The sequence below is a fragment of the Mobula birostris genome, chromosome 24 (genome assembly GCF_030028105.1).
Source record: "Mobula birostris isolate sMobBir1 chromosome 24, sMobBir1.hap1, whole genome shotgun sequence".
NCBI classification, from domain to species: domain Eukaryota; kingdom Metazoa; phylum Chordata; class Chondrichthyes; order Myliobatiformes; family Myliobatidae; genus Mobula; species Mobula birostris.
Genome location: NC_092393.1, coordinates 15,822,857 through 15,894,945, shown reverse-complemented (window position 1 = coordinate 15,894,945; position 72,089 = coordinate 15,822,857).

Below are 72,089 nucleotides of genomic sequence, written 5' to 3'. Positions count from 1 at the left end.
CAACAAGCAAGCATTCTCATGACTTATCTTAGGGTAGATAAGTCCCCTGGTCTTGATGGGATGCATCCCAGGGTGCTGAGGGAGTTGGCAGAGGTTATAGTAGATGTGTCGGTAATCATTTACCAAAACTCTTGAGACACTGGGCAAGTCCTGGTGGATTGGAAGACAGCAAATGTCACGCCACTTTTTAAAAAAGGACGCAGGCAAAAGATGGGCAACTATAGGCCAGTTAGCTTAACATCCGTAGTCGGGAAAAATGCTTGAAACTGTCATTAAGGAAGAAATAGCGAAACATTTAGAAAGGAGTGTTTCCATTCGACAGACACAGCATGGATTCAGAAAGGGCAGGTCCTGTTTCACAAACTTACTGGAATTCTTAGAGGACATAATGAGTGCAGTGGATAGAGGGGAACAGGTGGATGTCGTATACTTGGATTTCCAGAAGGTGTTCAATAAGGTGCTGCACAAGAGACTTATAAATAAGATACGGATGCATGGAGTCAGAGGAAGTGTATTGGCATGGATAGTGGATTGGTTAACCAATAGAAGGCAGAGAGTTGATATAAATGGGTGTTTCTCCGGTTGGCAGTCAGAGGTGAGTGGGGTGCCGCAGGGGTCGGTGCTGGGCCCGCAGCTGTTCGCCATTTACATTGATGATTTGGAAGAGGGGACTGAGTGTAGCGTAGCAAAAGTTGCTGATGACACTAAACTGAGTGGAAAAGCAAATTGTACAGAGGAGATGGAGAGTCTGCAGAGGGATACACATAGGTTAAGTGAGTGGGCCAAGGTCTGGCAGATGGAATACAACATTGGTAAATGCGAGATCATCCACTTTGGAAGGAATAATAGAAAAGTAGATTATTATTTAAATGGTGAAAGATTGCAGCATGCTGTTGTGCAGAGGGACTTGGGAATGCTTGTGCATGAATCGCAAAAGGTTGGCTTGCAGGTACAGAAGGTTATTAAGAAGGCAAATGGGATGTTGGCCTTCATTGCGAGAGGGATTGAATTCAAGAGCAGGGAGGGTATGCTGTGACTATACAGGGTACTGGTGAGGCCGCACCTGGAGTACTGTGTGCAGTTCTGGTCTCCATACTTGAGGAAGGATATACTGGCTTTGGAGGCAGTGCAGAGGAGGTTCACCAGGCAGATTCCAGAGATAAAGGGGTTAACCTACGAGAAGAGATCGAGTCTCCGGGGACTATACTCTCTGGAATTCAGAATAATGAGAGGGGATCATATAGAAACATACATGATTTTGAAAGGGATAGATAAGATAAAAGTATGAAAGCTGTTGCCATTGGTAGGTAAGCTACTGGGCCTGAACACCTCCCTCTGCAACTTCCTAGACTTCCTGAATGGGAGACCTCAGTCAGTCCAGATCAGAAGCAGCATCTCCAACACCATCACACTGAGCACGGGGGCCCCCCAGGGCTGTGTGCTCAGTCCACTGCTGTTCACTCTGCTGACCCACGACTGTGCTGCAACACACAGCTCGAACCACATCATCAAGTTCACCGATGACACGACCATGGTAGGTCTCATCAGGAAGAACAATGAGTCAGCATACAGAGAGGAGGTGCAGCGGCTAACAGACTGGTGCAGAGCCAACAACCTGTCTCTGAATGTGAACAAAACAAAAGATTTGGTTGTTGACTTCAGGAGGACACGGAGCGACCACTCTCTGCTGAACATCGACAACTCCTCCGTAGAGATTGTTAAGAGCACCAAATTTCTTGGTGTTCACCTGGCAGAGAATGTCACCTGGTCCTTCAACACCAGCTCCATAGCAAAGAAGGCCCAGCAGCGTCTCTACTTTATGCGAAGGCTGAGAAAGGTCCATCTCCCACCGCCCCCCATTCTCACTACATTCTACAGAGGTTGTATTGAGAGCATCCTGAGCAGCTGCATCACTGCCTGGTTTGGAAATTGCACCATCTCGGATCGCAAGACCCTGCAGCGGATAGTGAGGTCAGCTGAGAACATCATCGAGGTCTCTGTTCCCACCATTACAAGCATTTATACCACACTCTGTATCAGCAAAGCAAACGGCATTATGAAGGACCCCACACACCCCTCATACAAACTCTTCCCCCTCCTGCCATCTGGCAAAAGGGAGAATGAGGCAGTCATAGATGAGAGCTACAGGGAGGTAGTCACACCTAGGCTGTCAGAAACAGGTCATTGGGTGACAGTCAGAGGGGGGAAAGCGAAGGTGAGCAGACAGGTAGTGCAGAGCACCCCTGTAGCCATTCCCCTGAATAATAAGTTTACCATCCTGGATACTGTTGGCAGGGACGACCGACCAGGTGTGAGCCATGGTGGCAGGGCCTCCGGCTCTGAGTCTGACCCTGTGGTGCAGAAGGGTGGGACAGAGAAAAGGAGAGCTGTCGTCATTGGAGACTCTATAGTCAGGGTAGCAGACAGGAGATTTTGTGGACGTGAGAAGGACACCCACATGGTTTGTTGCCTCCCAGGTGCCAGGGTCTGAGATGTCTCTGACCGGGTGCACGACATCCTGGTACGAGATGGAAAGCAACCAGAAGTCGTGATACATGTTGAGACCAACAACATAGGCAAGAAGAGGGATGAGGTCCTGAAGTGTGAGTTTCGGGAATTAGGCAGAAGGCTGAAGAACAGGACCTCAAGGGTGACATTCTCAGGATTGCTGCCGGTGCTACGTTACAGAGATGGTAAGAATTGGAGGAGATGGCAGTTGAATGCGTGGCTGAGGAGTTGGTGCAGGAAGCAGGGTTTTAGATTTTTAGATCATTGGGATCTCTTCTGGGGAAGGTGGAACCTGTACAGATTGGATGGGCTGCACCTGAACTGGAGGGTGAGCAATATCCTTGCAGGTAGGTTTGCTAGCATGGTTCGGGAGGGTTTAAACTAATTTGCGAGGGGGATGGGACCCAGAGCGATAGAGCAGTGAAAGAAGTGCATGGAGTAAAGCCAGATCTAACATATAGAGAGGCTTTGAGGAAAGAGAAGCAGAATAAACGGTGTAAAGACAGTAAGGTAGAAGGGCTGAAATGTGTGTACCTCAATGCAAGAAGCATCAGGAACAAAGGTGATGAACTGAGAGCTTGGATACATACCTGGAATTATGATGTAGTGGCCATTACAGAGACTTGGCTGGCACCAGGGCAGGAATGGATTCTCAATATTCCTGGATTTCAGTGCTTTAAAAGGGATAAAGAGGGCGGAAAAAGGGGAGGAGGGGTGGCATTACTGGTCAGGGATACTATTACAGCTACAGAAAGGGTGGGTAATGTAGCAGGATCCTCTTTTGAGTAAATATGGGTGGAAGTCAGGAACAAGAAGGGAGCGGTTACTCAGCTGGGGGTATTCTATAGGCCCCCTGATAGCAGCAGAGATACAGAGGAGCAGATTGGGAGGCAGATTTTGGAAAGGTGCAAAAATAACAGGGTTGTTATCATGGGTGACTTTAACTTCCCTAATATTGATTGGCACCTGATTAGTTCCAAGGGTTTAGATGGGGCGGAATTTGTTAAGTGTGTCCAGGATGGATTCCTGTCACAGTATGTGGACAGGCCGACCAGGGGGAATGCCATACTAGATCTAGTACTAGGTAATGAACCGGGTCAGGTCACAGATCTCTCAGTGGGTGAGCATCTGGGGGACAGTGACCACTGCTCCCTGGCCTTTATAATTATCATGGAAAACGATAGAATCAGAGAGGACAGGAAAATTTTTAATTGGGGAAAGGCAAATTATAAGGCTATAACGCTAGAACTTGCGGGTGTGAATTGGGATGATGTTTTTGCAGGGAAATGTACTATTGTATGTTCTATGTTCTCAATGAAACATTCGGGCTCTCACAACCAGACTATGTAACAGTTTCTTCCCCCAAGCCATCAGAATCCTCAATACCCAAAGCCTGGACTGACATAACCTACTGCCCTCTACTGTGCCTATTGTTTTGTTTATTATTTATTGTAATACCTGCACTGTTTTGTGCACTTTATGCTGTCCTTGGTAGGTCTGTAGTCTAGTGTAGTTTTTGTGTTGTTTTACGTAGTTCAGTGTCGTTTTTGTATTGTTTCATGTAGCACCATGGTCCTGAAAATCATTGTCTCATTTTTACTGTGTACTGTACCAGCAGTTATGGTCGAAATGACAATAAAAAGTGATTTGACTTGACTTGAGGTGAGTCTAGAACTAGGGAACATTGCCTCAAGATTCAGGGGAGAAGATTTAGGACAGAGATGAGGAGAAACTGTTTTTCCCAGAGAGTGGTGAATCTGTGGAATTCTCTGCCCAGGGAAGCAGTTGAGACTTCTTCACTGTATATATTTAAGATACATTTAGATAGACTTTTACATAGTAAGGGAATTAAGGATTATGGGGAAAAGGCAGTTAGATGGAGCTGAGTTTACGGACAGATCAGCCATGATCTTATTGAATGGCGGGGCAGGCTCGATGGGCTGGATGGCCAACTCCTGCTCCTATTTCTTATGTTCTTATGAAGACACCCTCTGTAGAGGCTCCTAAACCCCAAGGTACATCACATTTTTATACCCTTAAGATCAAAGGTAACAGTTAGTACTTCAACACCATTTCAACAGTTACAATGACACTGATTTGTTCAGTACTTTGGGGTGACAAATGGTTCCTTTGAGATATACAGCAGAAGCGCATTGTAATTGATAAAAACACTTCTGGGGGTCCAAGTATGCTTGGGAGAAACTAATTAACACAAATAGTTTAAAAAACCTTTCAGTGACACAGACTCAGACCCCAATATTGATGTTGCCAGGGCTGTCTATGAGTACACAAATATGATAAATACACAAAAACTAATGATTGTCTATACCTGTGACCATGTTTGATGGGCTAAGTGACAACATCCATCTGGCCTGCCAACTTGAACTCAAATCACAATGGTGGAAATAACTTAGCCATGTTTGATGCAATCCAATTAATACAACTCCCATTGTTTTAACATTTAGCTCTTGCATGTGAAATCTCTTAGTCTGTGGAGCAGCCTGTGCTTTTAACTTCAATTTACAGCTTGCAATTTACAAAAAAGACTGAAGGCTAATTGCAAGCTTCCTGAATTTATTTACATTTACAGAAATGAAGCCTGGTTTTTGTTTGAATTAATAACCCATAACTCCAGAATACTCCCTAGCATCCTCCACCAGCAGAGCCCAGATATGAATGATGTGTAGTTACCTTTAAACACCATCATAATCACTAAATAAAACTGCTGGAGAAAAAGGATTCAGGTGCAAAATTCCAATTAGTTATCTCCAAGTGAAATTGAAAATCCCCAATGAATTCCAACTACATCATTAAATCCTTACTACCGTCTTGTCCTATAAGACATGCGCTGTTCTACTTCTGTTATCTTACTGCACAGATAACGTTCCCATCTGCTACATGCATAAATTAAAGAGGTCAGAGTTTGGCAAGGGAAGTGATTTTCCATGATGGATTTTCCTATTAAAATATTCTGACAAACACAAAAATACCATAGATCACAGTTGTTATTATTGTGTTTAGACACCTTGAAAATGAACTCCCCTATGGAGATGCCTTTGACGACATTTCACTGGGATCTTGGCCAGCTGGTACAAGTGGCTCTCAAATGTCTCACAGCAGGTGTAAAAGGGAAGCAGAACCACGGCAGGGAGGCAATGGATCAGATCTGAGGGAGCTTTCCAATCTAAAAATGGGATCAGTAGTTTAGTCGTTTCAATCATTATCTGAACCAGGACATGAACCAGGAGGGGAAGGAAACTTCAAAATTGAGTCTACCTTTTCTTTGAATGGCTGTTTTCCTACGCAACCCACAAGATGCTGGAGGGACTCAGTAGTTTAGGTAGCGTGCATAGAGAAAAATGAAAAATCAATGTTTTTAGTCGCAACCCTTCATCTGTACTGAAAGATAGAAGGGAGACAGCCTGTATGAAAACGTGGAGGAGTGGACTGGTGGACATTAGGTGAATCCAGCTGAGGAGGGATGATAAGCAGATGGAGGAGAGGAGAGTAGAAATAGTGACTAAGGCTCGGAAGTAACAAGTGGAGGTGACAAAAGGCTGCAGATAATGGAATTAATAGGAGAGGAACATGGAGCATGGAATCAAGTAGGAGAACGGAAGAGGGCAGATGGGAAGGGCAGTGAAAGAGGAACCAGTGTATGGAATGTGGGTGGATGAAAAAGATGCGGGGGGGGTGGAGAAAGAGGGTGATGAGGACTGGAATAAGTGGAGGACTGGAAAGATCAAGAGGAGAAAGAAAAGTGAGAGGGAGGGAATAATTTACTGGAAATTGGAAAATTGAGGTTGAAGCTGTGTTCCTCGTCTTCCTGAGTTGCTTCAGTACATTTCACAGATCCTTATAAAAAATATTCAAAGGCTCATACACCAAAGTCAGCTCTGTATTTACAAATTAAAGTCAAAACCTTAAGGTCTCCTTTATTAGGACCCATGTGCTCAGAGACACACATACTTGCTAAGTTCATGCTTCCTACTTCAATTATTCACCTATTTCTTTTGGTTCAAGCCATCCAAGTTGAACATCTGGTTCAAGCCATCCAAGATGCCCCATACAATTTACTCCAATTTGCTAGTGTTTGGCCCCTACACCTCCAGACCTTCCCAATCCATGTACCTGCCCAAGTGTCTTTTAAAAGTTGTTACTATCCCTACCTCAACACTTCTGCTGGCAACCAATTCCACTCAGATATCACCCTTTGTATAAAAAGATTGCTCTCAAGTCCCTTTTAAATCCGTCTCACCCTAAACCTATACCGTCTAGTTCCTGAAAAAGGCTGTGTGCATTCACCCTGATGCAAAAGAGAATGTTTCGAACACGCTTTATCATTTTTAGAGCACTTTGGAATGTCTTGAGGTCAAGAAAGATGTTAAATAAATTCCAGCATTAGTGCTTACTTTCTCTCAGAGGGCTAATAGGGTTACTTCAATTTCTGAGCCAAACCTCACAGGGCTTGTGCAGAAGCAGTTTAAGTAGTGAACTGCTCCCAGAAGCCTCAACAGTTTGAGCAGTATATTGAGGGTCTGGTAGTCCATAATTGTTCAGCAATAATTGTAGACTGTATAGCCACAACATCCCTTCAACAGTGAACTGTCTGCACAAGCAGCAGCTGTTTGAAAAGAGCATAGACTTGCCATTTATGGATTCCCCTAATGTCAACTTGCGAGCAGAAAAGTTACTGATAGAACTGACAAGACCCTATATGCTGCTCCCTTGATTTGCTGGTGGTAAACATCTGTGACGGATGTTGATTATTTCTAAATGTTCCAGGCATTCCAGGCAACCGATAGCACAGCAGGCAGTGTGGTTGTCTCACAGCTCCAGTGACACAGGTTCAGTTCTGGTGTCAGGAGAGTGCTTTGCAATTTCTCCCTGTGGCCCTGGTGTCCTCCCTAATCCCATGGGTGGTGGGTGGCATGTTATGCTGAAGAGATTAAAGGAAAGTAAGTAGAGAATAGGATTGATATGATTGCTTTGATGGCTGGCATAGATTCATTGAGCTGAATGGTCTCAAGTAGCTTCTGTGTGGAGAAAGGACTTGTTGATGCTTTGGATTGGAATCCCATATCAGGACTCTAAATTCCAGTCAACATTCTTACTGCCTTGGTAAAGCAGCCAAAATAATGAAAGACTCTCCCACCTCGGACATTCTCCCTTTTCCCCTCTCCCATTGGGCAGAAGATACAGAAGTCTGAAAACACCCAAAACTCTACTCAGAAACAGCATCTATAGTTTCTTGTATCTCCAAGTATTACGGCATTCCTCTTGTCCAAGTTCATTAACTCAGGTAGATGTTGGAGTATCGTCAACAGTTTTGGGTCCCATATCTCAGAAAGGAAGTGTTGTCTCACAGCAGGTGATTCCAGGAATGAAGGGGTTAACATATGAGCAGCGTTTGGCAGCTTTGGACCTGTACTCACTGGAATTTAGAAGAATGCGGGGGATCTCATTGAAACCTACCAAATGCTGAAAAGGCTAGATAAGGTGGATTTGGGGAGGATAATTCCTATGGTGCGGATATCCAGAACCGGAGGGCACAGCCTCAAAATTGAGGGGCGACTTTTTAGAGCAGAGGTAAGGAGGAATTTTTTTAGCCAGTGAGTAGTAAATCTGTGGAATGCTCTGCCACGGACAGCTGTGGAGGCCAAGTCCGTGGGTATATTTAAAGCAAAAGTTGATAGTTTCCTGATTGGTCAGGGCATTAAAGGTTATGGTGAGAAGGCAGGTATATGGGGTTGAGTGGAATCTGGGATCAGCCATGATGGAATGGCAGAGCAGACTCGATGGACTGAAAGGCCAAATTCTGCTCCTATGTCTTATCATTTTATGTTCCAACATAAACACTCAGACCTATTCATCTGATCTATGCATATGACAATAAACTTGAATTTGACTTAGACTTCTGTGTATTGGTAACTCCACTCTGCTTATGCAGTTGACTGCAATGTGTCTATTGACAGCTGTGGTCTGAAACACCCTGAATCCATTAGGACAAGAAGATTTCTTTCTGCCTCCCAGTACCATATTCATCCATGTTCTTGCTGGACCCAATCTAGTCTAAAACAATATTAATCAACCAACTAAGATTCCAGCATCAGTACTCAAAAGCACCAGTGACTGTGAAGTCCAGGGATGGAGTAACCTAGTTCTGTGATGGGCTATTAGTAAAAAGATAGGGACACAGAATGAAAACAGGGATTTTGCACAGGCATACATACTGAGCATCAATCACAAGATTTTACACAAACTTCTGTTTAGCATTCCCTCCAACCATCAATGCAACACAAAATGTTTGTTTTGATTTTGGAGGACATGAATTTTGTACATGTTAGTTGTCCAGTACTATTTAAATGTGATTTACTTTAACTCAGGCAGAAGCAGTGTTGTGAATGGAAATTCCTTTTGATCACCCCAAATGTAAATGGATCAGAACTTACATCATCTTCCAACCTAACTAACCCAGCAGGGTGTCTGCAGATGCACTCTAAGTACCCAAACAGAAAACTCTGCAAGGAGAATCAACTGTGTTAAAATTCCTTTGAGTCAGTTTGCTTTTGAAAGCATGACAAAACACGACACCTTATATTCCGTTTGGGTAGCCCTCAACCTGCTGGCATGAATACTGATTTCTCCCTCACCCTCCCCTCTTCTTCTATTCCCCTCTCTGGCCTCTCACCTGCCTATCACCACACCCTGGGTCCCCTCCTCCTTCCCTTTCTGCTATATTTCACTCTCCTGCCCTATCAAATTGCTTCTTCTCCAACCCTTTATCTTTCCTACCCACCTGGCCTTATCTACTGCTTTCTAGTTCTCTTCCTTCCCCAACCCTCATCTTCTTATTCTGGTATTATCCCTCTTCCTTCTCAGTCCTGAAGAAGTGTCTCAGTCTGAAAGGTTGACTGCTTATTCACTTCCATAGATGCTACCTGATCTGCTGAGTTCCAGCATTTTGTATGTGTTGCTTTAGATTTAGAGCATCTGTGGACTTTCTTGCATTTACATGAAGAATTATTTAGATAAGAAAGAGATAAAGCAACAGTATTCTTCCCAAGCAACGCCCATAATGTATGAATGTACAAACGTAGAATACCTAGAACACTGTTCAGCTATTCAGAATGCATCGTTGGTGCTATCACCTCTTCAATATTTCTCTTGAGTCTGAATGAGCCTAATGCATGAGAGGTGAGCAAGCCCACTGTTACTGACACTTCTGAATTTCATTATCCTGCAGGGTGTGCAACAACTGTTGAACCTATCTCCTTGACCACTGACAGTAGTGGCACTGTAAACACTTTGCATCAGATTAGATTAGATTAGATCATGAGGACATGCAGTCCTCTTTTATTGTCATTTAGTAACGCATGTATTAAGAAATGATACAATGTTTTTCCAAAATGATATCACAGAAACACATGACAAACCAACTGAAAAACTGACAAAAACCACATAACTATAACATGTAGTTACAACAGTGCAAAGCAATACCATATTTTGATAAAACCAGACTATGGGCAGGGTAAAAGTCTCAGAGTCTCTCGAAAGTCCCATCATCTCATGCAGACGGTGAACCTCCAGCGCCGCCAACCTGCCTATGCAGCATCCTGGAAGCATCCCACCACAGTCCGACTCCAAGTCTATCCGAAATCTCCGAGCCTCCGACCAGCTCTCCGACACCGAGCACCGAGCACCAGCTCTGCCGAGTGCTTCAACCCCAGCCCCGGCTACAAGCAATAGGCAAAGCTGAGGATTTGGGGCCTTCCCCTCCGGAGATTCTCAATCGCACAGTAGCAGTGGCAGTGAAGCAGGCATTTCAGAAGTTTCTCCAGGTGTTCTTCTGTGCTTCTCATGGCTGTCTCCATCAAATCAGGATTGTGCACAACCCCCTAGTTATCACATACGATATCATTCGGAATGGCCGCGTGCACTGCGTCACACTACCATCTTCTCCTCCTGCCTTCAGACCTGTCATTACTTAAATTAAATGAATGTCCCCACTAACCTGCAAATATATTTGCACTACCACTTCCGTGGGCTGGTGATCTGATTTCAGATAATTGATAATATGAAAAGGGAAGATGTGGAGAAAAGTATTCATGTTGCGAGTTGGAATAATCTGGAATGTATTGTAGTAAAAGAAAAGTGGCAGTAACTCTCAAAATGAACTAATTATGTAAAGATAAAACAAAAGAATGAGCAGAGGAGGGAGACAGATCAGAAATCTGGGGAGGTGGGGGTGGGAACCGGGGTGAAGGGACCAAAGCGTGCAGTCAGACTATCAGGAAGGGCAGGCAGTTGCATCCAACAGGCTTAGTTTCCAAACATTAGGAATGCAGAATCAGAAAGGATAGAAAATACCATACTCAAGGTGTTACATCTAAATGCGCGTAGTATAAGAAATAAGGAGGATGATCTTGTTCCATTATTACAGATTGCCAGGTATGATGTTGTAGCCATCACTGAATCGTGGCTGAAGGATGGTTGTAGTTGGGAGCTGAATATCCAAGGATACACGTTATATCAGAGAGATAGGAAGGTAGGCAGAGGGGGAGGTGTGGCTCTACTGGTAAAGAATGGCTTCAAATCAGTAGAAAGATGTGACTAGGATTGGAAGATGTTGAATCTTTATGGGTTAAGTTTAGAAACTGCAAGGGTAAAGGGACGTTGATGACAGTTATATACAGGCCTCCCAACAGTGACTGGGAGGTGGACCACAGGTTACAACAAGAAATAGAAAAGGCATGTCAAAGGGGCAATGTTATGGTAGTCATGGGAGATTTTAACATGCAGGTCGATTGGGAAAATTAGGTTGGTAATGGATCTCAAGAGAGTTGAGTTTGTTGAATGCCTAAGACATAGCTTTTTAGAGCAGTTTGTTATTGAGCCTACTCGGGGATCAGCTATACTGGATTGGGTGCTATGTAATGAACCAGAGGCAATTAGGGAGCTTAAGGCAAACAATATGACCACAATATGATTGAGTTAAACGTGAAATTTGATAGGGAGAAAGTAAAGTCTGCTGAAGCAATATTTCAGTGGAGTGAGGGAAAGTACAGTGCTATGAAAGAGGAGTTAGCCAAAGTAAATTAGAAGGAGATGCTGGCAGGGTTATCAGCAGAGTGGCAATGGCTTGCATTTCTAGGAAAAATGAGTATGGTGCAGGACACATGTATTCCAAAGATGAAGAAATACCCAAATAGTAAAATAGTACAAACATGGCTGACAAGGTAAGTCAAACCTTTTCTAAAAGGAAAAGAAAGGGCATACAACAAAGCAAAAAAATTAGTGGGAAGATAGAGGATTGAGAAGTTTTTAAAAACCTACGGAGAGCAACTGAAAAAATCATTAGAAGGGAAAAGATAAAACATAAAAGCAAGCTAGCAAATAATATCAAAGTGGATAGTAAATTTTTTTCAGGTACTGTATGTTAAAAATAAAAGAGAAATGAGAGTGGACATAGGACCGCTAGAAAATGAGGCAGGAGAAATAATAACGGGGGACAAGGAGATGGCTGATGAACTAAATGAGTATTTTGCATCAGTCTTCACTGTGGAAGACACTAGCAGTATGCATGATGTTGTACTGTGTGAAGGAAAAGAAGTGGGTGCAGTTTCTATTGCAAGAGAGAAGGTGCTCAAAATCTGAAAGACCTAAAGGTACATAAGTCATCCAGATCAGGTGAGCTGCACCCTAGGTTTCTGAAAAGGGGTAACGTTAGAGATTCTGATGGCTTTAGAAAGATCTTTCAAAATGATTGGACTCTGGCATGGTGCCAGAGAACTGGAAAATTGCAAATGTCACTCCACTCTTTAAGAAAGGAGGAAGGCAGCAGAAAGGAAATTAAGATCAGTTAGCCTGACTTCAGTGGTTAGGAAGATGTTAGAGTCAATTGTTCAAGATGAGGTGATGGAGTACTTGGTGACACAAGACAAGATAGTACAAAGTCAGCATGGTTTCCTTCAGGGAAAATCCTACCTGACAAACCTGTTAGAATTCTTTGAGGAGATTACAAGCAGCATAGATAAAGGGGATGCAATGGATGTTGTATATTTGGACTTTCAAAAGGCCTTTGACAAGGTGCCACACATGAAGCTGCTTACCAAGTTAAGAACCCATTGGCAGATTGGTAGGAGTTAGCGAGTGGGAATAAAAGGATCCTTTTCTGGTTGGCTGCCAGTGACTAGTGGTGTTCTGCAGGGCTCGGTGTTGGAACCACTTCTTTTTATGCTGTATATAAATGATTTAAATGATGGAATAGATGGCTTTGTTGTCAAGGTTGAAGATGATATGAAGATGGTGGAGGGGCAGGTAATGTTGAGGAAACAGACAAGATGCAGAAGGACTTAGACAGATTAGGAGAGTGGGCAAGAAAATGGCAAATGAAATACAATGTTGGAAAACGCATAGTCATGCACTTTGGTAGTATAAATAAATTTGTGGACTATTTCCTAGATGAGGAGAAAATCCAAAAATCTGAGATGCACGGGGACTTGGGAGTCCTTGTGCAGAATACCCTAAAGGTTAACTTACAGGTTGATTCAGTGGCGAGGAAGGCAAATGAGATGTTAGCATTCATTTGAAGTGGTCTGGAATACAAGAGCAAGGATGTGATGCTGAGACTGTAAAAGGCACCGGTGAGGCCTCACCTTGAGTATTGTGAACAGTTTTAGGTCCCTCATCTTAGAAAAGATGTGCTGGCATTGGAGAGGGTCCAGAAGAGGTTCACAAGGATGATTCCAGGAATGAAAGGGTTATCATACGAGGAACGTTAGATGGCTCTGAGTCTGTACTTGCTGGAATTCTGAAGGATGAGGGGGAGCTCATTGAAATCTTTTGAATGTTGAAAAGCCTAGACAGAATAGATGTGGAAAGGATGTTTCCCAAGGGGGGAGAGTCTAGGGCAAGAGGACACATCCTCAAGATAGAGGGGCGCCCTTTCAAAACAGAGATACGGAGTAATTTCTTTAGCCAAAGGGCGGTGAGTTGGTGGAACTTGTTGCCACATGCAGCTGTGGAGGCCAGGTCGTTGGGTGTATTTAAGGCAGAGATTGATAGGTTCTTGATTGGACATGGCATCAAAGGTTACAGGGAGAAGGCCGGGATTTGGGGTTGAGGAGGAGAAGAAAAAAGAATCAGCCATGATTGAATGGCGGAGCAGACTCAATGGGCCAGATGGCCTAATTCTGCTCCTGGGTCTTATGGTCTTATGGTCTAAATCTCTTTCAGAGTGACAAACACTCTGCTGGAAAAACTCGAAGGGTCAAACGTTGTTGTCAATGTTTCAGGTTGGAGCCCTAAAAGTGGAGAAGGGAGATGGTGAAAAAGACAAATCTCTCCTCTTCAATGTCCAAATTTGGCAAGTTTTAGTCCATGGGCATTACACACTGAGTTGTTGACATACCTGCTGCCTTTGGCTTCATATGACTTATTTGATGCCCTATGGAATTGTTGTTACTTTAGTTGTCTGTAAATGTTTGCTGTAGCTTGCTTATTATCTCGAGAAATATTTATCTAGTTGCGTATCACAGATGAAAGATTGAGTATTTGCCTGAACATGCGAGGACCTTTGGCTGTGTAGTCACTGTTCATCCCAGCAACTCCCTGAAATTGGTGAACGACTGACATTTCAGGAAAACAAATGCAGGAGTTCCACAAATGCTAACATTATGACGTAAGTGCAGAAACTGCAGGAAACTCTTAGGTCAGGCAGCTACAAATGAAAGACAAGTAAAGAATTAATGTTTCAGATCAGAGTTGTAAAGATGCTAGAGATAAACACATTTTACAGAAGTTCAAAGCCAAGTAAAGGGTAGGGGGGAGACAGAGAACTGAGGCAAGAGAAGAACTTTTAAAGGACAACAGTGATAAATTGGAAGGTGCTAATAACGGAAACAAAGATGGAACTGCAAGGTTGGCACAAAGAATGTGTAAACAATCACAGAATGTCCAAAAGTAAATGAGCAATTAAAATCTTATACAGCAGTTAATGAAGTAAATCTATCACTCTGCATTATTGAATCTCATTGGGAAATTAATATCTTCATTTCTTTATATCGAGAAAGCTCAGTAAGAGAATGCTAAAGCCCTGAAGTGCTGAGTGTGATAAATGATGCTGTGAGTTAATAGACTCTATGAAGGCTGGGCCATTTCACTAGCTTCTCTATAAAGTTTTAATTAGGACATTGCTAGAACTCTTCATTTTATACAGCCTCGGGACACACATCTTAAAAGAAAACTCCTTATGATATAATTAAACATAAACAAGTGCTGCTCGGGTGAATTAACTGCCTTGTCTAACTCTGCCGAGATTTTGGGTCTGCACATCCAGACTTCTCCTTCTATACAACCTTGGCAAACAAATACTTCATCTCCACTGGAAGCTGCCTGATGTAGTTACTCGACCACTTTGTTTTTGGTGGATGTATGGGACTGGCAACACAAGGGAAGTAATGTTAAATGTTGGTTCAAGGTGTGCACAGGACTGCATTCAAATTAGATAAAACATTTTTGCTTTAAGTTGCTGGCAACTTTAATTTGTTTTTCTATCCTCATTCTGACCTCCGGCAGAGTTGTAATAATGTATGTCAGATGTTTTCAGAGCAAGATATAATCCTTACATTTGGCATTTAACACTTTTTTGAACTCAACAATGATATCAAGACTTCTAGGAAATAACCTCTGCTCTTATTTTCTCCAGTAACAATTGCTGTTAAGGATTTATCATTTGCTGCTCTATTTATATCTCCCCTTTGTCAACTATTGCTTTTTTTCACTTGCCTTAAACTCCTATCCCATAATTTCTTTTGGTATGTAAACTCTCTGACTGTCCAAGCCATTAATGCCCTCAAGAATTCAGGAGGAGTTTCCTCCCCTCAGCCATCCGATTTCTGAATGGACATTGTACCCATGCACACTACCTCACTATTTTTTTCTATTTTAGCTATTTATTTATTTATCTAGCTATCTATCTATCTATTTATTTATCTATTTATTTATTTATCTATCTATCTATTTATTTATTTATCATAATTCATTCATTGTGTAATTCACATATTTTTCTTTATTATGTATCACATTGTACTTCTGCCACAAAGACAATAAATTTCACAACATACTGCATGCTGGTGATATTAAACCTGATTCTGATTGTGATTCATTCCCTCTCTAGTTTCTCTACAACAATGCTTGATTTGGTATCATAATGAAGACCCATCTATCCAACTACCATCGTTGTACCCCATGGACATACTACCTCACCTGAAGCTAATATAGTTAATGATTGAATGTTACTCCAGCAGGTTTCCTAACGACAGGAACCATATATAGAGATAAAAGGAAATCTCCATTGAGTAGAGGAGTGCTCATGCAGAGTTCAAGAAGGCTGAGTGACTCTTGGCTGGAGCAGAAGGGGCAATGAGCAAAGTGATGGACAGCCATTCTAACAACAGCAACAAAAAGATGCTGGAAAAAAAGAAGGTGCCAGCAAACAAACCTACCAAAGGCAACATCCCCAAGACAGCTCGTGAAGCAATTCCTTTCACCTCTTTTACATCTTCTTTTATTTCAGATATTGTTCTGCTACTGTTATATCTTCTTTTACTTCAGACATAGTTCTGTTGTCTACATCCTGGTGGCATAACTTCAGGCTGATCTGGTGATCTGGCGCATTGCTGTCCCTGAGAGTGGCTGCGACCAAAGCATGAAGCATAGAGACCAGGAAACCAAAAGACAGAGCATGGGCTCATGATCAACTCCACCTCTTGCTGATCCTGCTGATAGAAGTGCCAAGGAAAATTGAAATTATCACGCCCAGTGCGAAGGGCAGGTGTGTGTTCAGTGCCATCTACCAGCCTCTTCCTCACTGCTGCCAGAGAAAGTATATGTGTGTAGCAGTCTCTCCCTTCTTCCCTCTCCCTCTCACTCGGTGCTCCCGAGTGAAGGTCCCTGCATTTGAGTGACCTCTCTCTCCTCTGTGCTGCCGGAGAAGGTATCTGTGTGTAGCAGCCTTTCCCCTCTCCCGTCTCCCTCTCACTTGGTGCTCCCAAGGGAAGGTCCCTGCATTTGAGTGACTTCTCTCTCCTCAATGCTGTTGGCAGATGGAGCTAGATCAAGGTTTAATCGACACCAATTACAGATTTGGACTCTAATTCAGGCTTTATGATGTGAATTATTTCTAGTTCTAGTTCTGGTCACTTTTTTTTGCTAATACTTTTGGGTGATTTTTGAAATGGGTCAACCTGTAGATAATGAACATTGAGCTGAACAGAACTGAAATATGTCTTTTGATTTTGTGTTTTATATGCTGTGTTTTTACTTTTTTTTGTTACCGTTTGCACATTTTTTGCACGTGGGGGGAGGTAGATTTGATGTTTTATGCTTTTGTTTGAACGGGTTTCTCCTTGTTTCGTGACTGTGGGGAAGATGAATTTCAGAGTTCTGTACTGCATATATACTTTGATAAAAAATGAACTTTGAATTTTTGAGTCTTTGAAAAATCTGAATTTATCCTCTCTTTTACCAGTGTAATGACTGTAGGGAGTATGGAAAGGATTTAATAGCACAGGTTGTCTTGGATGTGATCTGACTGAGGCAAATGGTGTCACTGGGAGAGAGCAATAACCATGGGTTGAAAATTGAGTGACACCTAAAAATAAACACAGTACAGTATTTCTGCATGGTTAATAGGAGGATGAGGTATAATGTGGGGATGTTGCAACATGAACAAAGTCAGCAGAGAGGCACTGAAGCTAGTAGATATAGAAGTGTGTTTTATTCAACAAAAATGAGCAACAGGCATCACATTGAGTTTCTCTTGGAGGAAGAGGCTTCCTGGCCCAATATTACATGACACTTTTATATGCTGAAGATCAAAGGTAACAGCAGGACAGTTCAATAGCTACAATGCTTCCTTTGAGTTACATATAGTTTTTGCACACCTCTTTTCTTCACATCCACACTCCAGACACCCAAAATGGACATGGAAAAGCCAGTGGATGTAGTGCACCTGGACTTTCAGAAAGCCTTTGATAAGGTCCCACATAGGAGGTTAGTGTGCAAAATTAGAGCAAATGGTATTGGGGGTAAGGTACTGACATGGATAGGAAATTGGTTGGCAGACAGGAAACAAAGAGTAGGGATTAATGGGTCCTTTTCAGAATGACAGGCGGTGACTAGTGGGGTACCGTAAGGCTCGGTGCTGGGACCGCAGCTATTTACAATATACATTAACAATTTAGATGAAGGGATTAAAAGTAACATTAGCAAATTTGCAGATGACACAAAGCTGAGTGGCAGCGTGGAATGTGAGGAGGATGTTATGAGAATGCAGGGTGACTTGGACAGGTTAGGTGAGTGGGCAGATGCATGGCAGATGCAGTTCAATGTAGATAAAAGTGAGGTTATCCACTTTGGTAGGAAGAACAGGAAGGCAGATTACTATCTGAATGGTGTCAAGTTAGGAAAAGAGGAAGTACAATGAGATCTAGGTGCCCTTGTTCATCAGTCACTGAAAGTAAGCATGCAGGTACAGCAGGCAGTGAAGAAAGCTAATGGCATATTGGCCTTCATAACAAGGGGAATTGAGTATAAGAGCAAAGAGGTCCTTCTGCAGCTGTACGGGGCCCTGGTGAGACCACACCTGGAGTACTGTGTGCAGTTTTGGTCTCCAAATTTGAGGAAGGACATTCTAGCTATTGAGGGAGTGCAGCGTAGGTTCACGAGGTTAATTCCCAGGATGGACGGACTGTCATATGTTGAAAGATTGGAGCAACTGGGGTTGTATACACTAGAATTTAGAAGGATGAGAGGGGATCTGATTGAAACATATAAGATTATTAAGGGATTGGACACACTAGAGGCAGGAAACATGTTCCCGATGTTGGGGGAGTCCAGAACCAGAGGCCACAGTTTAAGAACAAGGGGTAGACAATTTAGAACGGAGTTCAGGAAAATCTTTTTCACACAGAGGGTTGTGGTTCTGTGGAATGCTCTGCCTCAGCAGGCAGTGGAGGCCAATTCTCCAGATTCTTTCAAAAAAGTGTTAGATAGAGCTCTTAAAGATAGCGGAGTGAAGGGATATGGGGAGAAGGCAGGAAAATGGTACTGATTGTGGATGATCAGCCATGGTCACAGTGAATGGTGGTGCTGGCTCGAAGGGCTGAATGGCCTACTCCTGCACCTATTGCCTAATGTCTATTGTCTATTGTTAATCAGCATTGTCTGGTTTGCAATCACTCAATTTTAACTTCAGTCTACAATCCATGTTATTGTCTGAAGATTGATTGCTGGTGAAGTTAATATTTGTAATAAACCCTTACTCCATAATATGCCCTAACAGTCCCTTCTCTTGGCTCTCCGGGGCAAAATAGATGTATCCCAGAAAAAGTCAACCTTTAAGGAGGATCTAATCAAAGAGGGCAGCATAAATGTCCTGAACTTCAGAACCCCTTCCCCAATTACCGTTTGTGCATCTATGTCTATGCTATCATCCCTAATGACTACCTACAAGACTCTAAGCAGAGAATGTTCCACAAATTTGACCAAGATTCTTTAAAATGCAGCTTTGTTATTTATATGTCCATTGCCTCCTTCCCAGCTGGCTGACTGTACTTTAATTACATTCTTTATCTTGACCCCTTCATTCTCTGATAACTAAAACAATCAGCAGTGGCTATCAGTAGTTACTCTCTGGTTAGAGCAGCAGCAAGGTAAATGCATCAGGCTCACAGGCCGCCTCATCGATGCACAGGAGGGGTTGGGGTAGTCTCTATCTGAATGACTGCTAGGGGCTCACCTTGGTGGCATCTCCGTCCAGGCTGTCCATTCAGTTCAGGCCCAACCACTGAAAGGGCCCAGCTCATCTGTATTCACTCCCCATTCAGACTGGGGTGACCGCCTTCAGACGCAGTATGTATATGTTTTTCTTTCTCAGTTTGCCACACCATCGAAGTTGTGGAACGATGTTTCTGCTGTAACCCAGATCCCTTCCCATCTACTTACCCCAATATTTCCCTATTCTGAGCTATACAACTAATCATCTACCCTCAGCGAACAGCCTTCATTATAGAATACAGTTACCATTATACTTTAACATGCTGTTCACAGCTTGCTATTGGACTCTCTCAGTGACCTGCATTTGTGTTTGTTGTGGGTCTGCTTCCAACAGATGTGGTCAGATCTGATGCAGCTAGCTGGTGTTCATCATTTGGATCCTCTGCAAAGTCACTGTTGTGGGGCACCCTTGACCTCTCACTCCGTCTGTGGGGGCGACAAGAAGGTGAGTCATGCGGTTTAACCTGAGTCCAGTATTTCCACTGGCCGCCTTGCCGGGACTGTACACCAACACAGGCATGATTTGTCCGGATCACCAGCTAAAGTTTTTTCCACCTGGGAGAGAAATCTGTCTTTTAGGCAGCTCCCTTAATATGACTTGTGGTAGAACTATCTTCTCTCCCTCTGGCTGTCTCTGATCCATAATATGTCATTGCTGCTCGATCCCTCAATGTGTTACCCTGGTTACGGTGGTCCTTCACATCTCCATGTAATCTTATTAAATTGGCCGTTGTAGTTTCTTCCTGTACACTTGCAATTTCTGTTGCTTCTTGTTCTTCCGCTGCCCTTCCCACACTGATGTTTGCCCATTTGTTCCCTTTCTGCTCCTTACTATCCCCTTTCTGGTGAGCTTTTACTTTAATCACTGCTACCTCCTCGTGCAGCTACACTCCTCTAACAGCTCACGACTGTGCTTGGCCCTTCCCCTTGGGACCTCCTGTCATGATTCCTGCACATCGCCCTGTCTCTCCTCCCTGTTTGGGACTGCTGTCCCTCTGGGGACCGTGTTAGCTGCTTTGCAGGTCACACATGTTCACTGTCCCTGTCTTGCCCATTTTATTTGTCCTTTTCCTGAGCCTATGATGGCACCTGCTTTATTCAGTGTGTCTATCCGCAGGATAGTACCTTCATTGTTTGGACACACCCAGGAACCTACAGGAAGCTGCACTCCCTCAATCTGAAGTACCTGGAGCTAACTTCTCTCTGCCCTCAGTGTTTCACTTCCTGCACTAGTAATCTACATAGCTTCTTCATCTGGGGGCAAGGGTAGATCAATTATCGATACTGATAATCCCTTGTCCGCTAACATGTCACATTGCTGGCCCCCTAATAAACCTCATGGATGACCACCACTGGCAATAGAGGCTGCCGTCAGCTGTTCAGCTCTGTAATCTGGACAGCAGCCAAATCAGAAAGAGAGGGGGCTGTTCTGGGTTCAGCCAGCTTTGGTGAGTGATTCTGACACTTTGCTCTTTTTTCAGGACACTGCCTCCATCCATGGCCCAAGAAGCTGCAGCTGTAACAACCATCTCCTTTGCACTCACACATCTATTCCAGCAGTTCCTTGCTACATGCCCCAGCTGTTGGCACACAAAGCAAGTTCTCTGTGATGTCACACCAGCCACGTTCACTACAGCCACTTTACGACTTCCTCTCCCCCTCCTCAGGTGTATCTCACTGGCTCAGGATGCTACCATGGAGCAAGTCAACCCCACCACTATCCCAAATCTGGCGGGCTGAGCTCAGGCCTTCCCTCAGCATTTTCAGGAAGACTGGGTCATCCCTCCCTGGATTATCCAATTCTGAATACTCCTCATATGCTCAATATTTAAATTCTGCATAATCCAAGGCAGGCTCTTCAACTCTGTGAACCACTGACATTATCATTCCCCAGTTACTCTCACCTCCCCCCAGTCACTACCTCACTTCCCCCTTAAAGAAACAATGACTCTATTCATTGCTGGCATTCATGGTAGCTGCCCATGTACCACCCTGCACCCCCGAGGCCATACTGTCCCACATATTTCTCAGGTACTTTGCTTTTACCAAACTTGCATCTGGTGAATCTCAATCATTTCATTGAGCTTGCACCGGAGTTCTGCATTCCCGCACATGACCTTAAAGGAGGGCAGTTCTGACAAAATGCTCTGTTTCTCCCTGGGAGTGAAGGATTTACAGATGGTCATAATCAAAGCCATGGGCAGACTCAGGTCATCAAGGATCTTGATCTGATGTTGCCTAACCTCAATTGGTGCCATCCTGAAAGAGATAGACGGGTATAACCTCTCCTTCAAACATCTCCACGCTAATTCCCACACTACACAGAATATAAATGATGGATAAAAATTAAACAGTACGTACTTAAAACCACGGAGTACATTCTCTGTAATCTGGCATTTATGTGCATCTGAATTCATAATGCCTGTTGTCTTCCTTTGCATTTAAAAACTGTTGCACCAAGATTACAGACATATTCTTAAGACATACAAACACACTGCTAAATGAATATGCTGCTACAGTATACAGTTTTCCCAAATGAGTGTACATGCATCCCACTGCCATCCTGAACAGTTAATGAGTACCCTTCACAACTGGAGGCCCTGTCTCACCAAATTACACAAAAATGTCTAGTCCCTAACATAACCACACACACACAGGGCTTGGGGGGAAAGAAAGGGGGAGAGGGGCCTGTTGCGTTCACCAGCAATTTTTATGTGTGTCGCTCGCTTTAAACTTATTTACCCCAAGAAAGACTACCATGACAATGAAGCCTTGCGCGGGCAGGTGTGTGCGCTTGCACGACGTGCCTGAATTGCAGAGCAACCCAGACACACCAACGCACAAGTATAAATGCTCACAATGCACGTAGGGCACTTGCGTAGGTTACCGCGTTGAGCTGACGCACAAGTATAAATCAGCCTTTACACAGGACAGAAAGTGCGTCCCAAAGACAAAATTAAAGTGACGGTGACCTACGGAGACAAAACACAGCAGCTGAACCTCTGTGTACTGAAAAATGGAGGATCACCGTTGTTGGGACGTGAATGTCTCAGGAAAATCCAGTTGGATCGGCACACAATCAAGGCATTAGATGAGTCAACAAAGGAGGGCAGCTCGGCTGGGAAGATGTCCGCAGCTCTCCTTACACCCATTGTTGAATATTGCAATGACGAGGAGGAGCTAGACAGCGTCGACGATGAGGACGACCGCAGTATCCGTGGCGGTGACCCGGATGAAGATACAGAAGATGCAAGGGAGACAGGTATTGCCAATAAGCAGGATGACGAAGACTACCTGGAAGTAAAAGAGCAGATGTACCAGGAGAAATTGACATCTCTCAAAAGACAGATACAGCAGCTACAGGAAGGCACTATGCAGGAGTACCAAAAAAGGTTGAAGAAACTAGGTCAACAATACAAGGAAAGAACATGAAATGCAGAGCTTTTTCTGCAAATGGAAGCAGCAGTGAAGGAATTTGAAGATAAAAAGATTGAGTTTGAAGAAAAAAATGATTGAGAAGGAGAGGCTAACAATAGAACTCACAGGAGATTCTATGGAGGTAAAGCCAATAATGACTAGGAAACTAAGGAGGAGACCTAATGACCCTGTTCCAATTACAGACAAAAGACGAAAACCTGCAGCTGCACAGTTAAATTACTTGTTAACAGATGAACAGATAATGGAAGATCTGCGAACTCTCAATAAGCTTAAATCTCCAAAAAGACCAGCATCTCCGTCTTCTCCTGAGCAATTTCCTTGGGAAAGATCCGTGAAAATTAGTCATCCCTTAAAAACTCTTGGACAAAATCAATTCCATTCAAACAGAACAGCTTTCACACAAGGTAAATCTTGAACTAATCATTTCCTCCGTTGAGCGTCATACACTTAATCCTTTGCAGGGAAGTTTCTTTTGCATGTACATATTTTGAATCCTCAGCCAATGTGTCTTGTTTTGCACAAAGAAGTTGGGAAACAGCATTGAAACAGAGATGAATTCTGGCAACAAACTGTAAGGTTTCTATTATTGTATTTTCACACTTGTGCTGAGTGTCCTTCTGAAGGAATCCTCCCTCTTGAGCCAGGTACGCAATCTTTTCTTGCACTGTGCCCAACTGGGATTTTTCATGCATAGAAGCCTCCAAACAGCTCAGGAGCAGTGCATAGAGTTCAATATCATTTTCTTGACCAAAGTTTGTTTTCTTTTTAACTTCAGACAGATAGCACTGCAGGTAATCCTTAATATCAGCAAAACTGTACTTTAACAGCAGCTTAAGAACAATGGAGTGAACAACAGGATCTCGATCAACTGCTTCTTCAAACGGTGAAAGATTACTGGTAAAGTACTGATCTTTCTGTGAGTCATTGGATTTTCCTGACATTTGAATAACTAGCAGAGACAGCAGATCACCAACCACTTCTTTTGGAAACCAAAGTTATGAAAAATGCATCACATCTCTTGTGAAATATGACTGATTTTGCTACAGTTTCACTTATTTCTTCCGTTACCGCTGGAACATAATCATCATCTGGAGAAGTATGGCACAGTGGGCAGAGTCCCCCCCAGAGACTTGAGTTATAAATGGGTCTTAGGCCAAAAGTTAGAAAAAAGGCTTGTTATAATTTGATATTATTACATTACTTTGTTATAATTTGATATTATTAAGTTACTAAGTAAACAATTGGTAGGCGTTTGTATGTTAAGAGTAAACATATTTGTTTAGCGTAGTGCCCCAGTAGAAAAACAGTTGATACACTATTAAAATAAAAGGGGAGAAGTGTACTGTGTAGCTACTGTATAATATGAGACTACTTTATGTTGTAGGGACACGTCATTGCATACGCTAATAGGCTCATATTGAGCATGCGCTATTAGGTGTGTATTGATCTGTATGTGTGTGTTCAGTTTGGTTTCAGTCAGTAAAGAACCCTGTTAACTTAGCTCCCGTCTCCAGCGTTTTTACTTATAGCATTGTTGTGTAGCCAGGCCACATACACAACACTATGTAGCATCTACACCAGGATCACCAGACTAAAAAGAACAGTTACTTTCCCCAAGCAGTGAGGCTGAGCAACATCTCTACCCACTAATCCACTCCACTGCATCTTCACCACCACAACTTCACCATTTCCTGTTAGAGTCACTTTATGTACAGACACTCCAATACCTAGTGTCGATTTATGCACATGCAATCAATCTATGCGTATAAGGTATCTTATATATTTATATTTATTGTGCTTTTTTTATTATTGTGTTTTTGTGCTGCATTGGATCCAGAGTAATAATTTTTTATTCTCCTTTACTTTGGTGTACTGGAAGTAACATTAAACAATCTTGAATTGAATCTTGAAGCTGGAATCAATCTAGATTTGGTCTCACTCTGTATAACTGAAAGCCCACCTTCCTACTTTTGCTTTCAACTAAATTAGCAAAGAACAATAACATTACAAACACAAGAGATTCTGCAGGTGCTGGAAATCCAGGGCAACATACACAAAGTGCTGGAGGAATTCAGTAGGTCAGGCAGTATCTATGAACATGAATAAACAGTTGACATTTCAGCCTGAGGCCCCTCATCAGGACTGGAAAAGAAGAAGGAAGAGGGCAGAATAAGAAGGTTGGGGGAGAGGAGGCAGGACAAACTAGAAGGTGACAGGTGGAGCCAGTGGGAGGGGGAGAAGGAATGTAGTAAGAATCAGGGAGGTGATAAGTGGAAAAGGCAAAAGGCTAGAGAAGAAGGAATCCAATAAGACAGAAGTGTAAACCATGGGAGAAAGGGAAGGAGGATGACACCATAGATTTCAAAGGTTTCAAAGGTACATTTAATGTCAGAGAAATGTATACAATATACACCCTGAAATTCTTTTTCTTTGCAAACATCCACAAAAACAGATGCGTTCCCCAAAGAATGAATGACAGTTAAATGTTAGAACCCCAAAGCCCCTCCAGCTCCCCCCTCCCATGCATAAGCAGCAGCAAAGCAACAATCCCCCCTCCCCTGCCAGCAAAAAAAGCATCGGCGCCCCCCCCCACTGAGCACTCAAACATGCAGCAAAGCATCAATAAAGACACAGACTTGCAGTACCCTAAAAAAACTAGTCATTCGCCCAGCAATTCGACATACCACAGGCTCTCTCTCTCCCTAATAAGGCAAGAAGGTATGTCCCCATTTCACAGTGAGAGGGGAGACATAACAAAAATAACTCGCCGATCTATGGTGTAAAAGTCTATTGCGTTACTCCTTCAGAGCTCTGTGCTCAAAGAACTTGGGTCTCTGGGCACACAGCCAGCAGCCGGCAGCCGGCTTGCTGCTTTCAATCTTCCACCTCCCACAATCCGCCGATTTCCTGCAGAGGCATCGATCTCAAGTCCGCCTGCTTCCAGAGCCATGAAATCCTGGAACCCGGAAGGCGTGTTAGTCTTCTAGGTTGCGTCCTTGGGTATATTGAATAGCAGCCAGTTGTGAGACCCCAAGAGCATGTCCCATTCCTGCAAAGAACCGCAGTGAGCGAGTAACTCCAGGTCAGGGTCTTCTAAAGAACCCTGAAAGGGAAAAATAGAGATATGAAAGCTAGAAATAGAGCTGTTTCCGAAGATGCAAGCAAAGGAGTGGCCGTGAGGCGCCATTGTCTCCTAAGCTCCACCTACGGGTGGAGGGAGGTGTTAGCAGGTGAGGAGAAGAGGTAAGATGCCAGAGGAGGGGAGTGAAGGAGAGGTAAGGGGGAAGTGAAAATAAATTACCAGTAATTGGAGAAATTGCTATTCATGCCACCAGGTAGTGGGCTACCTGGAGCTGTTGATCACCACTTGAGAGTGGCCTCATCATGGCAGAAGAGGAAGACATGGACTGACATGTCAGAATGGGAATGTGGTTAGGAAATGAAATGGTTCATCCATCCCTCTCCTGTCTTCCCCTATCATTTTGGATCTCCCCCTCCCTCTCCCACTTTCAAATCTCTTACTATCTCTTCTTTCAGTTAGTCCTGACGAAGGGTCTCAGCCCAAAACGTCGACTGTACCTCTTCCTAGAGATGCTGCCTGGCCTGCTGCGTTCACCAGCAATTTTTATGTGTGTTGCTTGAAGTTCCAGTATCTGCAAATTTCCTTGTGTTTGCATTTTTAAAGCAAGCGTCTCTTTTCGTAAAAGCGAAATGTGTCCTCCATAATTTCAGAGGTCTGTAAAGCTTTATGGAAAGCATTGCAGCCAGAGCTCCCTCCCTGCCCTTCAGTCGGCCAATGGGAAGCTGTTGCAGAGTAGGAGGAAATGCAATGTTACCAGGCGGACCAATCACAGTTGTTGTGGTCTGCGTTCCTGCAACGCATAGTTACATTTTGGGAGAGGTGTGCATCAGGCTATGGTGTAGGGATCCTTGTAGGCTCTGCGTAGGGTTCGGGGCAATGCCGTACCTACGGCGTTGAGTTGACGCACAAGTATAAATCAGCCTTAAGTCTTTAGCAGTAGTTTAGTTCGTTTCAGAGGTATGTGAGAAAACAGTCATTTGTAGTCGTGTACAGAGATCACTGTTAAAGCTGAGCCTGTGTCCAACTTCATTTTCAGTCTCAGGCTTGTCACTTGTGGAGTGATCCTTATTACTCTTCGATCATCTGTCTCTTTCATGCGGTGAAGTTACAGACAAGACCCAGGGCTGTGTGCTCAGTCCACTGCTGTTCACTCCGCTGACCCACAACTGTGCTGCAACACACAGCTCGAACCAATCATCAAGTTCGCCGATAACACGACTGTGGTGGGTCTCATCAACAAGAACGATGAGTCAGCATACAGAGAGGAGATGAAGCGGCTAACGGACTGGTGCAGAGCCAACAACCTGTCTCTGAATGTCAACAAAACAAAAGAGGTGGTTGTTGACTTCAGGAGGACACGGAGCGACCACTCTCCGCTGAACATCGACGACTCTTCCATAGAGATCGCTAAGAGCACCAAATTTCTTGGTGTTCACCTGGCGGAGAATCTCACCTGGTCCCTCAACACCAGCTCCATAACAAAGAAAGCCTAGCAGCATCTCTACTTTCTGTGAAGGCTGAGAAAAGTCCATCTCCCACCCCCATCTTCACCACATTCTACAGAGGTTGTATTGAGAGCATCCTGAGCAGCTGCATCACTGCCTGGTTCGGAAATTGCACCATCTGGGATCACAAGACACTGCAGCGGATAGTGAGGTCAGCTGAGAAGATCATTGGTGTCTCTCTTCCTGCCGTTACAGACATTTACACCACACGCTGCATCTGTAAAGCAAACAGTATTATGAAGGACCCCATGCACCCCTCATACAAACTCTTCTCCCCCCTGCCATCTGGCAAAAGGCACTGACGCATTGGGGCTCTCACGACCAGTCTATGTAACAGTTTCTTCCCCCAAGTCATCAGACTCCTCAATACCCAGAGACTGGACTGACACCAACCTACTGCCCTCTATTGTGCATATTGTCTTGTTTATTTTTTATTGTAATGCCTGCACTATTTTGTGCACTTTATGCAGTCCTGGGTAGGTCTGTAGTCTAGTGTAGTTTTACGTAGTTTTTGTATTGTTCATGTAGCACCATGGTCCTGAAAAGCATTGTCTCATTTTTACTGTGTACTGTACCAACAGTTATGGTCAAAATGACAATTAAAAAGTGACTTGACTTGAATTCCCTTTCGTCTGAGGCATTTTCATCAGAACTGCCTTCTTTCATTTTGTGTACTTTGTTGTATTTTCCTTTCTGGGGTTTCTTGTTTCTCTGTACTTTGCCCATTTTTCTACTGTTTACTAGCTTTGCATATCCTGCCAATGTGGCCCTGTTTGCCACAGTTTCTGCATTCTTTGTCTGCAAACCAAGTCATGTGACCTATTCCCACAATGGCAACATTTCTTTCCTTCATTTCTGTTCAGTGACGTTTTATTCATAGCATATTCCAGAGATTCTTGTTGTATTCCGGAAGCACCTCATGCAGCTATTTCCGTTGATATTGCAACGTTCAGCGCCTTCTCTAATGTAAGGTCGTTTTTCATCCAGAAGCTTCTTCTGTGTGGTTTCACTCTGCATGCCAGACACTAACCTGTCCCTCAATGCGTGCGACACACCCGCTCCAAACTGACGATGTTCTGATAATTTGTGCAGTTCAGCACAATATTCATAAATGCTTTCATTTTTGCTCTTGATTCCAATTGTGAAGTTTAAATCTTTCAGCAATGATCGGTGGTTTGGGGTTTAAATGCTGTTGGAGTGTGTCTACTATTTGCTTGAACGTTTTGTCAGCTGGCTTTTCAGGGGTTAACAAGCTCCATAGCAAGCAGTATGTTTTTGCTCTGATAATACTAAGTAAGACAATGGCTTTCTTTTCATCATTAACATTGTTAGCATCACAATATAACTCCACTCTTTTAATGTAAGTTGCCCAGCCTTCAATGCTACTATCAAATGCTGTAATGGTTCCAATCATCGCCATCTTTGTTATGTTAATTTAACTCCGTTCTCCATTTTTTTTGACTCGCATGACCTTTTTGCTAGCACCACGAGCGCACTTCGTCTAGATGTGTGTGTGTGTGTGTGTGTCTCCTATTTATCTCCCCTCTGGGGCAGGCAGACCCTCAGCCCCTGGGGTTCAGCACCGGCTGTGGTCTCTTCCGGACGCGTTGTGGCTCCGACTGTGTCTCTTGGTCTCCCGATGTTCCCGGCCTGCAGCTGTGGTTCCGTTTCATTTCGGACTCGCGGCCTCGCTCTGCCTTGGCTCATATCTTGCGCTCTTCTTCTGAGTGTCATTATCAATTAAAACACAGCATTCCGATACGATGTAGGTTCATTAACCTCATCGCCAATTTGTTGTGTATGTGGCCGGTTTACACAACAAAGCTATAAGTAAAAACGCTGGAGATGGGAGCTAAGTTAACAGGGTTCTTTACTGACTGAAACCGAACTGAACACACACATACAGATCAATATGTGCCTAATAGCACATGCAACGACATGTCCCTACAACATAAAGAAGTCCCATATTATACAGTAGCTACACAGTACACGGGGTGTATGGGGTGTCTAGGGAGGGGTAGCACCTCTGGTGGGGAGCCTACCGTGCCCTTTTTCAGGGCAGCTCTCACCTGTGGCTCCAAGTAGCTATAACACATGGAGCAGCTACTCCCCAGTAAACCATCTCAGCAGACGGGCCAAACCAGGTGTGGGTAGCCAATGGGTCTTTGACCCTTGGTGAGGTAGGGGATTTGCCTATCCCAGCGTGTGAAGTCTGACCCTGGCAGATGGAGCAGAGGAGACTGATTAATGGTCCAACGGTCAAGAAGGCAGGCCAGCAGGCATTGGTGGAGCGGTGATCTCCTTAAACTCACCCAGCAGTAGGTTAAAGCTGTAACCTGCCGAGTACATGATTTCCCAATATGTCAGAGCGGCGTGGAGGGAAATTGGCCGCCAACTGGAATTTCCAGGTGCACCTAAAACGAGCGATACAGTACACATAGCCTCCTTCCTGTTGGGAGTGGGACAAACAGTCCATGAGTATGATCTGAAGTATTGTGCTTGGTGCTAGTTTCCTTATTAAAAGTAGGACGTTAATACATTGATTGCATTCGGAGAAGTTTTAGTACACTAACACGGGTTATGAATATATTGTCTCATAAGGAGAAGTTGGACAGAGGGTCTTGTATCTGCTGGAGTTTAGAAGACAGAGGGAACATAAATGAACTTAGAACATATAATGTCCTAAGGGGTCCTGAAAGGGTGGATGTAGAAATTATGCTACCTCTTCCGGGAATATTTGGAATTAGCAGACACTGTTTAAACATACCAGCTTCCCATTTAGAACAGAGATGAGGTAGGTTTTCTTCTCTCAAATGATTGCAAGTTCTTGAAATTCTGTTTCTCAAAAAGAAGTGTGTAACGGGCTGGATTAATCAGTCCCAACAACTCAAATATACAGGAGATGTGGTAATAACAGTACAAGCATAACAAAGTAATTTAAGGCTGATTTATTATCATAAAAAAGAAAGCACAAATAAACCACAGAAAGTACTATATGGCAAGTCACAAGATTTCTGTGTCACAATTCCTTCACCACTCAATTGTTGCTGTCAAGGGAACTCCGAATTCCAACTCCCTCTTGAAATCTCCCCTTGGTCAAATGCACCCATCACGATTTCTGGTCCTGGCTGAAGTCCAAAGAAAATCTCAAAAAGGAAGACAGTATCTACACAGGTTACCACAAGCACAGTCATCAAAAGACACACAAATTCTTTGAATTTTTGTTCTCCTTCCTTTATGTCTGGACACACAACATTGCTTGGGTTTACAAAGTATATTAAAAGTTTACACTTATAAGTGATAAGCCCAAATCCAGACGTACATTTGCATTTTAATAGTTATTTATTGCTATTTGATTCACCCATCTCCAGACACATCTAGACACATCACATTCCTTGGGCTTTCAAAGTACATTTAATTTTACATATAAACAATAAGCCCAAGTTAAGAAAGAATCTAGCTAGCATCAAACATTCTGCAGACATTAACAGAATTTACATGTTGCTAATTTCAGAAAGAATTAAGCTGTCACTGAACTGACAGACATTCAGTCAATGCTTTACAAAATCTGAGATGCATGCTACATTCCATCCCTTGAATGTCTGTTAGGTTGGAGAAACGTAGAACTATTCTTTCTGCTTAAAATGAAGAATACATATTAACATCCCTTGGGTGATTAAAACTAATATTACCATGATTATTAAAAGATAAGAACTTACACAGAGGCAAGGATTAACCTCAATATTCACATTAAAATATATGCCCTCATTCCTAGAGGATAGTAACAACATCACAGTTGCAGCAGTGTATACTATCTATAGGATGCATTGCAACAACACATCAGAGTTCCTAAGGCAGCACCTTCCAGACCCATGACCACTATCATCTAGAAGGACGAGAAGAGCAGATACCTGAGAACCCCACCGCTTGGAGATCCCCTTCCAAGTCACTTACCATTCTGACTTGGAAATATATCGCCATTCCTTCATTGTCACAAGGTCAAAATCATGGAATTCCCTTCCTTACAGCACAACGGGTGTACTAACATCGCCACCTTCTCTAGGGCAACTAGGTTTGGGCAATAAATGCTGCTTAGCTGGTAATGCCCACATCCCATAAGTGAATAAATTTTAAAAAATAAAATGGCATAAGTAAGGTTTAAAAACACTGTATTGTGATTGGAGATTCAATAGTCAAATTACAATCAATTTGGCATTTTACTTGTTTCACAAAAAAAAGGTCGTATGAGGCCAGTTACTTTGCGGTGTACAACAATCTGTCCCATTTATAGGCCCACTGTACTCCCAGTTAGCACATTTCGGATAATGTTCACCTTTTCTCGAAACAATAATATCATTTTCACAAATCACAAGGTTGTCAGTGGCTTGTCGAGTCTCAGAAGAAGTTTGACATCCAGCAAAACTCAAGTATTAAACCAGGATAAGCATTAAAACAGAACAAAGCAAAAATCTGGCAGGAACCTTTTAAGACAAAATGGGAGGCCTTAGGCTAGTTAACAGAAGCGAGTTTGTCAGCAAGATTGTTAAATCTTTCAAAACTATCCTTCAAAACGGCATCGACTGTAATGGTAGCATGCAATGATCATTTCCAAATGTCTTTCCAGAACTCCACTCCCCATAAGGGATGCCCCACAAAATTATAAGATTGCTGGTTACCAAGGCAACCAGTCAAGACCATAAGCAACAGCCCAAGAATTGGTATAAATATGGGTTTCTTCAGTTTCATGCATAATGACAGTATTTCATGCTACAAGCTCTGCATATTGACTTGACCCATCAGACCCCTCCTTCTTTTAAACTTGTTGAGTGAGAGGGTTAAAGGCAGCAGCCTTCCAACAACAATGACCATTCTTCCACATCGCCGTCAGTGAACCAGGCGTGCACCTGCTGAGCAGCAGTCTGATCAAAGGGAACGCCCCATGCTACAGGTGAGGCTTCAACTGGAGTAACTTCAGGTTTCAATGACGTAACCTGAAGGGACTCAGTAATCAGTTGATGTATGTTACTAATTCCGCCCCGTCCCTTTGATACTCATTCAGAAACATACACTTGACAATTGAACTCTGTTGTACATGCAAATCTAAATTTATTTCTGGTCACAGCGCACAAGGGTTGGACAGGTATGATTAGATGGGGCATACGGCAATGCCAATATCCCAGAAGACCAACAAAATGTTGGGCTTCTTGTTTTATCATTGGAATGCTATGTCTAGGATCTTATTTCTGACCTTATTGGGAATTATCCTATCATCATTAGTCCATTGTATTCCCAGAAAATAAACAGTTGTAGCTGGGCCCTGTACTTTATTGGGGTTGTTCTCCCATTCCCTCAATCACATGTGATCAAAAGTTTCAGAAACCTCCTCGTCAGAGGATCCCCAAAACAGCACATAATCTATATAGTGAGGTACATTAATGCTGAGGGACAGAGCACATTCATGCAAATCCCATGCCATCACACTACGACAAATCACAAACAAGGTAAAATGTGGAGATGCTGGAAATCCAAGCAACACACACAAAATGCTGGAGGAATTCAGCAGGCCAATCAGAATCTATGGAAAAAAAAGTACAGTCGATGTTTCGGGTCAAGACCCTTTGGCAGGACTGGAGAGAAAAAAATGAGGAGTAGATTTAAAAAGTGGGGGAGGGGAGAAAGAAACAGAAGGTGATAGGTGAAACCTGGAGTGGGAGGGATGAAGTAAAGAGCTGGGAAGTCAATTGAGATACAAGGCTGTAGAATGGGGCCATGGAAGAAACGAAAGGAGGAGGACCATCAGAGGGAGGTGATGGGCAGGCAAGGAGATAAGGTAAGAGAAGGAACAGGGGATGGGAAATGGTGAGGAGAAGGGTGCAGCATTACCAGAAGTTCGAGAATTCAATGTTCATGCCATCAGCTTGGAAGCTATCCAGATGGAATACAATGTGTTGTTCCTCCAACCTTGCTGTGGCCTCATCATGACAGTAGAGACAACCATGGATTGACATATCAGAATGGGGATGGGAAATGGAACTAAAATGGGTGGCCACTGGGAGACCCCTCTACTTCTGGTAGTAGGTGCTTAGCAAAGCGGTCTCCCAATCTACGTTGGGTTTCACCGATAGATAAGAGGCTACAGCGGGAGCACCAAACACAGTAAATGACCCCAATGAAGTGGACCCACAGTGAAGTGTCGCCTCACCTGGAAGGACTGTTTAGGGCCCTGGATAGTAGTGAGGGAGGAGGTGTAGGGGCAGGTGTAGCACTTGTTCTGCTTGGAAGGATAGGTGCCAGGAGGAATTTTAGTGGGGAGGCACGAATGGTCAAGGGATTTATGTAGGGACGAATGGTCAAGGGATTCCTGTAGGAAGTGATCCCTGTGGAGAGCAAAAAATGGTGGGGAGGGGTGGGAAAGATGTGCTTGGTGGTGGGATCCAGTTGGAGATGGTGGAAGTCCCGAAGAATTATGTGCTGGACACCAAGGCTGGTGGGGTGGTAGGTGAGGACAAGAGGAACCCTACCCTGGTAGGGTGGCGGTAGGATGGGGTAAGAGCAGGCGTGTGTGAAATGGCAGACATGCGATTGAGGACAGCATTGATGGTGGAGGAAGGAAAGCCTATTGCTTTGAAAAAGAAAGACATCTCTTTCATTCTAGAATGAAAAGCCTCATCCTGAGAGCAGATGGGGCAGAGACAGATGAATTGTGAGAAGGGGATAGCGGTTTTACAAGGAACAGGGTGGGAAGAGGTATAGTCCAGGTAGCTGTGAGAGCCTGTGGGTTTATAATAGACATCAGTGGATAAGCTGTCTCCAGAGACAGAAACAGAGAGATCAAGAGAGGAGAGGGAGGTGTCAGAAATGGACCAGATAAATTTGAGGGCAGGGTGGAAAACTTCTGGTAATGCCCCCCACTTCTCCATTGCCCATCCCCTTTTCCTTCTGTCACCTTATCTCCTTGCCTGCCCTTAACTTCTCTCTGGTGCTCCTCTCCCCTTTTCTTTCTTTCATGGCCTTCTATCATTACCTATCAGACTTCCCTTCTCCAGCCCTGTATCTCTTTCACCAATCAACTTCCTAGCACTTTACTTCATCACCCCCCCTCCCGGTTTCACTTATCACCTTGTGTTTTTCACTCTCCCCTCACCCACTTTCTAAATCTACTCATCTTTTTTTTTTGCAGTCCTGCCGAAGGGCTCAGCCTGAAACACTGGCTGCATTCTTTTCAATAGATGCTGCCTGGCCTGCTGAGTTCCTCCCGCACTCTGCGTGTGACACCATGGCAAGTAGTAGGACTATGGACATATTGCTGCAGAAGTCATGTAAAACTTGTCGGTTCCATGTGAAAGCAAACTGATCTTGGGGCAGCTCAGCAATAGGGATGGAGAAGAAAGCTTTAGACAGATCAATAACAGATTAATAAATGTCAGTAACACTGGAAAGGTCCTCAATCAGGGTCACAATGTATGGAACAGTTGTGGACAATGGAGGGGCAAACTGACATAACTGATGATAATTAACAGTCATGAACCATGAACTATCAGCTTTCCAAACTGCTCGAACAGGGCTATTACAAGAGGATGAAGAAGGATGAAGAACCCCCCACTCCCCGGTTTACGAGGGACTCCACTTTCTCATTGATTTCCTTATGTCCTTCCAGAATACAAATTGCTTGGTGACTACTATTGCGATGACAAGGGTATAAAGATAGGCTCCTGTTTTGCCTTTCCGACCAGAATGGACATCTTCCTAATACTAAGAGCAAATTTGCCAAAGGGTGGCATGATAGAGGTTCCCATTAACAAATCAATTCCCAAAATGCTTTCAGGTACCTGGGAGATGAGCACAGGGACAGACCAAGGAGGACTCTTCCCAATAATGAGATGAACGTTTATTCATACAGCATCCGTTACTGATCCCCTATATTCCTGAATATAGACTTGCTACCCTGTATATAGATCCAGATTGCCAGGTAATAAGGTAACCTCAGCCCCAGAGTCCACCAGGATGATCCTCCATCACTTATTACCATGTGACCACCAAAGGGTAATAGGTATGTAAGGCCTCGGGTCTCCCTCTGGGATGGCAGGAATATGAGGTCCTCTCATAGCAACAGTGGTGGTCCAGTACCCTGGCGATACCCTAGGTGACAGATTGAGTAATCCACATATCCAAGAAACAATCCACCCAAGTCCAGATATGGCATAACCAGGGACCATCCTCCTTTTTGAAGTTAACAATATATTTTGGTGTGGGACCCAGAAAGACAACCAGTCACTTTGTCGGGGCTATAGAATGCAACCCACCTTGGTCACAATGTTCAGTGCATCTGCTAGCAGATATAATGTCAATTTTTTCCTGCCTTCAACAGGAACAAAAACATTTCCTTCTACTAAGACGAGAAAAGAGGCTGTTTGATACCTACTGCTGGTGCCCAAACGTCGGCTGCTTTGAAGCATTCCTAGTTCTATTCATCGTGCGCCCAGGTTGCCCCTGATGCTGCCGGGATTTAAAGGCTGCCCTGACTTGCACCATTCCCAACCTACATCTGACCCTTCAAACTCGGCCAATACACTGCCCAGTCCTAACCTCAGCCAGCAAGAAGCCTCTCCACCAGGAGAATCCCCATTCCATCAATCAGGTGCACATACCAAGGGAAACGAGAGAGACTCAGGGCCGTAAAAGGCATTATTATTATAAATGGCAGACTGTGTTGCCATGTCACCGAGGTGTGAAATACCCTCCGGCGGAGGTGGGGGAGGCTCTCCTGGGACGGATACACATTCCAATCCAAAGGCAGCAGGGTAATGATCACAGACAGTTTGTAGGAACACTGCCCACAGGAAGCCTGCGGCTCCATCAGCACGACCAGCCCACAATTCAGCCAGGACCAATGGGTCTGCCATTAATGACCCTAACTAAATTAGTTCATGCATATTAAAAAAACAGCTGGGAGACTCCTAAATTCAGAGCAACACTCACAAAATGCTAGAGGAACTCAGCAGTTCAGACAGCATCTATGGAAAAGAGTAAACAGTTTATGTTTCAGGCTAAGACCCTTCATTGGAACAGATGAAGGATAAAAGATTACACTAGTAGAGAGGAATGTGGAGGTGTGGTTACAATGAGTGCAGTCATGAGCTGAAGATAAGGTTGTGTAGGCTTGAGGGGCCAAATAGCCCACTTCTACTCCTAATTCATTTATTTATAAGATGGTGTAAATATTTAATTCATTCCAATTTCTCTTTTGGCATTTATCTCCAACAGCAGTTTAACATCTGCTATCACAGTTATGTCGTTTTATTCAGGGCAAGTTCCAATATTTATTCAACAGTAGGTTGTTTTGTTTTTTTTGAAAATCAAATTTACCTTTGAATTTCTTTATCTGTGCCATATCCTTACATCCATTCTGCTCAGTACTTGCCAAATATTTATCTACTTTAAGGTTCTTAACCACTCAACCAGAATTAGGTTATATAAAAAACATAGAAACATAGAAAATAGGTGCAGGAGTAGGCCATTCGGACCTTCGAGCCTGCACTGCCATTCAATATGATCATGGCTGATCATCCAACTCAGAACCCTGTACCTGCCTTCTGTCCATACCCCCTGATCCCTTTAGCCACAAGGGCCATATCTAACTCCCTCTTAAATATAGCCAATGAATTGGCCTCAACTGTTTCCTGTGGCAGAGAATTCCACAGATTCACCACTCCCTGTGTGAAGAAGTTTTTCCTCATCTCGGTCCTAAAAGGCTTCCCCTTTATCCTCAAACTGTGAGCCCTCGTTCTGGACTTCCCCAATATTGGGAACAATCTTCCTACATCTAGCCTGTCCAATCCCTTTAGAATTTTATACGTTTCAATAAGATCCCCCCTCAATCTTCTAAATTCCAGAGAGTATAAGCCAAGTCGATCCAGTCTTTCATCACATGAAAGTTCTGCCATCCCAGAAATCAATCTGGTGAACCTTCTTTGTACTCCCTCTATGGCAAGAATGTCTTTCCTCAAATTAGGGGACCAAAACTGCACACAGTACTCCAGGTGTGGTCTCACCAAGGCCTTGTACAACTGCAGTAGTACCTCCCTGCTCCTGTAGTCGAATCCTCTTGCAATGAATGCCAGCATACTATTCGCCTTTTTCGCCGCCTGCTGTACCTGCATGCCCACTTTCAATGACTGGTGTACAATGACACCCAGGTCTCATTGCACCTCCCCTTCTCTTAATCGGCCACCATTCAGATAATAATCTGTTTTCCTGTTCTTACCACCAAAGTGGATAACCTCACATTTATCCACATTAAATTGCATCTGCCATGAATTTACCCACTCATCTAACCTATCCAAGCCACCCTGCATCCTTTTAGCATCCTCCTCACAGCTAACACTGCCGCCCAGCTTCGTGTCATCCGCAAACTTGGAGATGCTGCATTTAATTCCCTCATCCAAGTCATTAATATATATTGTAAACAACTGGGGTCCCAGCACTGAGCCTTGCAGTACCCCACTAGTCACTGCCTGCCATTCTGAAAAGGTCCCGTTTATTCCCACTCTTTGCTTCCTGTCATAAATTTGCCCAGTCACCCACCTGTGGATGATCAGCCATGATCACGGTGAATGGCGGTGCTGGATCGAAGGGCCGAATGGCCTACTCCTGCACCTATTGTCTATTGTCTATTGTCTGCCAACCAATCCTCTATCCACATCAATATCTTACCCCCAATACCGTGTGCTTTAAGTTTGCACAATAATCTCCTGTGTGGGACCTTATCAAAAGCCTTTTGAAAATCCAAATATACCACATCCACTGGTTCTCCCCTATCCACTCTACTAGTTACATCCTCAAAAATTTTTGAGATTCATCAGCCATGATTTTCCTTTCACAAGTCCATGCTGACTTTGTCCGATTATTTCACTGCTTTCCAAATGTGCTATTATCACATCATTGATAACTGACTCTAGCATTTTCCCCACCACTGATGTCAGGCTTACTGGTCTATAATTCCCCGGTTTCTCTCTCCCTCCTTTTTTAAAAAGTGGGGTTACATTAGCCACCCTCCAATCCTCAGGAACTAATCCAGAATCTAAAGAGTTGGTATAACAGCATACCAACTAATAAAATGTCTCTGAAAATATAACAAAAAGGCAATATCTTCATTTTCATGATACTTGGAACATTGCAACGAGAGACTGTATATCAACAAGGCAGCTGTAGAACTTAAATATATGTAATTAAACAAATCTAGAGTTAAAAACCCGTTATCAGCAACAGTAACCGTGAATTTTGTAGATGGTTGTTAAAAACCCATCTAGTCCATCAATGACCTTCAGAAAAGGAAATCTGACACCCTTATTTGTCAGTCTAATTTTGCCCCGTTATTGCAGTTGACTATTATCTGTCTCTCAGATTCAAGGTAATGAGGATCAGCATTAAATGCCAGAGTCATCGCCATCCCTTGAATGTTTAATAAAATCCCAAAGAGCCTCATCAAACACAGTGAACAATGTGACAGGAGCTGAGGTGTTGGGAAGCTGACCAATAAATTGGTCAGAGAGGCCGGACTTTGGAATTGTCTGCATAGAAGAGGAAACAGAAAGACTTCTGTAGGAAATTGTATAGCCCAGGAGCAAGACAACTAAAACAACAGTTGCAGCTCCTGGATTGGAGGAAGTGGTAATGCAAAGTTCTTGGAGATTTTAAATGTTACTGATGATACGGGGACTGAAATGGATAAAACCCTGAAAGACCAAAAGAGAACATTTGGGAAATACTCAACAGGCCAGGAAATAACCATGGAATGAAATATGTTTAATGCTTCAATCCCTTCCCTTTCTAGCTACGACAAAAGGTTTTGGATGGGAAAAGTTATCTCAGTTTTTCTTTTCACAGATGCTGCCTGACCTGCTGAGTGTTTACAGCATCTGCAGTATTTCTCTTGATAGTCATGGAGGACATTGATCCTAAATATGTGAATTTCACAACTTTGTTGTTGCTTGAATGAGAGTTGCTGCCAGGCAAAAATGAGATATTGGGCTTAAATTTAAAGAGGAAGAATGGCAAGAGTACTAGTCTAGAGATTTTTTTAAATGATGCTTGTGATCCCTTTCTCAAGAGAGGCATTTTCTTCACTTGTACAACAGGTACCTGGCACTGACTATCCATCAAACTACTTCATATCCTGCACAGAATCCACCTTCTACCTCCCTGAACACCAAACCACAATTCTCTCTCACAGACACAAACGCATAATATTGCTTACAGTCCAAGTCATGATGTGACTGACAAAGACTTTCTGTCAGCTGAATCTCACAGTGTCAGCTCCTAACTAAATGACTCTCTGCATTTACTGATGATGTTAGTAGACAAATATGCTAAATATGTCCTTTTTTCACTTTCCCCTTTGCACTACCATGATGTACTTATGTGTTGAAATTATCTGATGTGGATGGCATGCAAAACAAAACATTTCACTGCATATCAGTAGATGTGACAATAATAAACCAATTACCAGTCACTAATTACCTGCAATAATAATCAAGTTGAATCTGAATTCAAATTTGTCAGTTTCAAGTTTTTAAATCAGTTTAACAAACATGTGAATAAAGAGAGGCTATTAGTACTAGCTGTCACATTGTCATAGCTCCCATTTGGAACATTAATATCCATCACAAAAGGAAGTCTGTTTCTTTGCATAGACTGACCTACACATGACTCGAACTCCATATCATAGGGGTCAGCTCTGAACAATCACTACCCAATTGGTGTAGCAAACGATCCTGCTGCAACAAAACCAGGAATGGGTGATAACTACTGGCCTCATTCCAAAAGGAACTTGTAAAATAAATATTCAGCTGCTTGACAGAGATAAATATGCATGATTATTCCTGTACAACAGGTGATTGTGCAGCCAAATTCACCTCTCTTACAACCATTACCATTTCAGTAACAACAAAGAGAGTCAGATCAATTATATACAGCAACATAAGTCTGGACCAAATATTTTATTCAATTTTATCCTGTGGCACTTTTCGCCTCTCATTAATTCTCAGTTATATTAACCAATATCTATCAAGTCAAAGGAGCAAGCAGAATTCAAAAAAAATGAGGCTTTAAAGTCACAAATCCTTCTGAAACCAAGTCCGTCCTCTCTTTGTTTAGTATTCCAGGACAGATAATTTTTGTTAAACAGACTGAAATATTTCGCCATAAACAGCGTATGTTGATTGCTATTCCTGGGTTCCTGATTTATGATTCTATTTCTGAAGGCTCATTCTACAGGAATTAAAGTACCAGATTTCCCTTTGGTAGAGTTTAACAGTTAGCCACTGACATTGAGCACATTGTCCTCTCATTGCCGCATCTAAGGTTGGAATCAAGCCCAGATTAATGTGATCAGTCTCCACTCATTTCCCAGTGGAGTCAAATTTGCAGTACAAAGCTACCATAATTCAGAGCAAACTGGCAATCAGTATTGAATTGGACAATAAACTGAGGCCCCATCTGCCCTTATGAATGGTCTTATGAGTTTCTGGGGTATCATTTGAAAAGGAGCTGAGTTCTCCCTGCCTGACGTTTTTTCCTTAGCCAATTGCACTAAAACAAAAAAACAGATGAAATGATCACTTCTCTCAGTGCTGTTTGCAGAACCTTGCTGTGTGCAAATTGACTTCTTGGCAGTGGGTATAGTAGAGATTTACTTCACTAATGGCTTGGTTTGTGCTGTATTATAATAAGAATATGCACAACTTAATCCCTAAATTCTCAGTCTCTCAGAGTCCACATGGGTGGTTAATGTAACAATGCAAATATTATGCCAATACAATCCAGATGCCCTTCTGCACTTAAGGTTAGGATAGAGTGCTATGTCTTTGCTCATTTATTACATCTGGTGCTCCCAGTGCAGCCTCCTCTACATCAGTGAGACCTGATGCAGACTGGGGGGCTGCTTCATCTAGCACCACTGTTTCATCTCCTGTAGCAACCTGGTGGCCACCCATTTTAATTCTACTTCCAATTCCCACTCTGCCATGACTGTCCTCTGCCTAGTTGTGGCTAAATGTAAATTAGAAGAATAGCACCTAGCTTAGAGCCTTGGTAGTCTCCAACATAATGAAACATCAATTCCTCCAACTTGTGGTAACCACTCGTCTTTTCTTCCCCTTATCCCACTAGCCCCGTCGTCACTCCATCATTTTCCCCTCCCCTTCGCTTTTGCTCTGCCCATCACCCACACGTTCCTCCCTCCATTTTCACCCCTCACCTCGTCCCCTTTATTTCATAGTCCATTGTCCTCTCCTATCAGATTCTGCCTTCTTCAACCTTTTGTCACTTCCATCTAACTCCTCCCAGCTTCCTAAATCATTCCCCCTTTCCTGTCCTCGCCTGCCTATCATCCTCCCTCATCTGGATCCATCTATCATCTGCCAGCTCTTGTTCCATCACTGACCCCCACCCCCCTGACCTTTTTATGTCAGCCACCTCCTCTTTCTTTCCAGTTCTGATGAAGAGTCTGAACCTGAAACATGGATTGTTGTTTCACTTCATAGATGCTGCGTGATCTGATGAATTCCTCCAACGTTTGTGATTGCTTCCAGATTTCCAGCATTTGCAATCTCACTTATGTCTTTGCTCTTCACTCTACAGCAGAGAATAATGGAAGCTGACACTGGATGCCTCAGCCACAGAAACAGGAACATCAACAGTAGTAAAAGATCCAAGAAGCACAGAGATAAAGCCCTTAGTATTTTTGTGACATGGCTACCTTTTATTATTAAATCTGTAACTACTTCAAAAGAAACTACTACAATTGTCTTTTACATTGGTTTAAAACTTCAATTATTTCAACTCAATCACCTTGAATTCTTTGAGATGAAGATACAATATAGCTAGCAGCATGTACCTTATAATCAATGTCCCATTTCAGCTTACTCAATTTGCCTTATTTTTCTCAAAATAGTGATACCAACTAAAACCTGTGGCTGGAACTATGTCAATAAATTAGTTTTAAAAATGAACAGTTCCACAAGACCTGTTGAAAAATTACAATTTTCATATTTTAGTCATGAGACGTTAGCAACTGCAGTAATTTTTTTCAGAGTTGCTTTGGGGCCTGAAGATATTGCAGCATTAATTCATAACGGGATCTTCAATACAACTCTCTCAGCATCAAAGGTAATATTAATGAACAGATCTCTGTTTGCAGTTAGCCTAGACTTCCTGATCTACAAGTCCATGGTGGAAGTCTACATGCTGTGTGAAACCTGAGTGTCTCATAGTGGCCTTTTAACTTTCAGGAAGCTATTAACAAAACAATGCGTTGGGCTGAGGGGACTGCATGTCAATTAAGGATTGAAAACAAAATTATTGGCAACCTTTGTTGACAAAATGAGAGTTGGCAAAATCCCACACTGTAAAAGTCTAGATGGGATAGAGTTTGTCAAATATGTTCAGGGAAGTTTCCTTCATCAGTATTTAGAAGTCCCAATGAGAGAGTGTGCAATACAGGATCTGCTATTAGAGAATGAGACAGGACAGGTGATAGAGCTTGTGTAGAGGAACACTCTACATCTAGTGAACACAATTCCACTAGTTTCAAAGTAAATATGCAGAAAGATAGGTTTTGTCCATGGGTTCAGATCAGAAATGATCTGGCAAGTGTGGATTGGGACAGGCTGCTTTCTGGCAAAGGTGTACTTGGTAAGTGGGAGGACTACAAAAGCGAAATTTTAAGAGTACATAGCTTATATGTGCTTCTCAGAGTAAAAGGTAAAGATAACAAGAGTAGGGAACCTTGGTTTTCAAGAGATATTGGGACATTAGTTAAGAGAAAAGAAGAGGTGCATAGCAGGTATGAGTAGGTAGGAACAAATGAGGTGCTTATAGAATATAAGAAATCCAAAATAACACTTAAGAAAGAAATCAGGAAAGCTAAAAGAAAGAATGAAGTTGCTCTAGTAGAGAACATGAAGGAGAATCCTAAGGGATTCTACAGATATGTTAAGAGTTAAAAGATTGCAAGGAACAAAATTGATCCTCCGGAAGACAAGAATTCATGTGTGGTGCCAAAACAGATGGGGGAGATCTAGAGGCTCCCCTTTCTTTCTTCCTAGGCCTCCTGTCCCATGATCCTCTCATATCCCTTTTGCCAATCACCTGTCCAGCTCTTGGCTCCATCCCTCCCCCTCCTGACTTCTCCTATCATTTTGGATCTCCCCCTCCCCCTCCCACTTTCAAATCTCTTACTATCTCTTCTTTCAGTTAGTCCTGACGAAGGGTCTCAGCCTGAAATGTCGACTGTACCTCTTCCTATAGATGCTGCCTGGCCTGCTGCGTTCACCAGCAATTTTTATGTGGGGGAGATATTAGTTAAGTTTTTTGCATCTGTATTTACTCAAGAGATGGACAGAGAGTCTATAGAAGCGATGCAAAGCAGCAGCAACTTCATGGACCCTGAACAGATTACAGAGGACAAGGTTGTTTATTATCCTGAGGCAAGTCAGGGTAGATAAATCCCCAGAGCCTGCCACATAGTATTCCCTCAGAACATACGAGAGGAAAGTACAGAAAATGCCAGGGCCTTAGCAGAGATATTTAAATAACTCTTAACGACAGGAGAGTTATCAGAGGATGGAAGGAGAGCCAATGTCATTCCGCTGTTTAAAAATGCGCTCAACATAAACCAGGAAATTATAGGCTGGTGAGTCTGACATCAGCTGTGGGAAAGTTATTGGAAGGTATTCTAAGGGACTGGATATATAAGCACTTGGATAGACATGGGCCGATTAAGGATAGTCAGCATGGCTTCGTGCATGGTAGATAATGTCTAACCAATCTTATAGAGTTTTTTGAGGAAGTTACCACGAAAGTGGATGAAAGCAAGGCAGTGGATGTTGTCTACATGCACTTTAGTAAGGCATTTAACAAGGGCCTGCATGGGAGGTTGGTCAAGGTTCAGTCGCTAGGCATTCATGATGAGGTAGTAAATTGGATAAAACATTGACCTTGTGGGAAAAACATGAGCGTGCTAGTAGATAGTTGTCTCTCTGACCGGCAGCCTGTGACTAGCGGTGTACCCCAGGGATCATTGCTGGATCCTTTGACGTTTGTCATCTATATCGATGATCTAGATGATAATGTGCTTAACTGGATCAGCAAATTTGCAGATGACACCAAGTTTGGGGGTATAGTGGACAGCGAGGAAGGCTATCAAGTCTTGCAGAGGAATTGGCATCAGCTGGAAAATAGGCTAAGAATGGGAGATGGAATTTAATGCAGGCATGAGTGAGGTGTTGCGCTATGGTAGGACCAACCAGGGTAGGTCTTACACAATGAACGCTAGGGCACTGAAGAGTGTGGTAGAACAAAGAGATCTGCGAATACAGGTCTATAATTCTTTGAAAATGGTATGTCACATGACTGGCAACAATGAATGTATCAATTGAGTCAGGTTTTATAAAAACAACCAAACATTTATTAAACTCTGATCAACAATAGCGAAAAAAAAATTCGAACAACTAATTTAACCGGCAGTTAACTGCTATATGGCAACTTCGGAACAGTTCTTAAAAGGCTAAATGTGAAAACAGTTCTTAATGTGGTAAATTCAAACACAGTTCTTAGAATGGTAAATTCGAAAGTCCAAGAGACTTATACAGTCAATTAGGAGAGACTTTCCGGAAGTGAAGAGTTCTTCGAAGACATGATATTACTGCTGATCCCAGCCGGAACCTGCCTTGTCCGCAGGATTCACGATGACGGAAATAAAACGGTTTAAAGGAACTGACCTTTTCCTCTGGAGGATAGACACTGCACAATCCTTCCTGCTTTAGCACAGGATATCTCAGATGCAGGTCACTATTTCTTGAACGAAGGTTCAATAAAGGTCGATCCTCTCCAATACCGCCGAACGACATCAGCTTTACTCGACTCTGCGAGTTCCTGTACATTAGTAAGGTCTTCACTCTCCAACACTACTTACAATAGAAAGTAAACTCCACTTTAAAACGAAACTGTTTCATAAGACGAATACATAGCATAACTGAGTATCTGACGAATTAAATAACAAACTAAACTTAAAACTCAACTGGAAAAACTAACTGCATCACACCAGGGGTCTCCCTTTATATCCCTGGTGAGAACATGTCATCACGTAACCTCACGTCGGCAGGAAAATTACATCATGTGACCTCCACAAGAACATTACATCATGCTCATCAGATACTCAATTACATCAAGGTCATAAGACAGTTACAAGATACCCATGAGGTATGTAACAGGTGTCACATGTAGAGAAGGTTGTAAAGAAAGCTTTAGGCCTTCATAAATCAAAGTATTGAGTACAGGAAATGGGATGATATGTTGAAGCTGTATAACGCATTGATGAGGTCTAATTTGGAGTATTGTGTCCAGTTCTGGGGTCCTACTGGAAAGACGTAAATAAGGTTGAAAAAGTAAAGAGAAAATTTACAAGGAAGTTGCTGGGTATGCAGGACCTGAGGTATAAGGAAAGATTGAATACGTTAGGACTTTATTCCTTGGAGAGTAGAAAATTGAGAGATTTTATAGAGGTATACAAAATATACAAAGCTCAGCTTTTTTCACTGAGCTTGGGTGGGACTACAATCAGAGGTCATGGGTTAAGGGTGCAAGTTGAAAAGTTTATGGGGGACATGAGGGGAAACCTCTTCACCTAGATGATTATGAGAGTGTGGAATGAGGCTGCCAGCACAAATGGCGAATGCAAGTTCGATTTTAACATTTAACAGAAGTTTGGATAGGTACTTGGATGGTAGGGGGAAGGAGGGCTATGGCCAAGGTGCAGGTCGATGGGAGTAGGCAGTTTAAATGGTTTCAGCATGGACAAGATGAACTGAAAGACCTCTTTCTGTGCTGTACTTCTCAATGACTCTGGGAATCTATAATGGAGGTTGCTGGACCAATGGTGGACAAGGAGCAGATTTGGTTCACCTCAATTGCCAGATTATGCTTCAGAGCAGCCAAAGTCAAGGCAACAAGACATGGGGACTTGGGCAGCACTGTGGCAAAGTTGGCAGAGGCACTGCTTCTCAACTCCAGAAGCCAAGTGTTCGATCCTGACCTCTGTCATCATCTGTGTGGAGTCTCCATGTTCTCCCATTGATAGCATGGGTTTCCTCCATGTACACTGCTTTTCTTCCACATTGAAAAGAGATGCAGATTGGTCAGCAATTTGGCCACTCGAATTGCTCTTAGTCTGTTGATGAGAATCTGGGGGCAGTCGAAGGGAATTTGGGGAGAATAAAACACTGATTTGTGCAAATGAGTGCCTGATGATGGATGCAGCCCCAGTGGGCTGAGACCCATACTTTCCAACTAAAGTAGAGCCACTGTTCTCTCAAGGTCAAACCAATAACAAGCTACTGAGACACATGAGAATGTAGATGCTGGAAGCTAGACCAAGTAAAAAGAGCTGCTGAAGGAACTCAGCAGGTCAGGCAGCAATTGTGGTAGAAATGGACAGTTGATGTTTTGGGTCAAGAATTAGAATTGGAATTGCTTTATTATTGTCACATATACCAAGATTCAATGAAAAGTTTCCTTGCCTACTGTTCATACAGATCAGATTATTACACAGTGAGCTGAGATGAAATAAAGTAAAGACAGAATGCAAAATGAAATGTAACAGCTATAGAGAAAATGCAGTGCAGTTCAACAATAAGCTACTAGATCATAATTGTGAGGTCAAGACAGTAACAAAACACTAGGGAACTATTTACTAGTTTTATAACAATGGAATAGAAGCTGTCCTTGAGCCTCGTGATAGGTGCTGTCAGGCTGCCTGGTGGAAGAATGGAGAAAAGAGAATATCAGGGTTGGGTGTTGTCACACATCAACATATAACGGGCTTTTCTGGATCAGTAGAATTATATTACCACTCTGGCTGTTTCACTAATCTATTGTCATTTATTGTCAAACAACCTTTCAAGTACACAACTTCGACTGCCCTTGCAGTGCATGTGTACCAGCCTAGGTAGGGAGTTAAATATCTTCTCATAAAACCCCTGAGCTGGAAGCTTTCTTCAGGGTTTTAAATGAGGAAAACATTGTGAAACTGCAGAAAGTTAAGTAAAACATATTAGATTCCATACAGAATTGTTGCACTCCTGAATATACCAATGTTATTGATTACTCAGTTGATCAGCATTAAACAGGGTAATACACAGATGCAACATCCCATAGCTATGCTGTTGTCCAGAGTGAACTTGTGGTGCAGCGATAGCTTAAACAACAAACATAATCCTTCTTTATGTTCTTATGTTCAACGTACAGCTGCTATTTTTTCCAATATTAAGAAAGCTTAAGACTCATAAATATTGCTGTTTCAAGAGCAAATAAAGAGTACATGGAGATGGATGTCTTTCTACAATGTTTGCTCCAAGTCAAAATCCAAATTAATCCAACAGAAAATAATGTAAATAACAGCTTATGAACAGGAAGTGATGTTTGTACAAAATGAATGGCATACAACATAAACAGTACCTCTAGAGGCAGAACACTTCCCAATCCTAACTATTTTTAGATAGATTTGGATTTGGCAAAAAAGTTAGCTGTAGTTTATTTTGCGACAGGAAAAACAAAATGGTTGAAATGCTCAGTTCATTTGCGCCGGAGGCGGAGATCACACAAGTCTGATTTGTAAGGCTTAACCTGAAAACCCTGAGATTTCAGAGTTTATGTTGAGAAACCTTGATGCCGCTGCACAGTGATCACAAGCCAATCATTAACTCTGGCCAGCAGTGGAGAAAACTGTTCCAGCATGACCATTCTATGGTCTCCTGACCACTTGCACACTTGAGCCATTCAGACTGGTCACAATTAGTCCATCATACCTCTAATGGGATGGAAGAGAGGCTGTCTGATTGAAGGGTTGAAGCAGACAGACTGAGGAGCAAGGGCACTCATTTTACAGCCTGTGGCTATTCCAGTTAAGCTTCTATTTTTCAACAACACCTTGAGATAAATTGGTACTCTAACATACGTAAGTAGAAGGAAGTCTAATGATCTTGAATTATACCTTTAAATCTCGCCACAGCAGCTGAGGAATTCAAATTGTTTAATTAAATAAATCTGGAATGTAAAATCAGTATAGTAATAGTGGCTATGAAACTGACTAAATTGTCATAAAAACCCATCTGCTTCTCTGATGTCCTTTCGGGATAAAGCTTCTCTGTCCTTGCCTAGTGACTGCTGACTAATAGCAATGTGACTGACTGCACTAAAACTATGATAACACAACAAAACTGCCCAGATCATCCGGCATCCAATTCAAACACCTCAATGATACATGTGCACTTGTCCACTCAGCAAAGTCCTTCTCACTTCTACCTGGGACCCACACCAAAATCTTATAGGATACTGCATTAGTGCATTCCAAGAAAGAGCTTGACAGAGTCATACTCAAAATGTTGCCTTTCAACCTTTGTTCAAAGCTCCATTATCATCGTGATCTTACTAATCAGCCAAATCCACCAGAGGTGATGACTGGTTTGTGTGTCATCATGGAATGTCAGTGGGATTTCTCAACATTAACCCTGAAGTCACATGGTATTCAATCAAACCTTAGAAATGAGATTCATCTGATTACTACCTACTGTCCACTCTCCCTCAATGAATCAATCAATACTTCTGATTGCCAAGCACTACATTGAGGGAACTCCAATAACGTAAAGACATAGAAGGTGCACCGTGAACTTTAATGTTGACTGCCAAAGGTGGTACAACAGTCACGGGTCCCTTTACTTCCCCATTAGTTCACCTTATTGAAGAAATTTCCGACATTCTACCTGTTGCCTGCCTCTACCTTCACTGCTGGCCAGATCAACTTATTTCTCTCCTTGTTAGTTTGATTGAAGAACCTCAGATCTGAAACATTAACATTGCAGCCTGGCCTGTTGAGTATTTCTAGCACTTTCAGTTCTTATTTCAGATTTTCAGCATCTGCATTTAAGAAAGGATGTGCTGATATTGGAGAGGGTTCAGAGAAGGCTCGCGAAAATGAAAGGGTTATCATATGAGCAGCAATTGAAATCTCTAGGCCTGTACTCACTGGAATTTAGATAAGTGAAAGGGGATCTCATTGAAACCTAGCAAATGTTGAAAGGCCTTGACAGAGTGGATGTGAGGAGGATGTTTCTTTGGTACTCTTTTATATTCTATGTTCGATCTGAAATCTTTTGCCTTTCAGAAACTTCTCCTCCACAATCTCCATCAGCACAGGTGCACCACGGAGCTGTGTGCTTAGTCACCTGCTCTACCTGCTTTTCACTTATAACTGTGAGGCTAAGCACAGCTCCAATCCCATATTTAAGTTTGCTGATGAGATCGGATGAATGAAAGGTGGTGATGAATCAGAATATAGAAGAGATATTGAAGATCTGGCTGAGTGGTGTTGTAACAACAACCTCTTACAACAACCAAGGAGCTGATTGTAGACTTCAGGAAACAGAAACCAGAGCTCACTGGAAGATGAAAGGTCCAGAGGGTTAGCATCTTTATGATCCTTGGTGTTATTGTTTCAGAGGACCTATTCCAGCCTGGTATGTAAGTGCAGTTACAAGGAAAGCACAACAGCTCCTCTACTTCCTTAGGAGTTTGTGAAGATCCTGCATGACATCTAAAACATTGATAAACTTCTATAGATGTGTCGTGGAAAGTATATTGACTGGCTGCATCACTGATGGCATAGAAACGCCAAAGCCCTTAAATAGAATATCCTACAAGAAGTAATAGATAAGGCCCAGTTCATTATGGGTAAAACCAACCCAACATTTGAGCACAGTTACATGAAACGCTGTCACAGCAAAGCAGCATCCATCATCAGGGATCCCCACCACCCAGGACATGTTCTCTGCTCACTGCTGCCATCAGGAAAAGGATTCACACCACCAGGTTCAAGAACAGTTACTACCTCTCAACTCTATACAAATAGACAAAGACTGAAAACTACCAAAATAAAATCAACTGTGCAAATGGAAAAAATTACTGAGAACATGAATTGGAAGGAGACTTTGAAAGTAAATCTTTAGGTTATAGAATCAGTACAGAGTAATGGTGAGTGAAGTTCTCCATTCTGGTTCAGCAGCCTGCTCCTGATCCTGGTAGTGTGGAACCTAAGGCTCCTGTGGTGTGGTAAACAGAGAGCGCCACTGCCGCCTCCTGTATATTGGTGAGACTCGACGTAGATTGGGAGATGACTTCACCGAGCATCTATGCCCCATCCGCCAGAAAAAACAGGATCTCCAAGTGGCCACCTATTTTAATTCCACTTCCCAATCCCATTCCGATATGTCCATCCATGGCCTCCTCCACTGCCGGGATAAGGCCACACGTAGATTGAAGGAACAACACCTTATATTCTGCTTGGGTTGTCTCCAACCTGATGGCATGAACATCAATTTAATGCCTCCCCCCACCAACACTTCATCATTTCCTAACCTCTTTTCCCTCTCTCATGTTATCTCCTCGCGCACTCATCACCTCCCTCTGGTGCTCCTTCTCTCCCCTTTTTTCTTTGTTCCATGGCCTTCTGTCTCTTTCACCAATCAACTTCCCAGCTCTTTGCTGCACTCCTCCCCCTCCAAGTTTCACCTATCACCTGCTGTCTCTCTCTCCTCTCCCCACCTTTCAAGTCTACTCCTCAGCTTTTTTTCTCCAGTCTTGCCGAAGGGTTTCAGCTTGGAGCATCGACTGTGTTTTTTTTCCATAGGTGCTGCCTGGCTGCTGAGTTCCTCCAACATTTTGTGTGTGTAGTAAACAGAGAGTATGGCCTGGACAGTGGATGTCTTTGATGATAAATGTTGCTTTCTTGTGGCAGCGTTCCTTGTAAATGTACTCAATGGTCTTCACCTTGAGGACAATATTCATTATGTTCAATGTCCCCACCATCATATTAAACAGTTTGAAGAGAACTTGGGAGAGCAACGTACTGTAAAACAAATTGCGGAAAACAAACTTTCGAGTGCCTCTACACCATCCACCACAAGTGGGACTTCCCAGTAGCTAGGCATTTTAAATCTGATTCCCAATCCCATTCCGACATGTCAACCCATGACTTCCTCTTGTGCCAGGATGAGACCACCCACAGGGTGGAGGAGCAACACCTCATAATAATAATAATAACAATAATAAATACCTTATTCATCCCAAGTTGGAAATTCTTTCGTTACAGCAGCAATATTAAAAAAAATACTTAGAAGTGTGCAGATTTAACTAATACTAAAGTACAGAATAATGATATACATGATAATAATTTACCAATGTGCAATAATTTGCTATAATATGCAATAATAATGTATGAAATAATAAATTACAGACTATTACACTATAATGTGTGTTCTCCAGTTGCACAGAGATGAACTGTTGTATATGCTTATTGCATTTGGTAGTAAAGATTTTCTGTAACGATCCTTGTGACAGTGGTGCTGAATGAATGTGTTTGAAAGGGTGCTCTGTCACTTCTTCAGTAGGTCATGGAGAGGATGCGCCAGATTGTCTATAACGGATAACAGTTTGTTTAGTGACTTCCTCTCCACCACTAACTCTAAAGATATTCCATCTAGGTACCCTCCAACTTGATGGCCTGAATATCAATTTCTCCTTCCAGTGAACAAATTCCACCCCCCCAACTTCCTCTATTCCCCACTCTGACCTTTCACTGCTTCCCACCTTTTTGAAATTCATTGATAGTTAAGCCAGCATTTATGTCCCATCCCTAGTTGCCCTTTAGAAGGTGGTGATGGGCTGCCTTCTTGAACTGCTGCAGGCCCTGAGGTGTAGGTTCATGTACAGTGTTGTTAGGGAGGGAATTCCATGATTTTGACCCAGCGACCATGAAGGAATGGCAGTATGCTTCCAAGTCAGGATGATGAGTGACGTGGAGGGGATTTCCAAGCGGTGGTTATCCCAGGTGTTCTCGTCCTTCTAGATGGTAGTGGTCGTGGGTCTGGAAGGTGCTGCCTTAGGAACTCTGGTGTGTTGTTGCCATGCATTTTGTAGATAGTACACACTGTTCGTCAATGATGGAAGGATCGGATGCTCGTGGAAGGGGTATCAATCAAGTGGTCTTCATTGTACTGGATGGTGTCAAGCTTCTTGGGTGTTGATGGAGCTGCACTCATCCAGGTAAGTGATGAGTATTCCATTACAGTCCTGACCTGCCTATTATTTTCTCTCAGGTCCCCTGCTCCTTCCCTTTCTCCTATGGTCCATTCTTCTCTCCTATCAGATTCCTCCTTCAACCCTTGGCCTTTCCCACCCACCTGGCTTCACCTATCATCTTTCAGGTGGCCTCTTTCCCCTCCCCACCCCGTCCTTTTTTATTCTGGTATCTTCTCCCTTCCTTCTCAGTCCTGAGGAAGGGTCTTGGCCCAAAATGTCGACTGTTTACTCTTTTCCATAGATGCTGTCTGACCTGTTGAGTTCCTTAGCATTTTGTGTGTGTTGCTGCAGAAAGATCACTTTGAAGAAGGGCCTTCAACCTAAAATCTCTCTCCACAGATGGTGCTTTATCTCTTAAGCATTTCTAACATTTTCTGTTTTGATTTCAGATTTTTCTGCACCTTGCTTCTGCAATGATACTGGGTAAACTTAGGGAAACACATTAAGGGAGAATTCTCCAGAGAAATGAGATTATAATAGAATATTATATTCAGCTCCAGTCTGACTTACTTAAGTACTTAATTTAAATAAAGCCCATGTGTATGTATTTTAGCTTATAGAGTAATCTAAAACAAAGCTGCAGATGCTGGAAACCTGAAATAAAACAAAATTCTGACAACACTTAGCAGGTCAGGCAGCATTCATGGAGACAGAAAAAAAGTTAAAGTTTCGGGTCAGACAGTTCATGAGATTATTGATAAAGGGACTCTGACCAGCAATATTAACTCTTTTTCTCCTTCCTCAAATGCTGTTTGACCTGAAAAATGTTTCCAATTTTATTTGTTAACCTCCAAGAGAACCACAACCTTGTTGTTGGGTTTGGAGGCTAGCATGCCTCAATGACTCGAAGAGCGATGCTGGCTGGAGTCAGGGCTTTAGGCTTTGGCTGTTGGTAGGTTCACCCATGCCAAACAGGTCAAAGGGTAGAGGCCAGACTAAGAGTGGTCAACCGGTCCTCCAGGATTGGGGGTTCAGCTCATGGCTAACAATCCTGACTGGTAAAACAAAATTGTCACAGAAATAGCAATAAGGAATCCTTCTACATCTGAGTGTGACGGGATTCCTGGGTTCCTACCCGGGACTTGCATGACTGACAGTAGCGAAAACCAAGAGGTAGCTACTGACGTGATCAAGGGATCTTTGAACATTGCAGAAATGGAGGACCTTCATTTCTCCCTAAACACTAGTGGCATAATGGGCAGTAAGTAAGTTATTGGCTAAATTCAATTGGATATGAGGGCAGAAATTCAGTTACAAAATGATTTCATGTCGTATTTCTGGGCATTACACACTGGGATTGATGTAGGGCATAGAACAACACAGGAACACGTCTTTGGCCTATGACGTTGTGCCAAACTAAGTAAACTAGTAATTAAATATCTAATTAGCTAATCCCTTCTGTCTGCACAATCATGGCCTGTCTTCTTAAACATTTTTATCATATCTGCCTCTTCTGCCTCCCTTGACAGTTTATTCCAGGCACGCATCAGTCAATGTGCAAAATGTTTTCTCTGAACATCTCAGAGAACATAAAACATAGAATAGTACAGCACTGTAAAGGTAGCATCTTTCTAAACCTCTTCTGCACCTCCAATAAAGCCTCCACCTCCTTTCTGTAATGGGGGTAACCAGATATGGGGGCATACAGACACTTTGGCCTGGCCCAACTCTTTAACCTTCTCCAAGATTAATCCAGCACTCCTTCCTCGCATAGCCTTCCACTTTTCTTTCATCCACATATAAGTGTATCTTAAATGTCTCTAATCTCTCTGGCAGTACGTTCCTTGCATCTACCATTCTCTGTGTAAAAAAAGACTACCTCTGATATCCACCCCTTATTCTTTCCTCCAATCACCTTAAAATTATACTTCCTTATATTAGCACTTCTGCCCTGGGAAAAAGGCATTGGCTGTCCACTCTACCTATGCCCCATCACCTTATACACCTCTGTTAAGTCACCTTTCATCCAAAGAGAAAAGTCCGGCTCATTCAACCATTCCTCATAAGACATGCTTTCTAATCCAGGTACCATCCTGATAACTCTCCTTTGCACCCTCTCGAAACCTTCCACATCCTTCCTGTAACACACATCAAAGTTGCTGGTGAACCAGCAGGCCAGGCAGCATCTCTAGGAAGAAGTACAGTCAACGTTGCAGGCCGAGACCCTTCGTCAGGACAGCATTCTTCCTGTAATGAGGTGACCAGAAATAAACACAATATTCCAAGTCTCCTTTAAATGTTACCCCTCTCATTTTAAATACATGCACTCCAGTATTAGAATTTTGACCCTTGGAAAATAATACCTGCTCTCTACTTTAGCTATGTCTGATAATCTTATAAACGTCTATCAAGTCTCCTCTCAGCCTTCACCATTCCAGAAAAAACAACCCAGTTTGTCCAACCTCTCATCTAGTACATGCCCTCTTATCCAGGCTAGCATCCTTCTAAACCTCTTCTCTACCTTCACGAAAGCCTCCACCTCCTTTCTGTAATGGAGGGGTGGGGGGCAACCAGATATGTTAGCCTTAAAGATATTGCAACATGGATTTGCCAAAGTTATATTGGACCGTAAGAAATATATAGTATTTATATAGTGATTAAACAAACTAGAGTTCTATTTGAAACGTCAACTGTCCCACCATTTGCCACCACAGATGTTCTTGGATCCATTGAATTCCTCCTGTATCATGTGTGTTGCTCCAGTTTCTAGCATCTGCAGCCTCTTCAGTCTCAATTCCCTGGAATTTGGATAATTATGGGATAATTTGACTGTATGTCTTACAATACCGAGGATACAATTGCAATTTCCCTCTCCACTTGTTGAAAGTCAATGGCCTGTTAGCATATTGTTAACTTTAGAGCTATCTTCTTCAGGAGTAAAGTTTGCAAACAAGCAAAGCATGCTTATCTCTTCCAGGGCTATTAAAATCAAATTTGAATCTGAAAGTTACCTTTGATCACCAAAGAAAAGGTTTTCAGAGAATGATGGGGTAAAGCCACAGATCAGCCACTGAATCTCAGATTACAGAAGATAAGTATCCCACTCCTACCCCTCAATATTCCTTGTTCCATCCATACGCCGATACCTTTAGCACTGTTGTCCCCACAAAACTCAACACAGGAGAATTCCTTTCCCTGCCCCTCCCCCAGGTCTGCATTGCGGTATTTATGTGCACAGTTGCACACTGTGTACACAATGCAGATTTAAACCGTTTAAGCAGAAAGTTAATGACCCTATTTCTCACCTTTACAACTGTTCATCTAAATGACTCAGTAGAGCACCTCATTACTCAATAGCTAGCAGATTACATATTAGAAATGCCAAATACCCCAGCTATTTAAGAAAATCCTAAAGATTTTAATATCCTAATGATTCATAGAACCACATTGCAAAAACTTAGTTGGAGGCTATTCAGTGAAATAGGGTTATTTTGTGCCCTGAAAGATCCATCAGGTTTTATTAATATTTATTAAGCCACACAATGTGGGACCTGTAGTTAAGACACTATTTTTCTTTTAAAATATACTGTACTTTATTCATAATATACATTTATATGTCACTATTCACAACTTTAGATATTAAGTACAAAATATACACTACATCAGGATGACATCAACTCTACCTTCAGGTGTGCTAGTTGAGCGATAAACCAGAGACGTTTTCACAGAGCTTCCAGCTCCTCAGTGTCTAGTGATGTTAGAGCCCTGAAATCTAATCTTTCTTCACAAATCTTTTGCAAGAGCCTTACCAAGATTTTGTCTTCCTAGCCCTTCTGAATGTATCGGTCTGCAATGTTCATTTGAGGAAAACCCTTAAAGAAGGTGGCATCTTTCATTAAGGATCCAGGTTATGTACACTTCTCATTGCTACCTCCAGAGAGGAGAACCACTGAAGCACTAGGCAATGCCATGTCCAATACCAAGAGAGCTCAACCACCCATCCTTATTATTCAAGAATCACTGTCCATCAAAATCTCGGGGGATCATCCTTGACCAGAAATTCATCTAGGCCAGAACATTAATATGCTGCCACTGCTGATCAACTTTCTGATGATCAATGTTAAGTTTACTTTTAAATGGTTGAACACTGTAATGAGCAGAGATGGAAATTGAGGATACAGGACTGAATTAGGTTAATCCCAGTACATAAATGTTCTCATTCTGTTGAAATTAGACTATTATTCAGAAGTTTTGTCACGTAAACTGTTGCCTGCAGTCTTGTGCCCACAAATGAATATATTTTCTAATTAAGTGAACTAATAAAAAATCTTAATTGAAAAATCTATTTCATTTTAGTTTACTGACTGTAGGTACCAGAGGAAAAGTTAATAGACATAAAATATTTTATCCAATTCTAAGGATGTTAATGATAGATAGCAGAATGACTGGACTCTGGGGACCAGCTCAGCCCATGTGAAAATCCTCTCAGTTTTTATCTGTTGTAATTGTCTTCTCCAAGCAATAGCTGCTATAATTTAGAAATTTTCAAATATGTTCCAGTGCCTAAAGCATGTGTCTCTCCCACCTTGAGGTAAATCCTATATCCTCTCTGCTCTGCAAGGGCAACTTTATTGCTTACCAGTGACTTATGGGCACAGGACTGGAATTTTTCGTACTTCCTGCCCACCTGCAGCAAACTCCGCTTGGCTTATCTGCCAGAAAGAGCAAGAGAAAAGCAAAAGAATGACAAGTGTTTAAACAGGATATCCTAAATGGTTCATTGGCATCCAAAAAAAAAGGCTATTTAACAAAATGCAAAGTGAACCTTCCAGCTGTCATTAGGTCGGAAGCACTCGTTAGTTGTATCTTCCCTAGACCCCAGTTATGAGTTACTATTCACTCACTTGAACATATATGAGTTGTATGTAGAAATTGTTTCAAAACAAACTGCATGGTTTATATTCCTACCAGAGTCACAGTTATCAGATGCAAACCTCTGGTAAGAAAGACTTGTATTTTACAGCTCTTTCATGGGCATGTGAAATAATTCTGAAATGTGGTCGTATTTGCGATGTCAATAATGTATCATCCAATTTGTACAGCAAGCTTTCACAATAAGAATATGATAGGGAAAAAATTGTATGTTCTCTGATTCAGAAGCGGATTGAATGCTTGAGTGATTTATTCAAACCGTTCTCTAATGAAATCCAGAAAACACAACAGCAATTTGAGCCTCAGCAGCCCATTGGATCAATTGGAACTGCATACGTACATTCAACTGATTTCTGTTTCCATGGAAATAAATACAAAGATATTAGATAGGCTGTAAAACCAGAGCTCCAACCAATTCCACCCAGCATCTTGGGTTAAAATCACAAAAATTAGAACACACCCACGCTCGAGTGACATCAATCAAATTGTCTGCACAAGTATGGTGAGGTACAGGCAAACTGCGAAAAACTTGCTTGCGGCAGACCACTGGCACATTTGTGCTCACTTTTATAAAGGCCTCTGTTCACTTGCCTCAGTCCTGATTGGCTACACCTTCAGTTGCCTTTTGAGCACTGTTGTCTCACGTTTCTTTGGCTCTTAGGGGTTCTTAGATGGCATCTATTTCAATATGTTTTTTTACGGACTTATCAGAAGAGAGCCATGCTTCTAAAAATTCTCATGCCTGCTTCAAGTTTGTCTGTGCCAGAACCTCCGCAGCATCCCAATTAAAGTGGTGTTTTTCTCAGACTTCGTGCACTGAGATCAGTGACATTGGATCATGTCATGATGCATAAACTCGAGCACTCCCAGACAGAAACATAAAAACTGCACACTGAGGATTTCACTTCGAATAGTTATGAAACATCTGCAAGCTCATTGCCAAGGTCGGTGAACATTGCAACATCAAACACCTCAAACTGAGCGAACAGTATTCACCACCAACCCTAAAAAAGCTAAGTTCTCAAAACTTCCTGGAAGAAATATAGAAACATAAAAAACATAGAAAAGCTAGAGCACAATACAGGCTCTTCGGCCCACAATCCGTGCCGAAAATGTACTCACTTTAGAAATTACCTAGAGTTACCCATAGCCCTCTATTTTTCTAAGCTCCATGTACCTATCTCGTAAAAGACCCTATCGTATCCACTTCCACCGCCCTCGAACCAGCTCATTCCACGCACTCACCACTCCCTGCGTAAAAAACGTACCCCTGACATCTCCTCTGTACCTACTTCCAAGCACCTTAAAACTGTGCCCTCTCGTGCTAGCCACTTCAGCCCTGGGAAAAAGCCTCTGACTATTCACATGATCAATGCCTCTCGTCATCTTATACACTTCTATCAGGTCACCTCTCATCCTTCGTTTCTCCAAGGAGAAAAGGCCGAGTTCACTCAACCTATCCTCGTAAGACATGCTCTTCAATCCAGGCAACATCCTTGTAAATCTCCTCCACATCCTTTCTATGGTTTCCACATCCTTCCCGTAGTGAGGCGACCAGAAGTGAACACAGTACTCCAAATGAGGTCTGACTCGGGTCCTATATAGCTGCAACATTACCTCGTGGCTCCTAAACTCAGTTCCACAATCGATGAAATCCAATGCACCGTATGCTTTCTTAACTACAGAGTCAGCCTGCGCAGCAGCTTTGAGTGTCCTTTGGACTCAGACCCCAAGATCCCTCTGATCCTCCACACTGCCAAGAGTCTTACCATAATACTATATTCTGCCATCATATTTGACCTACCAAAATGAACCACCTCAGGCTTATCTGAGTTGAACTCCATTTGCCACTTCTCAGCCCAGTTTTGCATCCTATCAATGTCCAGCTGTAAACTCTGACAGACCTCCACACTATCCACAACACCCCCAACCTTTGTGTCATCAGCAAATTTACTCACCCATCCCACATCCAGGTCATTTATAAAAATCATGAAAAGAAGGGGTCCCAGAACAGATACCTGAGGCACATCACTGGTCACTAACCTTCATGCAGAATATGACCCATCAACATTACCTAGTTTTTTGAACCTTTCATAAGCTTTTCTTTTCTTCTTGAGTAGATTTTCAGCAGCCATTGTACACCACAGTTCCTGCACCCTTCCTTCCTTTTCCTGTCTCATTGGAACGTACCTGTGCAGAACTCCACACAAATATCCCCTGAACATTTGCCACATTTATGTCATACATTTTCCTGAGAACATCTGTTCCCAAATTATGCTTCCAAGTTTCTGCCTAATAGCCTCATATTTCCCCTTACTCCAATTAAACACTTTCCTAACTTGTCTGTTCCTGTCCCTCTCTAATGCTATGGTAAAGGAGATAGAGTTGTGATCACTATCTCTAAAATGCTCTCCCACTGAGAGATCTGACACCTGACCAGGTTCATTTCCCAATACAAGATCAAGTACAGCCTCTCTTCTTGTAGGCTTAAATACATATTGTGTCAAGAAACCTTCTTGAACACATCTAACAAATTCCACCCCATTTAAACCCCTTGCTCTAGGGAGATGCCAATCAATATTTTGGAAATTAAAATCTCCTACCAAGGTAACCCTGTTATTATCACTCCTTTCCTGAATCTTTATCCCTTTCTGCTCCTTGATGTCCCTGTTTCTATTGGGTGGTCTATAAAAAACGCCCAGTAGAGTTATTGACCCCTTCCTGTTCCTAACTTCCACCCATAGAGACTCAGTAAACAATCCCTCCATGACTTCCTGTGACACTATCTCTGATAAGCAGTGCCACGCCCCCACCTCTTTTGCCTCGCTCCCTGTCCTTTCTGAAACATCTATAGCCTGGCACCCCAAGTAACAATTCCTGCCCCTGAGCCATCCAAGTCTCTGTAATGGCCACAACAGCATTGCTGCAAGTGCTGATCCATGCTCTAAGCTCATCCACTTTGTTTATAATACTCCTCACATTAAGATAGACACATCTCAAACCATCAGTCTGAGCCCATCCCTTCTCTATCACCTGCTTAACCTCCCTTTCACACTATCTACAAGCTTTCTCTATTTGTAAGCCAACCGCCCTTTCCTCCGTCTCTTAAATTTGCTTCCTGCCCCCCAGCAACTCTCCCCAATAGCCTTAGCAAACCTTCCGCCAGGATATTGGTCCCCCTCGGATTCAAATGCAACCCGTCCTTTTTGCCTGCCCCAGAAGAGGTTCCAATAATCCAGAAATCTGAATCCCTGCCCCCTGTTCCAATCCCTCAGCCACGCATTTATCCTACACCTCACTCTGTTCCTATACTCACTGTCCTGTGGCACAGGCAGTAATCCTGAGATTACTACCTTTCAGGTCCTGCTTCTCAATTTCCTTCCTAACTCCCTGGAGTTTGTATTCAGGACCTCCTCCCTTTTCCTACCTATGTCATTGGTACCAATATGTACCATGACCTCCGGCTGTTCTCCTTCCCACATCAGGATATAGCGGATACGATCAGAAACATCCTGGACCCTGGCACCTGGGAGGCAAACTACCTTCCGTGTTTCTTTCTTGCGTCCACAGAATCACTTGTCTGACCCCCTAACTATAGAGTCCCATATCACTGCGCCATCCCCTTCCTTTCCCTACCCTTCTGAGCCACAGGGCCAGACTCTGTGCCAGAGGCACGGCCACTGTTGCTTCCTCCAGTTAGATCATCCTCCCCAACAGTACTCAAACAGGAGTACTTATTATTAAGAGAGGAGAGCCACAGGGGTACCCTCTAGTATCTGACTCTTGCCCTTCCCTCTCCTGACTGACACCCTCTTATCTGTATCCCAAGAGCCCAGTGTGACTACTTGCCTATAGCTCCTCCCTATCACCTCCTCACTCTCCCTGACCAGACGAAGGTCATCGAGCTGCAGCTCCAGGTCCCTAACCCGATACCTAAGGAGCTGCAGCTCGATGCAACTGACGCAGATGTTGATGTGAAATACAACATCACCACTGACTCCTGGGAATCTCTAGCTTTAAGTGCTCAAAGTAGAGAAAGGGCATTTGGACTTGTGTTTTGCACCTTGAGGCCATGCATGAAGAGCACACAGAGGTCCTCCAGAAAGTCCGTCTACCTCACACCTGCCTACTTCATCTATGGAAGAGCCTATAGTTCCAACATTGGTCTCATTGGCCTCTTCAGAGCCCAAACAAGAAGAATGGAAACAAATAATTCTCGATCCTGAGATATTGAGTTAATAGGATTGTGATGATACTAAACTAAAAATGTGCTCAGTTTTAATCTCCTTCTCTATAAAAGGATGTATTCACCATGGAGGAGCAAAAGAGGCCCTATGGACAAGCCCTAGAGTTATAAGGAACATTCTTGTTAAATAGTGGAGAAAGTGTTTAGGGCAAAATGTTCAATGCTTTCTTCTAAATGCTATGTTCTCATAGGCTATAGCATCGTTCACAATTTTAAGGCCTCCCAAAGCTCTCTAAAATTAATCAAGAGCTATGAATTGTCATCACTGTTGTGAGGAAGTCAGCAACAGAGTCCCAAAGCCAAGCCTACACAGAGTATTGGGATAATGACCAGATTATCAGTGAGCATGGAATCCAGTTTATAAACAGAAAACACTGAGAAAACCAAAGTGGAAAGAAACATAAATAATGTTCCAAGTGTCAAACCCACTTTCTGAGTACCTTCAGCATTTTCTGTTCACTGTATTAGCAATATTGATTGCTAAGAAACCTTTTTGTCATGGCCTTGCATCACCAGGACAAAACATGTCAGGATGCTGTTTATTGGCTACAGCCCAGCGTTTAACACAATCATTCCTACAGTTCTGATCAAAAAGCTCCAAAGCCTGGGCCTCTGTACCTCCTCTAGAAGTGGGTCCTTGACTTCCTAACCAGCAGACCACAATCTGTGTAGATCAGAAATAACATCTCCATCTTGCTGGTAATCAACACTGGTGCACCTCAGGGAGGTGTGCTTAGCCCACTGCTCTGCTCTCTCTACGACCATAACTGTGTGGCAAGGCATAGCTCAAATGGCATCTATAAATTTGCTGACAAAACAAGTATTGTCGGCAGAGTTTCAGATGGTGACGAGAGAGTGTACAGAATCTAGTTGAGTAGTGTCGCAGCAATACCCTTGCACTCAACATCAGTAAGACCAAAGAACTAATTATGGACTTCAGAAGAGGGAAAACACACCAGCCCTCGTACTGGAATCAGAAGTGGAAAGAGTGAGCAGTTTCATGTTTCTGTGTGTCAGTATCTCTGAGGACTTATCCTGGGCCCAACATATCGATGCAGCTACAAAGAAGGCACAACAGCAGCTATATTTTATTAGGAGCTTGAGTAGATTTGATATATCATCAAAGAAACTTGCAAATTTCTACAGATGAACAATGGAGAGCATTCAAATTGGCTGCATCATCGTCTGGTGGGGGTGGGGGGTGGCAATTGCACAGGATCAAAATAAGCTGCAGAGAATTGCTCCATCATGAGCACTGGCCTCCATAGCATCGGGACATCTTCAAGAAGCGATGCCTCAAAAAGGCGGTATCCATCATTAAGACCCCCATCACCCACGGGATGCCCTCTTCTCATTGCTACCATTAAGAAGGAGGTACAGAAGCCTGAAGGCACACACTCAACAACTCAAGACATCTTCCTCCTTTCTGCCATCTGATTTCTGAATGAACATTGAACCCATGAAAACCACTTCACTACCTCTTTTTATTTTTATTTTTGCACTACTTAAAAAATTTAACTATTTTATATATATATGTTTATTGTAATTCATATTTTTCCTGTTATTATGTCTTGCATTGTACTGCTGCTGCAGTTAACACATTTCTCTACATATGCCGGTGAGAGTAAACCTGATTCTGACTCTGTTTCTGTCTTGCGGATGGTGTCATGGAATGATATGCACTCACCTGGTTTGGATTCTCATCCACAATTGAACCATCTGTCAAGGCAGCACTGCCTGCAGTCTTCAGTCAGGAACTTGCGATATTTTGACTCAGAGTAAAACTTCCAGAACTGAGCCATCAAGGTGAATGCACCTTCGAAATCATAAATTACAACAGAATGGTAATGGATATATTAGCTTTATAGATTAATGCAATCTTGTCAAAAAAGTTTAATTTAATTGGAATGGACCATGTTTAAAGGGCTGTATAACCTCTGCCCTTTAACTTTGCAAATGCTTTCATCTTTCTGGTGCAAGCACTTTGATGTCTTTTTGTCTGATCTGTTTCCATGGGAATTCCAAAACAAAATTAAGTCTTATTCAGCAAAGGCAATAATAATAAATCCCAAAGTAAAAAAAAAAATGTGATGAATTTCTTCTGTAGAAATGGTAAAACATGAAAGCAATTTATTTAATAGATGGCTCTTTGGCAGAAATGAGAGAGATCTGTGTGTATGGAGGACATTAATTGCACTTTTTGCTGATGTGATTTAACTAATCCTTTAGCATAACCTCTGGCCTCTTGTAAGAGGTAAAGTACTGCTAAAAGGGTGACCATTTATAGATTATAATTAAATAATGGAAGTCTGAAACCAGTTGAGTGTGCAGAGGAAGAGTTTTTAGAGAAGATCGCCACAATGTGAAGTGGAATTGCTGACAAAATACATTGCTGAAAACCAGGCAGCTGTTCATTCAGAGCCCACATTGAGGAATCCACAATCAAGAATACAATTCTTTGCACCAGACAGAATAAAAGATAGAACTTCCATTTATATAGCACCTTGAAGTGCACTGCATAATTCTGTGATTTTATGAGGTGACTATCCCCTGGTTCCCTCCAAGAGGACCACAACCTTGTCACAGGGTTTGAAGACTTGTGCACCTCAATGACTCAGAGCGCGATGTTGACTGCTTTGACATTTGGTATGGTCACCCATACCAAACAGGTCAAAGGGTACTAGCCAGACTAAGAGTGGTCCACCGCTCCTCCAGTTTCAGGGATTCGGCTCAGTGCTAACAATCCTGACTGGTCAAAAAAATTTGTCACAAAAACAGCAATGAAGAATCCTTCTATATCTGTATGCAATCAAGGACAATCAAGATGGAAGACTTTCATTGTTGCCCTAAATGCCAGCAGCATAACAGGCAGAACTCCAGTTTCATGAATGAGCTTCAGCTCCCAGTACCATCTTGGCCATCGGATATATTAATAATGGATACACCAAGAAAGGTCCATTTTGGCCCACTGTCAAACTTATTAGTGAACCCTCTGATCTGTACTGTATAGTCAAGCAAATCACGTAATAAAAGGCATTAGAGCTTAAACAGGAATATATTGCCTGGGATTTAAGGACCTACAACAGATGAAGTCTTAGACGCAGTTGCACCATAAGTCTCCATAAGAGCTTCTCTCTCCTGGAATCATTAGGTTCCATCTAGATAACTCTGCCAAACATCCTAGGTTATCTACGATAAGAAAAAAAACTTGGAAGTCCAAATCATTCTATTACCCGAATTCCCTATCTCCAACACAGAAGAATAATTGTGTTGTCAACTAACAAGCAAGGGGACATCATGAAGAAATGTTTATGCAAAGTGGAATTTCTTACAAATTCTGACTCTCAGGCAAGTTCTGCGACAGTATGGAGTTCTACAATCAGCACACAAATCAGTTGGTCATGTTTTACAACTCTTTCAGTGTTACATTGGAGCAAGAAAAACTGCAGATGCAGAAAAAATGGAACCAGAACAGAAGATGCTGGGAAGCACTCAGACAGACAGATTTCAAGGGGAGAGAATCAGAGCTGATGACTAAGGTCAAAGATTCCTTCTCATCTGAACTAATAAAAGGTGTTTTAAGTTGCAAGGGGGGGAGTAGGATGGAGAGAACAGAGGAAATGTCTGTGATTGAGTGCAGACTTGGGCCAAAATTGGCAATAAAAAAGAAACAAGTTGAAACAGAGAAATGCAGCCACAATATGTAAAGAAAGAAAGAAAAATAGTAGTTAACTGAAATCTTTAAATTCAGATCAGCGTATCAAGCTCTACAACCAAGCTATATGGAAGATGAGTTGATCTTCCTTGAACTTACATTGGGCCTCAATGGAGCAAAGTAGGAATAAAAGAGTAGATAGATCAGAGTGAGACAATTAAAGTGACAAGCAGCTAGTAGCTCTGGGTCACCAATGGGTACTGAATGGAGGTGTTCTGCAAAATGGTCACCCAACATATACTTTTGTTTCTTCAGTGTGGAGGAGACCATAATGTGACCACTAATCTAATATACTGAAAGAAAAACAAATGAACCACTGACTCAGTTCTGGATAGTTGGGAAGAGGCGAATGGTCAGGTGTTACATCCTGTGCAGTTGCATGAGTAAGTACTGAGGTTGTTGGAAATGGAAGGGCTGACTAGGGAATCATGGAGGACTGTCCATTTGGAATGTTGGAAGAAGAGAAAAAGTTCTGAAACCCAAAGACGGAAAGTTATGACTGGTTGTGAAGTTTAGTGGAAACTGAGGCAATTGTGGATGATATTTTATCAAATGTGGAAGCTGATGGATGAATGCTGAGGATAAGGGAAACCTTGATCTTACCGAAAGAAGGAGGATAGTGACCACTTTATTAAGTACACCTGTATACCTGTTCATTAAAGCAAATATCTAATCAGGCAATCATGTGGCAGCAAATCAATTCATAAAGAAATGCAAACATGGTCAAGTTTCAGTTGTTGTTCAGAATATACATCAGTGAAATGATTGCTGGTGCCAGACAGGGTGGTTTGAGTATCTCAAAAACCGCTGATCTCTGGGATTTTTGTGCACAACAGTCTCTAGACTAAAATAGTACGATTAACAAAAAAACATACAAGAAGTGGCAGTTCTGTGAGCAAATATGCCTTGTTAATGAGAGATGTCAGAGAAGAATGGCTAGACTGTTTCTAGCTGACAGGAAGGTGACAGTAACTCAAATAATGACAATTTACAACAGTGGTGCGTAGAAAGCTAGTCTGATTGCACAATCTGTTGAACGTTGAAGTGGATGGGCTACAGCAGCAAAAGACCATGAACATACACTTAGAGTCCACTTTATTAAGTACAGGAGGACGAAGACAAATGTCAGAGTTGTATTGTACATGCATACTTTGGCAATAAAATAAAACTTTGAATCTTTGAACCTTTGAGGTACCTAATAAAATGGCCACTGAGTACATATCACCTCCAGGCTAAATGCTTCCAACACTAAAGTTTCCTCTTCCTTAAAAAATATAGCTTTTACATAAAATCCACAACTGCCTTCTTCCAAAGTAGTTCCTAAAGTAATTTAAACATACAGACATTCAAATTAGAAGCAACAGGCCATTCAGCCCCTTGTACGTTCCACCTTTTAATTGAATCATGGCTAACCAAACTGTGTCCTCAACCCTGCAAGTATCTATCTGCCTCTGACTTAAAATATTAAGACTCTGCTTTCACTCTTCCTTGAAGGAAAGTTCTAAGGATCTTCTGAGAGAATTTTTTTTTTGTCTTATCTCTGCCTTAAATAGGCAATGCCTAATCTTTGAAGAGCAAGTCCCAGCTCTACATTCTCCCACAAAGTGAAACATTCTCTCCACATCCATCTGCCAAAAGCCCTCATGATCTAATAATTTACACTTTTTAAGTCTAGCGGACAGAAATTTGGCCTGGGCAATTCTATCTCATAAAACTTTACTCTGAGAGATGAAGTTCCTCAATTTTAAATGACCGCCTCATATCTTGTCACTATGTCTCCTCATTAGAGGAAATACCTCAGCACTGACCATTCCTCCTTAGGATCTCATAAAATTGCTCCTCATTCTTTGAAAACCAAAAAAATAAAGCTTTAGAAAATGACCAAATGTGTCTTTCTTCAGACAGGCCCAGGAAGGCCGTAGTGACTCTTTGAGAATACATTTTGCCAATGTCCTAAGATCTACAAACAACCCTGCATGGCTTGCCATGCCTTTACTGAAGCTTTCAGTTATGAAATAGTGTCAGCAATATTGCCACAGTGGTATTCATTGCAAGTCTAACTCAGCAACAATGTGTTGGAAGAAAACTGTTTGCAGCGGACTGTAAGGACCCTTGGGTGATATCTGACTGGCCTGGTGTTTGTTCTGAAGCTGCATCAGCAGGTCCCCCAATAGAGAGCATAGAATACAGAACAGGACCAGGCTCTTTAGTCCACAATATTGTGCTAAACTAATAAAACTGAAAATTCAAAGCCTAACTAATCCCATCTGCCTATGCAATGTCCATGTCCCTCCACTCTCTGTGCCAGTCTAAAAGCCTCTTAAATGCCTCTAGCATATTTGCCTCTACCACCACCCCTGGCAGTGCATTTCCAGCACCCACAAATCTTGTGTAAAAATTTTGGTCCACCCACCTCCTTTGAACTTAGCCTGCTCAGACTATATGCAGGCCTTCTAGTATTTAGCCCTCTAATATGAGCTTAATATCTACAAAAAAATTGAAAATAAAAGAACACAGCTTCATGTGTGTCTTGTTTATAAGAAGCTGTAGCTAAATGCTCAGTGTGTGGAGCTCTGAGCTCCAATTTATGTTAGTACAAGATTTACATGGAAACATAGAAACATAGAAAATAGATGCAGGAGTAGGCCATTCGGCCCTTCGAGCCTGCACCGCCATTTATTATGATCATGGCTCATCATCCAACTCAGAACCCCACCCCAGCCTTCCCTCCATACCCCCGACCCCCGTAGCCACAAGGACCATATCTAACTCCCTCTTAAATATAGCCAATGAACTGGCCTCAACTGTTTCCTGTGGCAGAGAATTCCACAGATTCACCACTCTCTGTCTGAAGAAGTTTTTCCTAATCTCGGTCCTAAAAGGCTTCCGCTCTATCCTCAAACTGTGGCCCCTTGTTCTGGACTTCCCCAACATCGGGAACAATCTTCCTGCATCTAGCCTGTCCAATCCCTTTAGGATCTTATACTTTTCAATCAGATCCCCCCTCAATCTTCTAAATTCCAACGAGTACAAGCCCAGTTCATCCAGTCTTTCTTCATATGAAAATCCTGCCATCCCAGGAATCAATCTGGTGAACCTTCTCTGTACTCCCTCTATGGCAAGGATGTCTTTCCTCAGATTAGGGGACCAAAACTGCACACAATACTCCAGGTGTGGTCTCACCAAGGCCTTGTACAGCTGCAGTAGTACCTCCCTGCTCCTGTACTCGAATCCTCTCGCTATAAATGCCAGCATACCATTCGCCTTTTTCACCGTCTGCTGTACCTGCATGCCCACTTTCAATGACTGGTGTATAATGACACCCAGGTCTCGTTGCACCTCCCCTTTTCCTAATCGGCCACCATTCAGATAATAATCTGTTTTCCTATTTTTGCCACCAAAGTGAATAACTTCACATTTATCCACATTAAATTGCATCTGCCATGAATTTGCCCACTCACTCAACCTATCAAAGTCACCCTGCATCCTCTTAGCATCCTCCTCACAGCTAACACTGCCACCCAGCTTCGTGTCATCCGCAAACTTGGAGATGCTGCATTTAATTCCCTCATCCAAGTCATTAATATATATTGTAAACAACTGAGGTCCCAGCGCTGAGCCTTACGGTACCCCACTAGTCACCACCTGCCATTCTGAAAAGGTCCCGTTTATTCCCATTCTTTGCTTCCTGTCTGCTAACCAACTCTCCACCCACACCAATACCTTACCCGCAATACCGTGTGCTTTAAGTTTGCACACTAATCTCCTGTGTGGGACCTTGTCAAAAGCCTTCTGAAAATCCAAATGTACCACATCCACTGGTTCTCCCCTATCCACTCTACTAGTTACATCCTCAAAAAATTCTATGAGATTCGTCAGACATGATTTTTCTTTCACAAATCCATGCTGACTTTGTCCGATCATTTCACTGCTTTCCAAATGTGCTGTTATCACATCCTTGATAACTGACTCCAGCAGTTTCCCCACCACCAACGTTAGGCTAACCGGTCTATAATTCCCCGGTTTCTCTCTCCCTCCTTTTTTAAAAAGTGGAGTTACATTAGCCACCCTCCAATCCTCAGGAACTAGTCCAGAATCTAACGAGTTTTGAAAAATTATCACTAATGCATCCACTATTTCTTGGGCCACTTCCGTAAGCACCCTTGGATGCAGACCATCTGGCCCTGGGGATTTATCTGCCTTCAATCCCTTCAATTTACCTAACACCACTTCCCTACTAACATGTATTTCGCTCAGTTCCTCCATCTCACTGGACCCTCTGTCCCCTACTATTTCTGGAAGATTATTTATGTCCTCCTTAGTGAAGACAGAACCAAAGTAATTATTCAATTGGTCTGCCATGTCCTTGCTCCCCATAATCAATTCACCTGTTTCTGTCTGCAGGGGACCTACATTTGTCTTTACCAGTCTTTTCCTTTTCACATATCGATAAAAGCTTTTTCAGTTCGTTTTTATGTTTCCTGCCAGTTTTCTCTCATAATCTTTATTCCCCTTCCTAATTAAGCCCTTTGTCCTCCTCTGCTGAACTCTGAATTTCTCCCAGTCCTCAGGTGATCCACTTTCTCTGGCTAATTTGTATGCTTCTTCTTTGGAATTGATACTATCCCTAATTTCTCTTGTCAGCCACGGGTGCACTACCTTCCTTGATTTATTCTTTTGCCAAACTGGGATGAACAATTGTTGTAGTTCATCCATGCAACCTTTAAATGCTTGCCATTGCATATCCACCGTCAATCCTTTAAGTGTCATTTGCCAGTCTATCTTAGCTAATTCACGTCTCATACCTTCAAAGTTACCCCTCTTTAAGTTCAGAACCTTTGTTTCTGAATTAACTATGTCACTCTCCATCTTAATGAAGAATTCCACTATATTATGGTCACTCTTACCCAAGGGGCCTCTCACGACAAGATTGCTAATTAACCCTTCCTCATTGCTCAAAACCCAGTCCAGAATAGCCTGCTCTCTAGTTGGTTCCTCGACATGTTGGTTCAAAAAACCATCCCGCATACATTCCAAGAAATCCTCTTCCTCAGCACCTTTACCAATTTGGTTCACCCAATCTACATGTAGATTGAAGTCACCCATTATAACTGCTGTTCTTTTATTGCACACATTTCTAATTTCCTGTTTAATACCATCTCTGACCTCACTACTACTGTTAGGTGGCCTGTACACAACTCCCACCAGCGTCTTCTGCCCCTTAGTGTTACGCAGCTCTACCCATATCAATTCCACATCTTCCCGGCTTATGTCCTTCCTTTCTATTGCGTTAATCTCTTCTTTAACCAGCAACGGCACCCCACCTCCCCTTCCTTCATGTCTATCCCTCCTGAATATTGAATATCTCTGAACGTTGAGCTCCCATTCCTGGTCACCCTGGAACCATGTCTCTGTGATCCCAACTATATCATAATCATTAATAACAATCTGCACTTTCAATTCATCCACCTTATTACGAATGCTCCTTGCATTGACACACAAAGCCTTCAGGCGCTCTTTTACAACTCTCTTAGTCCTTTTACAATTATTCTGAAAAGTGGCCCTCTTTAATGCTTGCCCTGGATTTGTCGGCCTGCCACTTTTACTTTTCTCCATAGCACTTTTTGTTTCTACCCTCACTTTACACCCCTCTGTCTCTCTGCACTGGTTCCCATCCCCCTGTAGTGAACTAACCTCCTCACGCCTAGCCTCTTTAATTTGATTCCCACCCCCCAACCATTCTAGTTTAAAGTCACCTCAGTAGCCCCCGCTAATCTCCCTGCCAGGATATTGGTCCCCCTAGGATTCAGGTGCAACCCGTCCTTTTTGTACCGGTCACGCCTGCGCCAAAAGAGGTCCCAGTGATCCAAAAACTTGAATCCCTGCCCCCTGCTCCAATCCCTCAGCCACGCATTTATCCTCCACCTCATCGCATTCCTACTCTCACTGTCGCGTGGCACAGGCAGTAATCCCGAGATTACTACCTTTGCGGTCCTTTTTCTCAACTCCCTTCCTGGCTCCCTATATTCTCCTTTCAGGACCTCATCCCTTTTCCTACCTATGTCATTGGTACCTATATGTACCACGACCTCTGGCTCCTCACCCTCCCACTTCAGGATATCTTGGACACGATCAGAAATATCCCGGACCCTGGCACCAGATTTAGAATCTTTTTCTATATCTTGCGTCCATCTCACAACATGAGGGAGTAAAAATCTTTATGTTGCTCTCCATCGCTACGTACAAGCAATAAGAAAGGGAAATGTGGGCGGATATTGCCCAAACACTGATTGTATACATAATTGTTTTGAATGTACAGTCAGGTATGCAATCAGATCAATGTGTATTTATCAATCTGGTGACCTGGTGAAAGAAGCTGTCCAGGAGCCTATTAGTCCTGGCGTTAATGCTGCGGTATCGTTTGCCAGACGGGAGCAGCTGAAACAGGTAGGAACATACTGTTCATGACTACTGACATTATACAGTGTCCACTTGATGTCAGTAAAGGAACAAGCAATTGAATATAGATCAGATTTTCAGTTTACACTTTCTACAGTTTCACCCAGAAATGATCAGTAATGTAATCTAGTTTCGTCAAAATCGATTTTAGATTATGTCGTTAAAAATGCACTATCTAATTTCTAGGCTTGGATTCATATATCACGTAAAATTGAAGTAGAAATGGCCTGT